Genomic DNA, 72,089 nt, shown 5'->3' on the forward strand with positions numbered 1-72,089 from the left:
TATTTGCTTGTAAACAGGCAGAATAGAAATGAGATTCCTACTCAAAATGACAGACAATCTAAAGGACAAATGAATAGAAACAAGAGGTAAAGTTGCACAATAAGGGCCTGAGTCATTAAGGAGAGCAAAGCATAAAAAAGGAGTAACTTTGCTACTGGGCAAAACCATGTTGCATTGAAGGGGGAGATAAATTTAAAATGTGAGGACAGATTTATAGTTGGGGTAGGACATGTCCTAGATCAATTATAAATTTCAGTGTAAAAATAAAGTATTTGTGTGCTAGATGAGAAAACAGACAATATTTAACTTATGTGCAAAATAATAAACTAATTTGCACCCCTTGCATTGTAACATGGTTTGTCTCGGACACTTACTACTTTTTTTCCTTACTTTCCTTAATTACTCAGGCCCTAAATGTGCATTGCAAATCAGATTGTGGTATGAACCGCTCTAACTGATCTTTTTAATAAAGTAAGTTATTATCACATTCCCACTCTAAATATGCAATGCAACAAGATTATATTAGATTGAAGATTATACCTCTAACCTCTCTGTGACCAATTTAGATCTATACGCTTCAGATTGAATGTTTCCTTCTAGCCAAGATTAGTGTTGATTACAGCACACACAAATTTTATAGATGGGACAAGAAGATGGGGATGTTGTTGACCTAGGATCAGAATGGATTGTAATCATGTCCACCTTGTTAAAGATCTGGGGGTAAATGTATCAAGCTAAGAATTTTCTGGCGGGTTTGAAAACCAATCAGATTCTAGCTATCATTTATTTAGTACATCCAACAAAATAATAGCTAGAATCTGATTGGTTGCTATAGGTAACATCTCCACTTTTCAAACCCACCGGAAAACTGTCAGCTTGATACATTTACCCCCGATCTCTTGTACTCACTCTTCGACTACTGCTGATATACTGTCTCAATTTTATTGCTCATTAAGAGGAGCTCTGTACAGCCCTCCTGCAAGACCCATCTTTACATCAGAGTCTCTGCGGGAGGCTAATCTTCCCAAACTTACGAGTGATCAGCTGTTACTGTTGAACTCAGATATAGCAGAATGTGAGATAGAGGATGTCATTAAATCCTTGGCCTCTAATAAAACTCCTGTTCCTGATGGCTATAGCGAGGAAAACTATAAGATGCTACAATTGAATCTTGTCCCTATTTTGACTTCCCTTTACCGAATATTAACTAATAAGGAGAATCTGCCTTTAACCTAAATTCAATGAGGCACACAATATTTTTATCCCGAAACCAGGAAAGACCCCGGAATTGGTGTCTAGCTGAAGGCCTATTACTTTGTTAAATCTAGACTTATAAATACTTGCTAAAGTTATCACAATTAGGCTAAAGTCCATCTTGCCAACCTTATTGAGTTTTACCCATAATAGACAGTGAGTTAAAGGGATCTGATCTGCCATTCTAGCCATTGTGGCTACAACGCCCTTGATAAAAAAAAAAAGATATCCGATATCTTATTGAGCCTAGATGCTGAAAAGGCATTCAATACTGTTTCTTGGGACCATCTCCAATTTAACTTTTAATCTCTGGCATGTGGTCCGAAATTTCTCAATTCATTGAATTCATCTACACTAATCAGACCACCTCCCTCTTCACTAATGGCTGATATAGCTCTCCATTAATTATGTCTCGGAGCACAAGACAGGGATGTCCTCTATCACCCTTCACTTATTTAATTTAGCACTGGATCCTCTTCTTTGCATTTTGCAATCTCATCCTAATCTGACCGTGATAGCTATAGGTCGCCAGGAAATTAGAATGTTTGCATTTGCGGATGACCTATTGCAGTTTTTATCTGACCCACATATCACTTTGCCATCATTATTCAGGATCATAGAGGAGTACAGACGAGTATAGGGATATACAGGTAATCAATCAAAATCTGTTGCAATGTCCCTAGGCTCTGAAACCAGACCATCCTGGAGTAGACAATATGTTCTGTCTTGGGCCAACAAATCATTAACCTCTTTTGGCATCCAATTGTCAAAAAATAATTATGATCTGTACACTCTAAATATGAGAAGGGTGGTCAGTCAACACAAAATGGTCAATTGGAAACATCTATCACTTTCCTATATGAGCCGTTAAAATTTAATAAAGTTGGTTGTATTTCCTTAGATCCGTTACAATGTTGCCAATCCTAATATCAATAAGGCCGTAAAACTTCTTAATAAAGATAGGAATTGCATTTGGCAGTGAGAATGGCCCAGAATTGGATTGTTTAAGCCTCAGCAGAGCCAGTCAGACAGGGGTATCAGTTTCTCAAATCTGCTATTACATAGTCATGCAAGTACTCTCCGTTTTGTGAGAGACTGGCCACATGCTGGTAATACTTATGTTGATTTTGCATTAAACAGTTGTTCCTGTCAGACATGCACTTGACTGCTTTTCCTCATTTACACAGAGAGGAAATTTCATATGAAATTGTGGATAACCCGTTTCTAATGGCAGTATGTAAGTCTTGGTAATTTATCCGCCATAAGTTTAATCTTAACAGTCATCATTCATTGTATTTAACTTTTTCAAACAACCCTGATTTTCAAGATGGGCATGCCTTGTATGCTTTTACTCATTGGTATTTAAGGGGCCTTACTTGGGTCAAGTCATTGGTCATTGCTTCTTCACAGACTTCTCTGTTAACACGGGTTTGGATTATTTGTCCCTTCTGGATTGGAGCAATGACCTTGATTTGTTATTGGATAAACCCCTTTCTGGGAAGAATCTTGATCCATTATAGACGTCTGAGGCGTTATTTTGACTTTGCAAGAACACATTTGGGATTATCCCATTGATCAACTTCTTTCCTCACATTTCTATAGATACTATGATAAAGACATTGTTATATTCTATTACCACTCTTTCATCTAGTATTTATCGAGAAATGTTTTTAACATCTTTCATAGGGGATACTTGTCTCCACACTACAGGTTCACCATAGGCCTCACTGATTTCAGTGGATGTCATGCATCTGATACTTCCTTTTATCATTGTTTATGGAACTGTCTATATATTAAATGATTCTGTAGGCAGGTGCATTAGTATGACTCTGACACTTTATTGACTTATGTAGCTCCTCTGACACCAGAATGGGCAGTTAGGGATTTTACCCTGGCTTCTTTTAGAATGACCAAGAGTAGCAGGAAATTATTGCTGATTATTTCAGCGACTGCTACGAAAAGTATACCGCAGGTGTGGATTCATGAGCCCCACCCACTTTATCTATATTTAGGACTAAACTGTTTTATATTTTTCAGGTGAATTGGATTGAATCATCCCTACTTAAAGAAAGACGAATCTAGGGGTTCTTTCAAATTCGGGAGAGCTTTATTGATTCTCTATCTGGCTCAATCAAATCCCAGATTTAATCTTGTTTCTTCCTGGCATGAAACCTGGCTCTTAGTGGATGATCCTCCAATTACTATTGAAGGGGAATAGTTTATGTTTTAACTTTATTCTTCTTGATTTTCCATTTAGCTCTGCACCATGATCATAGATCAGGTATTATATTATTGCTTATCAGGGTTTACTTGTAAATGCACTAGTGATTTTCTGGTGGCCCTTTTATCCCTAGGATTGCCTATGAACTGGGCTTAGATGCACCCAGGACTCAGGGGATTCATGCCCTGTTATGTTTTGTTTTTTTGGGCATTCATTTTTCTTAGTCTATTATAGTCACAGTTTTACTTTATTATATCTGTTGTCTTGGATTAAGAAATTACATCTTTCTGTATTAATTATCCTTCATGTAATTATTGAGAGCTTACTGTGTTTGTCACTGCATTGACATGTGAATCGTATTGTATGTAATGTTCCATATTTGCTAAAAAGAAGTCTTTGCTTAAAGAAATTAGTTTTGCGTGAATTTAAAGGCTTGAAGACGTTGAGATGTTGAGCATCTGGTAGCTTCAGGAAAATATTACCACTGGTGCAGATAGCAACAAAGCAGTGATACAGTATAATACAAATCCAGGAGTCATAAGTGAAAGTTGGTGATTATAAATGGAAAAAGGAGAATATACATAATGGAGGCTACATTTGTGAGATTACCTGTAGATGATTGAAGAGATATAGGAAGGGTCAGCATTACTGAAGGCTTTTTATGTTAAGACTACAATATAGCCAGTATAGTATGAAATCAACTGAGTTTTGCCATGAACAAAATAGGCATTTTAAATTAAATGAGAGAGTTTGCTGTGGTTTGCAATGGTCCTCAGTGGCCCCTATGGCCTCCTGCATGTATTAAAAATCATCACTCCATGTTAAACTCACATAAGTGCAATTCAATAAAAATATACTTTCAAAATAATTGTATAACTCTGTTCTAATCAAAAATGTGTGCAAATATTCACAATGAGCCCAAAGGTTTAAGTTTTGGAGCAGAAAATTATTGCAATCAACAGTGACTTGACTAGACTCAGTATCTGGCAGGACAGATAGGGCAATTGCCTGGGGGTCTGTTTTACATTTAATGGGCATGTGACAGCATAATAATGATGACAAGATACATCCAAAAGATATTAATAATACTAACCATTCACTAAGTAATAGTTCAAAGTGAAATCAAGGATTCACTTGGAGTTCTAGAAAAAGATTCTTAGGGGTATATTTACTTAACTATGGGTTTGAGAAAAGTGGAGATGTTGCCTATAGCAACCAGTCAGATTCTAGTTATTATTTATTTACTACATTCTACAAAATGACAGCTAGAATCTGATTGGTTGCTATAGGCAACATCTCCACTTTTTTAACATCCCAGTTTAATAAATATATACCCCTTAATGATAAATGATCCTTTAGAAAATTAGTGTTAAAAAAATCGTAAATTTTTTCAACCTTCCTATCAGCCATAAGTTTATCCATATAGATTGACGGGGTCTAAAAATGTGCAAGGCTACTTCTAAATATGTTTCCAAGATTTTACAAGGTTTGCAGGCTTGGCTAATACATGAAACCAGAGTGATTACAAGTAATGTTTTCATATTTAAGGTATATTTGACTTAAAATATAAATTGATAAATTAACTTATAATTAAATTATTCAAATAAGAAATACAACAGAAAGGTCGTTGCTTATATTTAATTTTTATTAACTAAAATGTAACTAATTGTTTGAAATTTTATTTTACAGAACAAACAAGTGAGTACCAACCTGACACAGATCTAGGCGCGACTACTGGATTCTTTGCGGTCTGCGTGGTTTCATTCTACCCACCATGGAGGTGCAGAGTCTAATAAGGTGAAGGTGTTCACTGTGTATGTGACAATAAAAGAACATGTTGTCTGGCACTCTGGAGCAAATAATATATAAATCACTAAGTGTCAGCATATACATAGATAGTAGAATTTTGTGCACAATATAGCTATATTAGGATTAGCTCACATGTCACCATCAAGGCATAAACTAGAATTTATGAAAAACAAAGAAGGTGTGCTTTTTAAATTAATGAAATGTATATAGGTGAATAAAATCATTTGAAAAAGTGCAGCCTGGACAATTAAGTCCACTGTGTAAGTGAGAACAAAAGAATATGTTGTCTGGAGCTCTAAAGCAAATAATATAAAAATCACTATGTGTGAGTAAATACATAAATAGGAGAAATTTGTGCCCAATGCAGCTATTAGAGATGTGCGCTGACCCAGTGTTTTGGTTTTGGATGTCGTTTTGGTTCTAAAATGGTTTTTGTGTTTTGGTTTTGTTACTGGTTTTGCCCAAAAATCCTGAAAGGTTTTAATTTTGGATCTGGATCTAATTACAAATTGTGAAAAATAAGTAAAATGAAGTTATTTTTAGCTGTTATTGCTCACATATTTCTATTTATAGCGTTATCATTAGATTCCAGTAATTTCCCGTCTATTTTCTAACGATCCCTTCACTGTCCAAATTTAAACCAAGTTTGGCCAAAGTCTGCAATGAGTTGTCTTAATGAATATTTATTTAAATTTTGCAATCGTTGCATATGTGTCCTCTGATTCAATTAAAAAATTAATTACCCAGCCTATATAGTTCTCTATCTCCATCACATAACATCAGCTATCATATCCCCATCTCTATCATCATCACCATTTATTTATATAGCGCCACTGATTCCACAGCACTGTACAGAGAACTCATTCACATCAGTCCCTGCTGCATTGGAGCTTGCAGTCTAAATTCCCTAATATAGACACACACACACAGACAGAGAGAGAGACACCAGGGTCAATTTTGATAGCAGCGAATTAACCTACTAATATGTTTTTGGAAAGTGGGAGGAAACCGAAGCACCCGGAGGAAACCCACACAAACGCGGGGAGAACATACAAACTCTGCACAAATAAGGCCATGGTCAGGAATTGAACTCATGACCCCAGTGCTGTGAAGCAGAAGTGCTAACCACTTAACCACTGTGCTGCCTCTATATGTATTCTTTGCCAGTGCCAAATTTTGTCCTTTTAATTTCACAGAATGTGGGCTTTCAATTACATTGTCTTGCCTAGACAGATGTTTTTGTCAACCAAATCTGCATCAATGTCAGTTATTCATACTTACTTGTGTGGGACGGCCAACTATTGGCCTATGTGGACTGCCTATTTTACATATTTCTCCCACTTCACTAGTATAACACATATATATATTATTTATACATTCCATATTTATATACAAGCGTCTGCAGGACTGCCTCCGCCACAAATCTCTGGCGTTTCAGTCCCACCACCACTGCATTTTCAGGTCACCTACGGGCTCTATGCCCCGGAGGCACACACTCCAAAAGCCACAGACCTTCTGGCATCAGATCAAGGGGACCCGCCCATTCACATTGTCCCAAACCAACCGTACTAGGTCAGATACTACAAATGAGTTTACCCAGAAGGACCAATTGAGATTGACATTTTAATCTCAAAAAGAGCATTAGTATGTAGATATACATGATAACTGGATGCAGATATACATGGTAACTGGCAAATATATCAGAGTACCCTTGTTTGATTCACAAGGGCAGCATTTTGGCACATATTACTATTCAGTCATACTTATGTTACTCGTAGACTAAACAACCACTAATAATAAAAACAAGGTATTTGAAAGCTCCACTCTTAGTTCTAGATGAATGCTCTTTTTCAAGTGCATAGTACTAGTCTTTGCATTTTTAGTATGGGTGCAGGCCACCTTTGTTTGTTTACTGTTCTAAATGTCTAATTATATTCATTCTTACCACTGTCCATCCAATGATCTCTGCCTGTTGATGTAGCATCAGTGTTTATGATGAACACTCTATTATGTTCCAAACTTATTGTGAGCCTAGCCTTTGAAGTTTTTAGCATGGGTGCATGCCACCTTTATCTATTTACTTTTATAAATGTCTAACTCTAGTCATTCATACTACTGTTCATCTATTCACCTCTGCCTGTTTCTGTAGCATCAGTGTATATGATGAATGCCTTATTATGTTCCAAATTTCTTGTGCGCATAGTCTTTGAAGTTTTATAGTATTGGTGTATGCCACCTTCATCTATCATCATCAACATATATTTGTGTAGCGGCGGCAAATTACGTAATACTTTACAATTGGGTGTCTACTTGAGATTCTTACTTCTTACTTTACTTTCCATGAGGCATGCTGTCTACCAGTTCAAATTTAGTGTATGCATAGTGTTCCAACATTTTTATCTCTTGCATCTTTTCTCTCTCTATGCTACAGGTTTTTCTGTTTAATTTATCAAATCGACTTGCTTCAGTTGGTGGCATGGAAGATGACATTTTATTGCAGTCACTGCAATGTTCTACATGCGGTCACTGAATGTCGAATATGCTCAGAAAAAGCCCTCACACACAACCACACTTTATTTCCCATTTAATATAGATGTCACTGAATGTCCCTTAACAACATCACAAGTATTGAAAAATGCAAAAAGGTTTAGAATATAGTAGCTTTTTGGATAGCTTTTTCTGCACAAAAACTCCCAGTTTTTTCCACTTAATACAGATGTCATTGCCCCACACATTACTTTCACTAAAAACCTTTAAATGACAAAATAAATAAATCTAACTATTTTTGGGGTTCTGCTGCAAATAGTCATACAGCAAATGCACACATTTTTTCTCCACTAAATACTAGTTAATTCATGATGTCTAACTCTATATAGTACTATATAAGGAAACACTGATCTGCAAAGAATTCTACTTCACTGACCTCTGGAGAACTAAATTGCATTAAAATATATTATAATCAATCACAGCTATTCTATTATTACCTCTGTCTCTTGCACCCTGTCTAGCGCTGTAATTTAGTTTAAATGTGATTTTCACAGCAGACTACTGTAACTGACATCCTCCCTACATGTTGCCTGTTGTAAAATGGCAGATGAGGATACGAGGGAGGGCTATATATAGAAGATATTGATCCAAAACTCATGAGATCTGACATTTTCCCAGAAATTACGTTTTGCCCCATTTTCAGGTCCAATTTTAGGTGCGAGAAACTGAGTTATGACTCAAAATCTCAGATCTGTCAGAATTCTCTGAATCCGAACCACTCATCTCTAATAGATATATTTTGTCGAAGTCAGCAAATTGGATAAAGTCATTTCAATTAATATCGAGCAAACTTGACTGTCTTTGTCTTAAATTATGCGTAGAGCACGCTACGGCGTGGAAGGGCGTATCCAGCTGCAACACGTGGCCATTACAGTTTTTACACTTTTGTATACATTCGCACAAACACACACATTTGTAAATAGTACACATTAATCGTAGTTGCAACACATAGTTATTGATGTCGAAATATGGTAGTGTTTATGTGTAATATTATAAGTTATATGAATATTAGTGATACATATGGTTCAGGTTAAAGGAAATGTGTCATGTCTGATATCATATTAATCCCCTTTACATCAGCAGCTGTCCGGTGCATTTGGCGAAGAGATCGCACATTGCATACTCTAGTTATTGATGTTAGGGAATAAACCTTTAATATGATGCTGACTATAAAATGCTAATAAACTAGTTGTAATTGGGGTCTTGGCGGGAAGAAAGGAGCACATCCCCTAGAGAGATGACCCCCACCTTTGGATTCTTTAGTTTAAACTAGCCTATGATCTGCAACCCCCTGGACCTTCCTGAAGCCTGGACCAATAGAAGCAAGCCATACCATCTGCATTGTTTTACTGTATATCTGTTTGCATATAAGCAGTAGCTTTCATCTAGTGTTCAGTCACATTGACCACAGACTTCAGACCTGAATGACTGTTCACTGGATCCAGAACACCTGCGATAAGTAACGGCTGTACTTATTATTATTTCGCTTGAATTATTCTGCTACTTTTTGAGAATAAATATTTGTGCGTTGGAAACACAAATCGAGATTCGACAATCGTTATTGGATAGCGACAAAACGTGCATAACAATTTATAAAAGAAGAAGCTCAACTTCTTCTTTATCACAAATTCTTGTTTGTTTTTTGGGAGTTGGACCACTCCCTTCAGGTGCTGCATGCTTTGGAAAATGGAGGCTCAGTGAAGATTTTAATTGTGACACACTGAGTACATTTGCTGCTAAACTTGCTAGGGACTCAACTACAGGAGATGCCTTAAAGTTGGCAGGTGAGCTTATCCCAAAATGGCTATATTGTGAACAAAATTCTCCTATTTATGTATATGTATATGTATATATCAAACAAGTAGCAGAATAACTCACAAATAATCTGATTTGCTTGCAAATTAGGATAGTGGTTTTACAATGCAAATCCATATAAGGCTCACTGAAGGTTGCAATTGCCAATATTATTTACTAACATTATTTTCTTTAAAGTAGTATTGTGGCATAACCTTTGAAGGTGTATTACTGTATTATATTCATATTTTATTAAGACATTTCTACCTTATACACTTTTTTGCTATATATTTGTGTGTGTTTTTTTATTAGAATTTACTCACAGGAACTATTTTAGAGTATGCCAATAATTATTGAGTTTTATTTAAAGTACCCTAGTGCAACACAACAGAATAACCACAACTCTTTGTACAATAATTGTTTAACACAGCAAGAGCAAATAATCCCCCTGATATGTACACAGGTTAGAGGAAGAAAGGACAAGTAAAAGCAGAAGGGGCAGGAGGCACAGAATGAAACAATCAATAGTGTATACAGGAAAACATACAATGCCAGGAAACAAAGTCATACAAGAACCAGTTGTCCTGCTATGCAAATTCAAAGCAAATACTTTGACATCTGTTATTGTTGGAATGATATACAGGGCCTGATTCATCAAGGCATGCATCTACTGATTTTGAGCGCATCATACAGAAAATCACTCTGCGCATGTCCATAACAGAGAGATACATCCATGAACGCAGCCCTGTCTGCTCCGTCTCCGAGCCCAAAGGACACTTACTACAGTCTATGATTTTGGGGAGTGAACACAGCTGGGAAGGGGTGCTTTGCCATCGTCAATTTACAGTAGGGTGCCCAAACTCTAGTGCACACAGCCACATCCGAATCCAACTTTGGCCATTTCAAAATTATTTGTTTTCTGTCATATCTCTTGCTCCAGCTAAAGGGCTAGTCTATGTTCTGATCAGTAGTAATGACAGTCTTGTATGCAGGGGCAGATTGGGAACTTAAAGTGGCCCTGGAAAAAATTATTGAAGTGGCCTCATGTGAGCGGGACCAAATCAACTGTAGGTGGGGCCAACACAAAAGTAGGCGGGATTTAGTACTACTGGAATTTGGTTGTAGTAACATTTAGGAAACCTTAGATGTCATGACTTAATACACAGTGGGTGATCTCTAAAGCAATGCAGGGCAAAAGCTGCCAGTCCTGTGCTATAAAAATACATGAATCCTTTTACATCTTTTACATTATCTGCGACTGGTTTATGCCTCTGTGCTCCAACTTGTTTAGTTGCCTACTAACACATGCTTTCAAAAGTCCCTTCATAGAAACATATCTGACTTTGTTTAATAAGTGTAACTATTTTGAAACATGTTTGCACCATCGTATTTGATCAGTCTGCCAGAGCAGCATTTGAGCACCTAAAGCACAGTTGCATCTTTCCCTGACGTCATGAAATGCAAACTACCAATCTCTCTCTATACATAATATATAAATATGTGTACTGTGTGTTTCAAAAATGCATTAAAAATAATCCTTTTAATAAATGGCTGTCCAGGTTCGATCAACACAAAGGTGAAAAAACATCTGCAAGAAATCACTTCTTTTGTAACTATTGTGTATGAGCCCTAAATGTGAGCTGTGATTGGGAGTGTTTGAATTAACAGTGTAGGGAGGGTTGCCAGACAATGGCATAAGTAAAGAGGAGAGCTATTCCAAGGGTTTGCTCGTGATATACTAAGTACAAAGGAGGAAGGATTAATGATATTGTCAGTGCAATTGGGGGCTGGTCATGTGTACAACAAAGTGATCTGAGAATGGTAGAAGGCAGGCAATAGAATCAAAGCAAGAACCACTAAAGTATCACCAGAGCTGGAATAATACACAAGAAATGGCAGACTGCTCTCTCCTACCTGTTCTTGTCACTTTCACCACCTGTGGCTGCTGGTGTCTTTAGCTCAGTTGCTGTTTGTCTGGATCCTGGAATGCTGGAGCCCCTATTTGGAAAAAATAATGGGTACATGAAATTTCGAAAACGCCATCCAGCCCCGGCATTAAATCAATAGCGCCCACATTTAATAATTAGGCCTCTTTCCAGCCCAAACATTAAAATAATAATACTCACATTTAATAAATAGACCTATTTTGCTCTAACCAACCCCAGCAAGAAATGAAAAACATTTACGTTTAATATTACTATTTCTAACAACCATCCCCGGCATTAAATAATTCATATTAACATTTAGTAAATAACCCTCCTCCTCAAACTCAGCCCCACATTAAATTAATAGCCTACCTCCCTCCCAAGTACTATTAAGACAGCCCCCCTCCCTTCCCCCATATCACACATTAGATTAAGAACGCTCCATTCCCTCACACATTATAGCAACATACCCCCCTCTTCACACATTATAGCAGCCTTCCTTTTCCCTCACACATTATTGCAGCCCCCCTTTCCCTCACACATTCTAGCAGCCCCCTCCTTATAGTTTTGCATGTGCAGCCCCCTGCAGTACCTAGACTAAGCTGCTACAATCTTACATTGTCCCTGATAAAGTTATCTTAAAATGATCTTAAAGTGGAGACAGGAGAAGATTTCTATAGCTTGACATCTCAATAGCATTACAACAATCAACATTCCAGCAAAAAAATATATATTAAAAAATTAGCCATGGTACCAAATAGGTAAGCCCAGCCTCATTTTTGACCATAAAACATTTCGGATGAATTGAATGAATTTGATTGCTCAGTTATTTAATATGTGGAATATGATCTTCATTTTAGCAAATGTCTGTGAACGACAGACATTAAATTGATTATTTAATAAATTGGTGCTATTTGCACAACTGAGCTGTAAACTATTGCAGCAAATTCACTAGAACCCAGTCAGTGGCCAGCGGGTCACATTCAGCACCTTTGTGCTCACCCTGTGGCCTGAGACATGAAGACAATGAGTGCTTCAGCACAAAAATTTATTTTTTACCTCCTTCTCCTAAGTGACTGGAGGTGGGAAAGGGAAGAGGTAGTAGTAGTTCTACTTGAGCGGTTTTAATTATCCCTCATCATTTGGGCAGATGCTTGATATGGGCCTGTAGTATCCAAGTGACAATATGACCCTCACATCATGTCAAGTGACATGAGACACTAAGTGCCACTGGGGCCATGCCAAAATACTTAAGATGCTTAACTGAGAGTGAGAGGCAGGAGGAGGTGGCAGAAGTATAATATGGATAATGTTACTGGTGGCTTATTACTCTGCATTGCTGGCACTTTATTGTGCATTGTTACTACCTGAGAATATTTGTCATTACTAATAGTATTGGCATTTTACTTATCTGTAAAGTTTTCTACTGATGATGTTTAATTAGGCATTACTCCTAGTGGTGGTGTATTACAGGCCATTAATTAAAGCTATTTGTGGCATAATACTAGGTACTTCTCCTGCCTTATATATTACTGAGCAATACAGCTACTGTTAGCATATTGCAAGTTCCTGATACTGTCTATATCACACTCACTCAGCGTCACTCCTTGCTCCTCACATCAGACAGGAAGCAAAGTGAACACTTCCTGTCTGAGCACTCAGATAGCAACAAGCAGCCCTACGATTTCCTCTGGCCACCAATTCTTTTGTCCTCCCAACCCTCGGCCGCTTCCGCGCACCCCCCCCCCCCGCGACTCCCCCACCCCCCCCCGCAAGAAAAAGTGATACAGGAGAGCAGCCTCGTTAAGGCACCGTCCTACCTGGAAACTTCCCGCTTAGGCCTATTGCCAATCTGCTCCTGCTTGTATGCAAGTTAGAACATGTGTTTGTAATCACGAGCAACTGTATAAATGTATTTTATGCTTAGTAGACATTAACAGCATCCTAATAAATGTATTTCATGGGGGAAAAACAAACAAAACATTTTTATCATTAATGGCTATATTATAAACAGGTGACATTAATTCAATATTTTTTTTTTTGTGCATTTTTCTTCCGAATTCATAATCCACATAGGTATTGGACATATCCCGAAGCGTTGTGTGTAGTAGAGCACAGCAGACCTACATCCGATTTCAACAGGACAAGTATCTTGAGATCCATGCCATGATGAATTCAGGAGTGCACAAAGCCTAAATTTGTGTGTTTCATATCTTACGCTCAGTAATCGTGCCTTGATAAATCAGACCCACAGAATTTATGTTAATGCTTGAATTTTAGTAAGCTGATCATGACTTTTTTTTCAGTCGTTTATACAATTGTTGTAGATAACACATTGGTTGGAAAATGCTGTATTGTATACCCGCCAACTTTTTATGCCGATCAATTTTACATCCGATCGATGGTCCAATCGCTTGGTCCATGGACTGCATACACACTAGCCTTGTTTCAGATGATAAAGTAAAGAGCAGCCGCCCCAATAATAACTTTTTACAGCTATGCTGTCGTGAGCAATGATTTTACTTTTGTGCACACTGAAGTAACATATGTGGGGTATGTAACGATATACCAAATACATTAGCATAAAGGGACAGAGCTTTCACTATAGTTAACACCCAAAACTGCATAAAAAGAAAAGACCACACTGTCTCTTCATTCATTCCTATAAAATAGAAGTTTATTACCATACATAACATTTAGAAAAAATATTTACCTTGTACAATGCATTAATTTTTCCATAATAATAAAATCCCTTCATATGTAATGGTCCTGTACGAGTTAAAATTATAGCCCAAAATCGCCATACACGAGGTTATTATACACAAATAGGCATCACCCACAATGCCACATTCTCTGCGGTCATCAACGCTGATTGGTCCACAGCAGAAACGAACGCCCATGTCTGAGTGTATAAAATGATAGAGGAGCCTGCCCGGCACCCAGGAACGTGAGAAGATGGCGGGTGAGGAGAAGGTGTTAGTGGGAGTTGCAGCAATGGAGACGGAGACAGAGTTAAAGATGGTGCTGGAAGGGCCAAAAATTTTTGAAAAAGTTAAGGTGGGGGATGGAGATGCTCAAGAAGAGCAAAGAGCAAAGCCAATGAGCACAAGAGAGGTGGAGATGGTGGTAAAAGTACTGGACGACATTAAAAAAGTAAGTAGCACGTGTAGTGTACCTGTTTGAAGGACTTTATGTATTTCATTCTAGTTTCACACGAAGCAATGCAAACGCCTGATTTGTAACATAGATTATTTTTTGTCAGAACGAAGAATTAATGGTGAGAAGGGCTGTTTAGATACCACTGATACCACTAATGTAACACCTGTTATCAAACAAGAAACAATTGATGTTGAATACCAAGATATGAAAGAAGCTATACACGAAGGTATTTCAGCGAACATGTGTAGACAACTAAATGCTTTTTCTTTGGTCAGATTGGTGTGGTCTGATCTGATTGAGTGCACAATAGAAAACCATTTTCAACATTTCCCATGTATTTAGATGGTGGCAACCTTCTAATTCCTTGAAAAGCACTTAGCTCTAACTAGTTCTAGTCAGTAGTTGTATAACTATGTCACGCTGGAGCATGCAGAGCCACTTACAGACCCAGGCAATCAGCTCCTGACCATTTGATCATCTGAATAATATGCTCTTAGTGTGAGCACAGTGTCCAATGTGAGAAGTTGCATAAGTACTTCTGTAATAAGTGCAGGGAGGTTTTTTGGAAACTTGGTGATGTCATTATGATATCACTGGGATTCCTTCAGATGTGGAGGGTCCTGCAAAAGAAGACAAGATTGGATCTCCACTGACATCAACACAATTAAATCTGTTATGTAGTTCTGATTGCAGCTTACATGTTATCCACTACTAGACCTATATAACACTACTACTTACAGTATTAGCTGTAAGAGAATTATAATCCAAATATCTCAAGTAAGCATTACTTGGAGAAGTGCATAGAATCATGGATAAGGCAAATGTTTTCTCTTATATAATTCCCATAAAATCAAATATTTTATTCAACTCTGCAACAAAAAGGAAGCCATGAAAGTCATAAAACACGGTATAAAATTGACGTATGTGGCCTAAGAAATAAAAGAAAAATGTGTTCAATATGCAACAGTCACATCAGATACATTTGAAAATATATCAAGCTATTAAGGTGGTAATGCCATGCAGCCATGAAGTAGTAGAAATTTAAGCTGGTCATACATGTTACAATTCTCTAGTTTTTAATAAAATTATACAAAAATAACAATGTTACAAAACATGAGTGCTCAATTTCTTGTATATCTGATAACATTTTTCACCTAACAGTATCATCACAAGTATTAACTGTAGGAAAATTAACATTTGAAGTTATCAGTGACCTGATGTATGATGTTATTTTTAACCAATTCTGTTGGGGTCATGATTAAAATAAATAAATCAAGATAGGGTAGTTTAAAGTGAATTAGCAAATTGGGAAGATAAGTTAGGTGTAAATATGTAGTTATTTTACAAAGTATTGAAAAAGTCCATATATTTTTCACCATCATTTTATTTAATGAACCTAAGAGAACTCTGTAATTTGCTTGAAGGAGCCAACCCTTGCATTCAGTGCACCCCAGTCAGTAAATCTTCTGTATTCCCCAGGTCTTAGGTAATATTGTCGCCCTTTATAATTGGGCATCTCATAGAAAATCCAGTAGCCATCAAACACATTGCAGGATTGGATGTCATTGTGGTTAAAACGATCACAGACTGAAGGACAATCATCCATGGCTTCCAGCATTTTGCCTCCAAAATTATTTCTTTCATAAAGCCTCAATCTGTAAGATCCTTTGTACTGCAATGGTAGAAACAGAATGTGGATAACATTTCTAGACGGAAATTATTATGCTCACAAACCAAAGCATAACCTTTACTACATAGTCTATCCTGGTCAATTTTTATATGTGTATAATAAATGCTACCAGTGTTTAGAAATGTTACATAAAACAGGAGTACCAAGAGTTATTTTGTTAAATGCACACTTATTTTAATGTATCTATGTCATCATAATAGACATTAGTTCATCAGTTCACCAGCACTGTGAAATAATGATCAGAAGGACCCTCTGTGTGACTTTGGAGGCAAATCTCTAGCTTACGCTAAAAGGGAAACTATAATAGTTATTATTATTCCTCTCACAAGACGCCACCAAAACCATCATCCACACACTCATCATCTCCCGCCTCGACTACTGCAACCTTCTCCTCACTGGCCTCCCCCTCTCTCATCTCGCCCCCCTCCGCTCTGTACTCAATGCGGCTGCTCGACTCATCTTTCTCTCACGCCGCTCCTCCTCTGCTTCCCCTCTCTGCCTTGCCCTACACTGGCTCCCCATCCCCTACAGAATCCTCTTCAAACTCCTTACCACCATTTACAAAGTTCTCTCCCAGTCTACTGTCCCCTACATCTGCGACCTCCTCACCATTCACACTCCTGCCCGATTCCTGCGCTCTGCCACTGACCGTCGCCTCTCTTCCACTCTCATTACCACTTCCCACTCCAGAATCCAAGACTTCTCCTGAGCTGCCCCCTACACTGGAATGACCTCCCTCGCTCCATCCGTCTCGCTCACAAGCTGTGCTCCTTCAAACGAGCACTTAAAACTCACCTGTTCCTTAAAGCCTACCAAACATCCACCTAACCCCTCACCTACTCTGCTCGCTCTTCCCTCTCTCCCCTGGTATCACCGCTCCCTCTTGTGTCTGTTTCGTCCACCCTCCCTTAGGATGTAAGCTTGTTTGAGCAGGGCACTTCTTCCCTCGTGTCTCCACACCTGTTCTTCTGCTCCGTCCTTACTCCATTTGTCTGTCCCGGAGTTTCTGAAGCACTGGTACTTTGTGTTTACTGTTCTGTACTGTTTAACCCTGTATGGTTTACTGTTTGTACTATGTACGGCGCTGCGGACACCTTGTGGCGCCTAACAAATAAAGGATAATAATAATAATAATTATTATTATTATTGTTATTATTATTATTATTATTATTATTATTATTATTATAATCAGTACGGTACAAATTAAACTGGCAAATTTTCCCCCACAGACACACACACTTTTCTCCTTAACCATCTAAACCTCCTCCTTCATCCAATTAATGCAGAGGTGTAGCATGGATTTATGAACCCAGAGCACCACTATGCTCCACAGACCACACCACATTCCTGTTACATGCACCGGACCTCCCTAAATGCTATCACACCTCACCACATGCCCCATACATGCCTTTGACCTTCACACATGCCCTTTATGAGAGAGAGAGAGAGAAAGAGGTTGGTCTGGTGATGAACACAGCTACTGAGAGGGAGAGAGACAGATCCTGTATATCGCACTCACTCTGGTAAAGGTTTTACTAGTATTGACACCAGACCAGGGACCGCCATTAATATATATCCTACATATTACAAATAACACTCCACCCATTAACAATAACAACCATTATAGCCCCAAGGTCTCCTTCCCCCATACACACTTAGAATTAATTACCCCATGTCACCCGGGTCCAACATAGACTAGACTATATCTTCAAACCCAGGGACCCACTCCGAACAAGGGCCACAATAAATTATTGGGAAGAACAAAACAGAACACTGTCTACAGATGGCAGGTCTCCTGGTCAGTCCTGACAGCCCGTTCCCTTGGATCACAGTTACATTACAACAAACCAGTGCACACAAATACAGCAATGTAAGCAAGCCAGCCACAAGCATTCAGGGCATGGTGTTAATTTGTGATAGTCAGTCCAAAAGAGGCCAGGTACATGTATTCTTGTAAGGTTCCCCTCAATGCACCAGAAAAAAGCAATATCTATGCATAAATATACCTTGGTGCAGTCTACTAAATTTTGCTCTTTAGTTACCAGAACTTGAGGAGGACTCCATGGAGCCCTACTTATGGCACATGTCAAATCTGTATTGCATGTATGCTTTTAACTTGCATAGATTTAACTGTATAGAGAAGTTCCATAACTTAATTCTGGAGCTACGGATGACTTGACAAATCCACTGTGAATGTAGGTAGCAGAAGAAAGGTAAGAAAAAATTGATTTAAAGCCCACAATATTATATCCTGTTTAAAATTATATTTGATTCCATCACTGTACGTAGCTGTGCAGACTGTATTGCTGAAAGCTGGGGCACATTTTTGCAGATGTCCATCGGCGTGGAATTTGTAGTGTGAGCAGCTGGGAAGTTGTTAGTCTTGCGAGACAAATATTACCTCCTCTCGCAAGACTGAGAGCTCATCTTCCACTCTGCAATGACAGCTTGCCTTTCACAAATTTATCACTGCCAGGGCCTGCCTAAATGACTGCGGACAGCTGATGTGCCCCTCTGCCATCTCAGCAAAGAAGAAAAAAAATAGTTTAAAAAAGCCATAATTAAAAAAAAGACCTATGCTCAATCTGCCACCGACAGGGCCCCTAACCAGTACACATGTGCCTTCCTATACCCCGGGGGAGTAGGAACAAAGATTTTCATGGGGGGGAGGCAAAGCACTACTATAGGGCTTGGAGCCCCTTTTTTTGGTATCTCGTTTTACGACAGTTGTAATAGTGACTGTAGATATGCAAAGACTTCTAATCTTATGTTAATTATTGTCAGTGTTTCAGGGGTTGGCCAACTCCAGTTTCATTGTTTATTTTACTAAATATTTATTTATACATTATGAAATAAATTTTATTATTAATATTAACTAGAGATGTTCACTGACCCTCGTATTCTGATCGTATTCTGGATTAGGTTTTGGTTTTGGATCTGGACTAACTTCGTGTTTTGGTTTTGGATCCCGATTTTTCCCCCTCTAAAATCCCTATTTTTTTGTGTTAAAATCACATATTTTTGCTTTATAATAGCTGTTAGAAAGATAGATAAAATAAATAGTTCATATTAAAAATTTACATTTTTCATAGTCATTAACCTAGTTTTTATTCAGATCTCTTTGACAGCCTAATCTTATTTTATTGGGAGTACTTTTAAATCTATAGTCACTGCCTCACTGGTTATGGTATGAGCTATAAATTCACATTGCTATATCTCATGTTTGTTACAAGATACACCATATGAAATGCAGGGTAAAAGTATAGTAAATAGTTGTTCATCATCAATACAGGATATTTATTAAATGTTTATGAATGGAACACTTAGGCATTCTATATTACAGAACATTTGGTAATTATACTAAGACAATCTATAATTTAAAAAAAGTTTCACTAGTTTAGAACAGATACTATGACTGGGGGCGGGGGGGGGTTCACAGCACAGTCTTTACCCACCCTGCAGAAGTTATGGGGGATGGGCAACTGCCCTCTCTGCCCCCCAGTTCCTTCACCCCCGCTGTACCCCTCTTATGGTGGCCCTGATTATTATTATTATTATTAAGTAGTAGTAGTAGTAGTAGTAGTAGTAATAGTCATATTTTATTATTATTATTATTATTATTATTATTATTATTATTATTATTATTGTTTTTTTTGTTGTTTTGTGTGTTTTTCCATACCAAACAACTTTTATTAAAATATTTTACAAATTGTTAACAGTATATAAAGTATATATGCAGGGTTTATGAAACACTAAAAAAGACACAAAGGATAGGTCAGTGAGGGGATAAGGGCGAAGGCAAAATTACAAACAACACGAAGTACAATATTATCTATATTTAAATTTCCCCACCATACTGTCAGAAGTGAGCGTACTTACTTGTGAAATTGCTAAACAGGATTTGACAGAATCATTAAATCCCATCCATTGTTGGAAATTTGGATAGTCTCCTCTTTTTATGAAATACTGATATCCTCTGTAGTTGGTATGTTCATAAATCATCCAGCATCCTTTTATGACTTGAATAGATTTACATCGACTGATGTAAAAGCTTAAATTAGGGCAGTCATTGCTGCACTCATAATAAGGCCCCTGGAAGTCCTTCTCCTCATAAAAGATTATCTGCATCTGCCATTAAAAATCATAAGACAAAACACAAACAGAGTGGGTCTCTTATTGTGGGGTCAAAACACTTGCAAAATTTGCATGGTGCAGACTCAATTTTGGTCATTTGCCATCCCAAAAGAATCCCATTTTGAGTTTTCTATTGCGTAAACATGGACACTACTTCAAAATGTATGGCTGAGCATAATGTGATTGCAACAAGCTGGTACTATCCCTGATTGGAAAATTCCTAAGCCTGGTAATGACTTGTTCCTTTTAGGACCAATGATGGTTGCCCCTGGAATTATGTGAATTATCACCTATTCAGCTTCAAAATTGGTTTTATAATAACATAGAAACAGCTGATCCTTTGCCCTTTCTGTATAAAAAAGGAAAAGAACACAACTGGAAAACCTGAGAAAACTGGAGTTCAAGTGATACTTTCATTGGTGAACTGAATAGGTTTAGGTGATGCTGACCACATGTGTACCAACCATCCCACTCAACCCGGGCACCAGATGATAGGACCAGTTTAAAATTCATCACGCAAACAGGTGGAAATATTGGATAAATTTGTCTGTTTGGGGCATGAACTGAGCAGTCAGACTAGAGGCAAATACTAAGTTTCACATTTTTAAAGAGGAAAGAAACTGAAAAAAAAGAAGTAAGGGAGAAAGGGAGGATAATCAATTTGTCTTTTAAGTTCTCAAGCTTTACTGTATAATATTGTATTATAATTATAATATTATTGTATTATAATATTGTAATATTGTATTATATTACATATCAAGAATTATACACTCCATATAGTAGATATTGTTTCTGGAGATAAAAAGTATGATGTTATCTCCAAACTTGTGTGTATATCTATCTATCTATCTATCTATCTATCTATCTGAATATATATATATATATATATATATATATATATATATGTATGTATATATATATATATATATATATATATATATATATATATATATATATACATATATAATTACATTTGTTTATTTGTTGGTGACTATCTCCCACAGCTCTTAAGGTAAAGCTGCTAAGTCTTACAAGGTTATTTCGTAAAGAAAAAGTAACAATATTGTATTTTTATATTACATATCAAGAATTATATACTCCACATGGTAGATATTGTTTCTGGAGATAAAAAGTATGATGTTATCTCCAAACTTGTGTATATATATATATCTATATCTATCTATCTATCTATCTATCTATCTATCTATCTATCTATCTATCCATCTATCCATCTATATATACATATATAATTACATTTGTTTATTTGTTGGTGACTATCTCCCACAGCTCTCAAGGTAAAGCTGCCAAATCTTACAAAGTTTTTTAGTATAGAAAAAGTAAGCTATTAGACCACATAATGACAATGCGACAAAGTGGTGAAGCAACAAATATTGAAAGCCTCATTGTATGGTTGTAAACAATTGTTTGACTGCTGTAAGGAAACCTCATGACAACACAACATAATGACAATGCAACAAAGCAACAAATCTTATTTTATATATATATATTCATTCTACATTTAGGGCTAGATTTACTACACTGCGGGTTTGGAAAAGTGGAGATGTTTCCTATAGCAACCAATCAGATCCTAGCTTTTATTTATGTAGTGCATTCCACAAAATGACAGCTAGAATCTGATTGGTTGTTATAGGCAACATCTCCACTTTTTCAAACCCACAGTTTAGTAAATATACCCCTTACTTTCCATTGCAAATATATAATAAATGTGTCTAAAAAGACTATTTTTTATAATTTATGTCTAAGTGTACTAGTCAGAGCGAAATATATTACTTTACCTTTTTCTCCCCTCAATGGTGAAGTAATAGGCACTATGTAGCGGCAAAAAGCTCTAAATGTCAGAGAACATATGCAGTGAGTGCCTTTATATACATTACACAGATTACACAGATCTAACTTACCTAGTGGCAGGAAACAATAGGTTTTTTTGTGTCTACTATGTACGTCTATAATATTCTTTACACTACACTACTATTGCCATTGAACACGTTGTTTTTAAGGCTTGTGACTGTAAATTATCAGACAAAAAGCAGAGGGATTCTAAATAGAAAGTACAATAGGAACAAAGAGAACAAACTGGTACAGAAGATATAGCTTTGGTTTTTCATGGATGATTTTACAGGTCACATGCTTTTGTCGAAGTTTAACAATGAATTACACATGTGATCGTCATAATACTGTAATTTATTTTTTACTTCTAGTAAACTCTAAACTTGAACACTGGGGCCTGTAGTGAATCAGAGAAAAAGGTAAATAAAACACAGACACTGATTTTAAAAATACTTTAAAGCATCCCCCAGTTATAAATATAACAGCGTAACCACTAAGAGCACGATGGGAGTTTTTTTCAGAGCTAGTCCAGCATCATTTATTATGGTTTTTTATTTTATGAGGACCAATGGTGCCAGTCTGGACCGAGGTGAGGTAATAAATAGGGTGGTGTAGAGGATTTTTAATTTTAATTAAATAACTTTTAAAACAGCTGTCTATGGTTTATTTACATGTTTTATTTACATTTTTCCCTGTTCACTAGACCCAGCTTGCTCTGGGTGCCAGGGCATGCCAGTACTTGTGGTTCCCCAAGTGCCAGCATGTCATGGCAACGACGGGTATTCTTGCACTTGTAGTACTACAAGCACCAGCATGCTCAACCACTTAATGGCAGTCTAGGGATGTTGGTACCTGAAAAACATCATATTATTTCCATCTATTTTTAACTTTTTTTTTTTTTTAAAGATTTTATTTTTGCAAGGGTCAACCAAAAGTAACATTCAGTACAGCACTGTGTTAAAAACATCTGAGGAATACATATGTATTAAAATATACAGCGTCTTGTTAGAAACGAGTGTTAGTAAGGACGTTGACCCAATTTTCCAAGAAAGCAACAATTTTAGAAAAAGAAGTAAGACTGAGAAGAGTAAGGAGGGAAAGGGGGGCTTGGCGGACCGCCTGAGAGTAAGAAAGAGGAAAGAGTGTAGTAGAATATGGGAGAAGATAAAGAAAGAGAAGAGATGGGAGGTATGGAAAGGGGAGCATCTATTTTTAACTTTTATTAACTCACACCACAGGATTAGGGGTGTGGGAATAGCTCTAGTGTTATTCAGTTTGGGACTGGCTAATCTTAGTTAAGGGGGCTGCATTTTTGTTTTTTGAGGGCCTGATCCCCCTACAGAATTCAGTCCCATGGTGGTTGTCACTATGGCCAGGGTTATCATTGCTTTTCGTAGCTCTAATTTTGCCAGCCTAGGCTGACAGAATTAGGGCTGTTAGCTTTTATAGGGATATTCATGCTTTTTCTTTTTTTTTTTTTTATAATAATAATTTGTTGGGCTTATAGCCTGTAGCGTATGATACTCTTAAAGCATGTTGTACACTTTTAACATAGGATATTGTGAATCACAAGTATCTTAAGATACATCTTAGGGTTGCAGAATACAGAGTACAGTACATACTTTAAAAGGACACAATTTACTATTATTGGGCCTGATTCATTAAGCATCTTAAATGAAGAGGTATCTTATTTCAGTCTCCTGGACAAGACCATGTTACAATGCAAGGAGTGCAAACTAGTTTTCTGTTTTGCACATAAGTTAAATACTGACTGTTTGTTCATGTAGCACACAAATATCAACTTTAAATGTCAGTGTATAAATAAGCTATCAAGTAATTGTGTGTTACATGAAAAAACAGTCAGTATTTAACTTATGTGCAAAACAGAAAACTAGTTTGCACCTCTTGGATTGTAACATGGTTTTGTCCAGGAGACTGAAATAAGATACCTCTTCATTTAAGATCCTTAATGAATCACGCCCATTACTACTACTACTACTACTATTATTTACTTTAAGTATAAGTTGTGTCCAACTCTACATCACTCTACATAACCCTACATAAATGTATATTTATTAAAACTTATGTAATTATTCTTGTCTCAGTCTAACCCCCATCCCACCCCCATGTCCCTCTTCCTCCCTCCCAGAAAATAGACCACACACTCCGATATATTACTAAATGATTTGATATTTAATATTTTGATACAGTTCAGACCATATAATGGAATGTGTAATTTATTTGCCTTTTAGTTACCTTTTCTGTATGTTCTTTTGTGTAAGGAACAGGGCTGTCAATCAGTCCCTCTAATCCCCTTAATCACCTATTTTGGCCTGCTTTGGCTTTCTACATTGTATGTATGCACTGTGTGATGGTACTTTATAAATAAAGGTATTAAAAAAAACGTACGTAATTATACCTGAGGGATTTTTAAGCCAGAGGGAATTCAAAAGTTGAGGTGTGCGTTCGTACCTTCCCTCTTTTTCTGCCCTCTTCTTTTCTGTGCTGCCTGTCTTTCCTCCCTGTCTTTTCTGCTTTTCATTTTTTTGCCTGTTCTTTTTTCCCCCATTTTAATTTGCCTTTCTCTGATACCTTCTCCATCACCTACCCATTCATTCCCCCTACTCTACCCCCAAAGTAATGTCCTCTCATTGTCCGTTTGCTTTATCCCTAGAGCCCCTCTAGGTCTGATGGAGAGCACTAGCGCATCTCCCAGGACGTGGGCTTGTTTGTAGGCTGTCCCTCTCTCTTTTAAATACTTACCCAGTCTGAGCTTTTTGCTCTGTCCCTAGGTTGCCAAGGCCACTTCCGATGTGGCCCGAGGTGCCTCACAGGTGGCAGGGGGGGCTCGCTTGCAACACTTAGAGTAGTCCCCCCTGCTCCCTCAACCCTGATTTTACCTACATGTAGGCATGCAGTGCGGTCAATAAAAAGGGCTATGGGGCATAGTGTAGCACCCCTGCTCCCCCAATCCCACTGAATACTTCCAGTGGGAATAATGAGGCCCAATAAAAAGCTGGGGTCATTCTGCATTTTCCACCATACTGAGGTCCTGCTCCTCCCTCAGAGCAGTTAATGTCCTGGTGGTCACTCAGGTCCTTCTTGCTTCTGCGCCCCACTCATGATCAGGACCTCAAAAGATATTTCGGGGTCTGGTAATGCCCCAACAAACTTTAGAAGTATGGGAAAGCATTTTGTCACGTAAGGTGACCCAAGGGCAAAGCACAGGATTTGGCCAGTCACGGGGGTCACGGGATTACTGGATGTAAACTGGTGCGCTTTGCCAGTATGGCCATTTTTAGTGGTGTTCGTCTGTCCGTGCTTGATAGAACCTACAAAGGTCATTACCTGGACATATTTGCCATTACAGAAAACCCTGTGAAACTAGTGTCCATGGCGCATGCAAACGGGGAAGCCAGTTAAAAAAGCCTGCTACTTGGAAACCAGACCTCATGAATACATGGATGTGTTTAAATTTATCCACCTGATCCATAACATGTACATGACATCTTAGCCCAGGATGTGGCTGGATTACGATGAGGATGCCCACTGCTTCAGGGAGACAGTGTACAAGTTCTTGCACGCGTGTATGCGATGTAGTGGTGATCATGCTTCCAAAACATGCAATACTTCTGCGCCGGTGGTTGGGCCAAAAGCCCTCAGGCAGTTGTCTCTCAGTAAGGTAGATTCCCTGATTCAATTTGAGAGCCATATTATATGGCACCACCGCTATCCACATAAGGTGGACACTGAATTTTTGCATTCCGATTTTCTTTCTTGGGGCGGAGAACGAGACCATGAATAAAAAAAGCTGAGAAGAAAGAATGACATTAAAATGCAGAAACTAGTAATGGTGACATGTCAAAAATGCAGACTTAATGAAGTACTAACACACAACATTTCTGACATGGTTTATTTAATGACAGACAGGTGAACAAACCAGCATAGAGATATATGTCACTTAAAAGCATGACAGTCACTTTGCTGGTATTAAGGGTGTGATGCAAGGATCCGGCGCTTGTTCAATGTATTTTTACTTAGACTTACATATGGTACAGACGCCTTGCATCACTCCCTTAATACCAGCAATGTAACTGTTGCGCTTTTAAGTCACAAGCATCCTAACCCTAAAGACTGCTTGTTCACCTGTCTGCCATTATATCAACCATGTCATAAATATTGTGTGTAAACATTTAATTAAGTCTGCATTTTTCACATGTCGCCATTACAAGTTTCTGCATTTTAATATCACTCTTTCAGATTGGCTTTTTTGTAGTCACAATAGTGACTACAACCAATTTCTGGATTCCACTTGCTGATTGTGGGGTCCATTTGGGCCCGGACAGTTAAGAGCTTAAAGCTTCACTGAGAAAATGCTGACAGAGACAATGCCAGCAACCACAACGCTGAACCCACCAGGCCCAAAACTGTGTTAAAATAAAAATTGAAATGGTAATATAAGTTAAAACTACCCCCGTCCATCTCAAAAACACCTAAAAACTTGTGCTGGAAGCACAAAGGGGTAAAGAGAAACCTCCAAAGCCCCCCCATCCTTCTTTTTTTTGCGGACCACATCGCCCTAAGAAATCCTGCACAGTGCTTTGTTGGTACTAGCAAGATCCAGGGGACAAAAAGTGTGGGATCCCCCGATTTTACTAGAATCACCACTGGGCTGTCTGAGTCAGAGCTGGTGGCACTATAGCAGGAAAACCCGCAGTGTGGGGTCCCCCTGCATTGATTCCAACCAGCCCCAGGCAGCATAGGGCTGGATTCTCTAGAGAGATGGGGTCCACAAAGAAAATGCGGGCCAACTCCTTAGGGGTAATTAGCCCTGTGCTGATTGCACTAGGAATCTTCCCACACCTCTGGATGGTAGGTGTGGGTTAATAAAAGTCTTAAGTCTGAGAATCTGAGAAAAGACACTATTTTGTGTTGGTGCACAACAGATCCCAGCAAGCCCAGACTGCCATTAACAGTCTTGGTATGCTGGTGCTTAGGGCACTACAAGTGCCAGCAAACCCTCGCACCCAGTGCCTGCTGTGACCTGTAGTGCACCAACTCAAAATTTAAATAAACCATGCTCCTCGTTTAGCCATAAAATTTATTTACACATAAATACCCCAATAATAGTTTTCAATATCTGTGTTCTTCATCTGTAAATAATCCAAATCTTGTAAGCTTTAATGGATTCACATTTCTTCTAAGCTTTCAAACTCAAAAAAATATTACAAAGGTCCCGTAGCTGTCCAAATCATAAAACATACCATAACCTATATTCCAAAGGTGATGAAAAAAATCTTTTGTTCTTGTAGCTTGAAACCACCAAAATAGTACTCTGGAACATACTTGGCAAAAAAAACAAACCATAGAGACGAAGCAAACTTGCTTCTTTATGAAGCTGCAACCTGCCTCATAATGAGAAGATGGGAGACTGTATTTCTTCCGTCAGAAATTTGACCACCACTGTTAAAATTGGTGTTTACATTTTCGTAGGTTCTGGCAGAGACAGTTGCCAGGGAGGTGTCAGCTTTTCAAGATTTATTGCTTTTCATTTCCCTGTGGTGCTGTTCCAAAGGTGGCTTTCGGGAAGTTTCGGTTAATACAGCACATGTCCTTTCCCCCAGAAGGGTTGATTAATGATGCTGTCCCAGAGCATTTCTGCAGTGTGTCTTATTAGTCATTTGTGTATGCTTTATGATTATAAGGTTATAATCCACTTTTCATCTCCTTCCACTGTGCTGAGAGTTATTCACATTCATGGGTTTTGAGTTGTCCTATGGCTTTTATGTGGATAATATCCTCCACATGGGATGTGCCATTTCCTGCTTATTTTATTTGAATGCTTTGGTTCCTATTTGCTTTGGTGGTTCGAAGCGGGGACAGGTCATTACTTGGACAATTTTCAAGTGGTGTGGACTGGTCAGTCCTCGGCAAGTTGGGACTTATTTTTGATATTGCTCTGTTTTGTTCAGTCCAGCCTGATAAGAGTCACTTAGCCCTGCAATCTTAAGTGACAGGTTGGTGGCTGTTGATTGAGTTTGCGCATTACGCCTTTGAATGTTTGTTGTTTCGCATAGCATTTGCTATTTTGCTCTTTGGTGCCTTCTGAGTGAGTGAATAGATGACCTCTTCCAGGTTGGCTTTGTCCATGAATATTTTAAGTATGCTTCCTTTATTTAACTGCTTCCACCATGATCTGCCAAGTGCGCAAGTCCGAGACTGGTCGGCTGGGAAAGGTGGATTACTTTGATGGGTTACTTTGTCAACCATATGGAATAGTTCAGTTTACCTGGTAAATATTGCTACTGAATTTGCCTGTAATAGTCCCCAGGATGCAGATACATGGTTGGTAAGCTATGATCGGATGTCGCTAATAAAATGACCGTTTACGTTGGTTTTCAAGCAGGCTTGATGGAGTTGAATAACAGATTGTTTGGAATACATTCATTTTGGATAAGGGCCCCCACATCTGCAGCTGTAGATAGCTCATCAATACAATTCATCCAGCAGTTGAGAAGGTGGAAGTCGAATATTTTTGCAAGGTATGTGTGGCTGTCACGGGCACTAGGAGTCTTTACCCAGGGATCACCAGGTGATAGGCTTACCAGAGCAGTATAGGTGGTAATATGGTACTCTGGTAGCAGGGTGATCACGGAACAGGAAATAGCAGATGATGAGATGCTCAGGAAAGTCTATGACTAGCAGCACTGGCAATATGGAGGTAGAAATACACGAGGAACTGTATGGACAAAGGACACGTGAAGGTAGTCAGTGGTCTGCGGTAGCAAGTTGTACCACTGCTATAGTGAGGAGGAATGTCCAACAGAAACGAGGAGGTGATGAGAGTCAGCCGTCTGCGGATAGCAAGTTGTACCGCTGTCTGAGTGAAGGAATGGAATCCAAGTGGAGGTATCCGGGGAGTCAGTGGTCTGCGTTAGCAAGTTGTACCACTGCTATGTGAGAGGATACTGGAACAGGTGAAACTGGAAACAGGGGTCAGTGGTCTGCCACTAGCAAGTTGTACCACTGAATATATATGTGAGGAGGTGCACGGGGAGAGACTGCAACACAAGATATACACGGGCACCTTGACTTTGATCCACAGTAATATGCAAAATATAAATGTATATATGACTGAACAACACTGCCAATATAGAAAGTCTCTTGAAGTAATCCAGCACGAGATAACACAGTCAATGATGGCAATAGACTCAGCGGATAGCAAACTCCAGAGGAGAACCAACACAGTCCAGCAAGGTATGCAATGCACAGCACAGTCAATGAGAAGTATGCATACCGTGGTTCAGGAGAAGGCAGTCAGACAGGAGTGCAGAGATACCTGAACGGCAGGAGGCCGGCAGGATGCAAAGTCCCTGGATGGGTGAAGCGGTGGTCTAGTAGGTGCAGCGCACAGGTAGGTAGACCAGCAGGGAACACAGGAAAGCGTGGAGAGCGGATCAGCAGTAGATGGATGAGTAGCGCTGAGAAGTAGCAGCAGCGGGTCTCTGCGGGAACACGGAGGTAGCCAATAGCAACCAGCAGGTGCAGTAACGATGGGACACGGGAGAGCAGAGTTGAACTGGAACTGTTGATCACGGAGAGTAGCGGGTAGCAATAGTGGCAGCAGACTCAAGGAAACACGGGAGAGTTGACAAGGACTGGAGACTGAAGCGCACAGAGGCAGCGGATAGGAATCAGCCAAACAGTCACGATGAAACACAGACGGGTTGCAGGTTGAAGACTGTAGTGCACGGAGGCAGCGGATAGGAATCAGCTAACAGTCACGATGATGAACCACAGACGAGTTGCAGGTTGAAGACTGTAGTGCACGGAGGCAGCGGATAGGAATCAGCTAGCAGTCACGATGATGAAACACAGACGAGTTGCAGGTTGAAGACTGTAGTGCACGGAGGCAGCGGATAGGAATCAGCTAGCAGTCACAATCATGAACAGGTGAGTGGATGTGAATGAAAGACTGTAGTGCACGGAGGCAGCGGATAGGCATCAGCTAACAGTCCCAATAATACATGGTAGAGTTGAAGTGGTTAGAAGACTGTAGTGCACGGAGGCAGCGGATAGGAATCAGCTCACAGTCACGATGATACACAGAAGGGTAGCGGTGGTATGGGAACCACAGTAGTAGAAGTGGTTTGGAAACCACAGAGGTAGAAGTGGTTTGGAAACCACAGGAATCAGCTGGGCTGAATAAACGAGGAAACACAGGAACACCTTCAGAGACTCATGGGGAATGAGACTCCAAGATCAGGCCACGTGGTGTTGACCACAGGTGCTTAATATAGGGAGGTTGCCTGATCTGCCAATTAAGTTAAAGGAACATACACTGAAGGTTTAGAAAGGGCTGCGCATGCGCAGTCCCTCAGGATGGAGGACGGCCACGGTTCCTAAATGTCCGGGAAGAAGCACTCACAGTCCGGTGAGTGACAGTACCCCCCCTTTTAAAGGTGGGCACAGAACGCCTGGAACCGGGCTTGTCCGGATTTTTGGAATAAAACTTCTTCAGAAGGGCAGGAGCATTAAGATCTTCAGCTTTGATCCATGAACGCTCTTCAGGACCAAAGCCCTTCCAATGAACGAGGAAACGGAGGACTCCTCGCGAAATTTTTGCATCCAATACCTCAGTAATCTCGAAATCCTCCTCCTGATGAACTTGAACTGGCTGCGGTGCTGAGGGAGGAGCCGAGAAACGGTTGATGATGAGAGGTTTGAGCAAGGACACATGGAAGGCATTGGAAATCCGAAGATTCTTAGGAAGAAGAAGTTTAACACATACTGGATTGATAACTTGAATGATCCTATATGGACCAATAAAACGAGGGGCGAATTTCATAGATGGAACCTTCAAACGAATATTTTTGGTAGATAACCAGACACGATCTCCAATTTTTAGTGGTGGAATAGCCCGCCTCTTCTTATCTGCGAAAGACTTATATTTGTTAGATGTCTTCTTTAAACAGGTTTTGACCTGAGACCAGATATTTTTGAAGGTCTGACAAGCAGTCTCCACAGCAGGAACTTGGGTGGGCGGGAGGGCAGGAAATTCCGGAAAAGACGGATGGTGACCGTAGACCACAAAGAATGGAGTTTTGGATGATGACTCATGGTACATGTTGTTATGGGCGAATTCAGCCCAAGGGAGCAATTCTACCCAGTTGTCTTGGTTGGCTGAAGAGAACATCCTAATAAAAGTCTCAAGATCTTGATTGACTCGTTCCGTTTGTCCGTTAGATTGCGGATGGTAAGAAGATGAGAGTGCTAATCGTATGCCCAAGGTTTTACAAAGGGCCCGCCAGAATCTGGAAACGAATTGTACTCCTCTATCAGACACAATCTCAGACGGACATCCGTGGATGCGAAAGATTTCTTTAATGAAATGTTCAGCCAGAGTAGACGAGGAAGGTAAACCGGACAGAGGGACGAAATGGGCCATCTTCGAAAATCTGTCTACCACTACCCAAATAGTATTGTGATTCTTACTTGGTGGCAAATCAGTAACGAAATCCATACTAATATGGGTCCAAGGCTTGGACGGAATGGGTAGTGGTCGCAGCAACCCTGCTGGAGTTCTGCGGGAGGATTTGAACTGAGAACATAAATCACAGGAAGCAATAAACTCTTTGACGTCTCTCCTCATTGAAGGCCACCAGTAACTTTGAGAGAGAATCTCAAAGGTCTTGTGTTCACCGGCGTGTCCAGAAAAACGAGAGGCATGGAACCACGAAAGGATTTTCCTCCTCAGAGTAGGAGGCACGAGGGTCTTCCCAAATGGTAGCATTTTGGTGGATGAAGCAGCCAGAGAAATACATTTGGGGTCTAGAATAGCATGGTTGGGAACCTCTTCTACATCAGAGGACGTCACAAAAGCTCGAGATAGAGCGTCAGCTTTCTTGTTCTTAGCGGCTGGTTTGAAGGTTATAATTAATTCAAAACGGGAAAAGAAAAGAGACCATCTTGCTTGACGAGGGTTCAAGCATTGGGCAGATTGCAAATATGACAAGTTCTTATGATCCGTGAAGATCGTCACCGGATGGCGAGCTCCTTCCAACAAGTATCTCCATTCCTCTAATGCAGCTTTGATGGCCAGCAACTCCTTGTCCCCGATAGTATAATTTCTCTCTGCGGGCAGAAGACCCCGAGAGTAGAAGGCACAAGGATGTAATTTTTGTTGCTCCGAGCGTTGGGAGAGAATGGCTCCTAAGCCCACATTAGAGGCATCTACTTCCAGGAAGAAGGGGAGTGTCACATCAGGCTGTCGAAGAATGGGAGCAGACGAGAAGGACTCTTTGAGAATTTGAAAGGCTTGGAGAGCCTCGGATGACCATTGCTTAGTATTAGCCCCTTTCCGAGTTAGGGCCACAATAGGAGATGCAATGGATGAAAAGTCTTGAATGAAGCGTCTATAGTAATTGGCAAAACCTAAAAAACGCTGGATGGCACGAAGAGTAGTTGGCTGAGGCCAATGTAGTACAGCATTTACTTTGTCTGGATCCATCTTCAGGCCAACTCCGGAAACTATATACCCCAAGAATGGAATCTGGGGTAACTTGAATGAACATTTTTCCAATTTACAGAACAATGAGTTTTTCCGTAGTCTGGAGAGGACCTCTGCCACATGTTGGTGATGAGAAGGCAGGTCCTGTGAGAAGATCAATATGTCGTCCAGGTAGACAACGACACATACATATAATAAGTCCCGAAAGATCTCATTGATGAAACCCTGGAAAACAGCGGGGGCATTACACAGCCCGAAGGGCATTACTAAATATTCGTAATGCCCATCTCTGGTGTTGAACGCGGTCTTCCATTCGTCACCGGAACGGATTCTAATTAAATTGTAGGCACCACGAAGATCCAACTTAGTAAATATCCGAGCTCCCTTGATGCGATCAAATAGCTCAGTGATCAGCGGAATGGGATACCAATTCTTGATAGTAATGGCGTTGAGTCCACGAAAATCTATACAAGGGCGTAATGATCCATCCTTCTTTTTGACGAAGAAGAACCCAGCTCCAGCGGGAGAGGTGGAAGGTCGAATGAACCCACGCTGGAGATTCTCCTGTATGTACTCAGATGTGGCTTGAGTTTCAGGTAACGAGAGAGGATAGACCCGACCCCTGGGAGGAGTCTTGCCAGGTAGAAGGTCGATCGGACAATCCCAAGAACGATGAGGAGGAAGACGTTCAGACTGAGCTTTATTAAACACATCGGCAAATGAAGCATACTGTGGAGGGAGTCCCGGGGAGGAAGATGAGATGGAAGATTGCTGTACTTTAAGAGGAATAACTTGAGAAAGACAACGATGGTGACATTCAGACCCCCAAGACGTAACTTGAGGGGTGCGCCAGTCAATCTGGGGAGAGTGACACTGAAGCCATGGAAGGCCTAAGACAATCGGACTTGTCGTAACTGGAAGAATTAAAAACGAAATTTCTTCATGGTGTAGTACACCAATCTGAAGGGTTACTGGAGACGTACTCTGGGTGATGAGACCATTGATGAGACGTGATCCATCTATAGCCGTCACAGTAATGGGTGTTTTTAAAGTGATCACTGGTAGGGACCATTGATTCACTAGTGATTTAGAAATGAAATTTCCTGCTGCTCCGGAATCAATCAATGCCTGTGACTCAAAGGATTTGGTAGCAAAGGAAATCGTAACATCAAAAGCGCAGACTTTAGATTTCATAGACAATGGAGAGGACTCCAGGGACCCTAACTTCACCTCTCCAGAACTAGTTAGGGCCTGGCATTTCCCGATCTCTTAGGGCAAGAGCTGAGCATATGCGTGGAATCAGCACAATAGATACAGAGTCTATTCTTTACTCTTCGTTTCCTCTCCTCTAAAGATAATTTGGAACGTCCTATCTCCATGGGAATCACAGAGGGTGGAGCTGGACGAAATTGAGGGTTTGAACGAAGAGGTGCTTTGACAGCCGTTGTTTTCTCAGACTCTCTTTCGCGAAATCTCATATCTACACGAAGAGAGATCAAATCTTCTAGTGACGAAGGAAGCTCTTGGGTAGTCAGTGCATCTTTAATTTTATCGGAGAGCCCCTGCCAGAAGGCGGCAACTAATGCTTCAGTGTTCCACTGAAGTTCAGAGGCTAAGATCCTAAATTGAATGACATACTGTCCTACTGTATGGGAGCCTTGTCGCAAACGAAGAATGCTGGAAGCAGCGGAGGTCACACGACCTGGTTCATCGAACACACTTCGGAACGTGGAAATGAATTTGGCACTATCTTGTAGAATTGGATCGTTTCTCTCCCACAGAGGGGAGGCCCAAGCCAGGGCTTGTCCAGAAAACAATGAGATAAGATAGGCCACTCTGGAACGATGGGTAGAAAAATTTTGAGGTTGGAGTTCAAAATGGACTGAACATTGGTTAAGGAAACCTCTACAAGTTTTGGGGTCCCCGTCATATTTTGACGGAGTAGGCAGGTGAAGCGTAGGAGCTGTAGACACCTGGGATGGCACTGGGGAAACGGAGGAAAGCACAGGAGCTTCAATATTAGCTGTAACAGTCTGTCCAGATGTTCCTTGGGAGGTTAACGATTGGTAACATTGAAGTAACAGCTGTTGGCGAGCATCCTGTTGCTCCACACGGCTGACCAGATGCTGCAGCATCTCTCTGGCGGTAGGTTCCGTATCTGGGTCTGTCATGGCCTGATCTTACTGTCACGGGCACTAGGAGTCTTTACCCAGGGATCACCAGGTGATAGGCTTACCAGAGCAGTATAGGTGGTAATATGGTACTCTGGTAGCAGGGTGATCACGGAACAGGAAATAGCAGATGATGAGATGCTCAGGAAAGTCTATGACTAGCAGCACTGGCAATATGGAGGTAGAAATACACGAGGAACTGTATGGACAAAGGACACGTGAAGGTAGTCAGTGGTCTGCGGTAGCAAGTTGTACCACTGCTATAGTGAGGAGGAATGTCCAACAGAAACGAGGAGGTGATGAGAGTCAGCGGTCTGCGGATAGCAAGTTGTACCGCTGTCTGAGTGAAGGAATGGAATCCAAGTGGAGGTATCCGGGGAGTCAGTGGTCTGCGTTAGCAAGTTGTACCACTGCTATGTGAGAGGATACTGGAACAGGTGAAACTGGAAACAGGGGTCAGTGGTCTGCCACTAGCAAGTTGTACCACTGAATATATATGTGAGGAGGTGCACGGGGAGAGACTGCAGCACAAGATATACACGGGCACCTTGACTTTGATCCACAGTAATATGCAAAATATAAATGTATATATGACTGAACAACACTGCCAATATAGAAAGTCTCTTGAAGTAATCCAGCACGAGATAACACAGTCAATGATGGCAATAGACTCAGCGGATAGCAAACTCCAGAGGAGAACCAACACAGTCCAGCAAGGTATGCAATGCACAGCACAGTCAATGAGAAGTATGCATACCGTGGTTCAGGAGAAGGCAGTCAGACAGGAGTGCAGAGATACCTGAACGGCAGGAGGCCGGCAGGATGCAAAGTCCCTGGATGGGTGAAGCGGTGGTCTAGTAGGTGCAGCGCACAGGTAGGTAGACCAGCAGGGAACACAGGAAAGCGTGGAGAGCGGATCAGCAGTAGATGGATGAGTAGCGCTGAGAAGTAGCAGCAGCGGGTCTCTGCGGGAACACGGAGGTAGCCAATAGCAACCAGCAGGTGCAGTAACGATGGGACACGGGAGAGCAGAGTTGAACTGGAACTGTTGATCACGGAGAGTAGCGGGTAGCAATAGTGGCAGCAGACTCAAGGAAACACGGGAGAGTTGACAAGGACTGGAGACTGAAGCGCACAGAGGCAGCGGATAGGAATCAGCCAAACAGTCACGATGAAACACAGACGGGTTGCAGGTTGAAGACTGTAGTGCACGGAGGCAGCGGATAGGAATCAGCTAACAGTCACGATGATGAAACACAGACGAGTTGCAGGTTGAAGACTGTAGTGCACGGAGGCAGCGGATAGGAATCAGCTAGCAGTCACGATGATGAAACACAGACGAGTTGCAGGTTGAAGACTGTAGTGCACGGAGGCAGCGGATAGGAATCAGCTAGCAGTCACAATCATGAACAGGTGAGTGGATGTGAATGAAAGACTGTAGTGCACGGAGGCAGCGGATAGGCATCAGCTAACAGTCCCAATAATACATGGTAGAGTTGAAGTGGTTAGAAGACTGTAGTGCACGGAGGCAGCGGATAGGAATCAGCTCACAGTCACGATGATACACAGAAGGGTAGCGGTGGTATGGGAACCACAGTAGTAGAAGTGGTTTGGAAACCACAGAGGTAGAAGTGGTTTGGAAACCACAGGAATCAGCTGGGCTGAATAAACGAGGAAACACAGGAACACCTTCAGAGACTCATGGGGAATGAGACTCCAAGATCAGGCCACGTGGTGTTGACCACAGGTGCTTAATATAGGGAGGTTGCCTGATCTGCCAATTAAGTTAAAGGAACATACACTGAAGGTTTAGAAAGGGCTGCGCATGCGCAGTCCCTCAGGATGGAGGACGGCCACGGTTCCTAAATGTCCGGGAAGAAGCACTCACAGTCCGGTGAGTGACAGTGGCCTTCTCTGCTGTCCTGATTTTCTTTTCTGTCTTCTGCTCTTTCTGCCTGTGGGATACACAGGACATTGATTACTTAGTGCTTTTGGAAACAAGGGCATAAAGGGATTTTATGGTTTTACTTTTGCTTTTATCTCCTGTTCTTTCTTTTCTGGCTGTTCGTCTCGTCCTCCTGTATGGTCATGGACAAAAGATTTGAGAATGACACATGTATTGGTTTTCACAAAGTTTGCTGCTTCAGTGTTTTAAATCTTTTTGTCCAATGTTACTATGGTATACTGAAGTAAAATTACAAGCATTTCATAAGTGTCAAAGGCTTTTACTGACAATTACATTAAGTTTATGCAAAGAGTCAATATCTGCGGTGTTGACTCTTCTTTATGAAGACCTCTGCAATCTGCCCTGGCATGCTGTCAATCAACTTCTGGGCCACATACTGACTGATGGCCGCCCATTCTTGCCTAATCAATGCTTGGACTTTGTCAGGATTTGCGTTGGACAGGTTTTAGAGCACGGTTGTTAAAGACCATTGTTAGGAAGGAGAAGCCGAATATTTTGGTACTCTAACTTGGGGGGAATGATTTTGTCCATATTAAGGCGATGGGCTTAATTTTGTATATGCAAACTAACTATTAGTATATTATTTATTTCAAGGAAAAACAGGGATGGAAGTAAAAGGCCCCTTGCTATGTAAGTGATGTGCAGAGGTGCCCAAGTTTTAATGTCAATGTGACCATGTTGTCACTTCTACAACTGTCACTGTAGTATATGGCTGTGTTATGTTTTGCTGCTAAATTTCTGCTCAGTTTAGGCTCATTTATGGTTAATTTAAATCACAAAAGTGGACATTGAAGCTGTCTTTATTTTATATGGCACTGTTATGTATTTAAAGCTTTGTTTTACATTAGGCAAAGTACACCTAGAAATGTGCTTCTCTGCTGAAGTGCTGCTGAATGGAACAAGATACTTTCCATTAAAAACATAAGATGAGACCTGATCCTGATCAAACATTTTTATGCAGTGGAAATGTTTGTGCTCCGCTCTACACAGTAGGGAATACCCCTGAAATTTGCTATCGCCACTCTTAAACCCATTTCAATTATCTTGCTCTGCAAAATTAAATCTCACTTTGCACTGCTCTGCAAACTAGGCACACTATACCTATTGCATACTTTGCAACAACCACCCTTGTTCTGCCTAGCTCATTCCAACTGTTGATACAAATATGTGCTCCGACACAAATGCCACCATCTTTCTCTATAATCCTATGGACTTTGATGGAAACCTAGGAGCCCTTGCACAATTTAAGATGTATTTTGCCTTCAAATTTCTTTTGCACTGCATCTAATTTTGCTTGTGGTTTACACATCTGGATAATGGTACTCATGTGGTAAACTAGGGGGTTAATAAAACGTGCTTACTGCTTTGTCTGGTTTACCCAGTGTTACGGCTACGGTCACTATCATAAGCTTCTAGAACAGTATGTAGAGGTCTTCACCTATAGCAGCCACCTTTCCTACAGAGCTGGTAATGCTCACAGGTACTTAGATGCCCCCAGGTTTTATACTTAGCATAGTACAAACTTATTATTATACCGTAGCATAAGGTAGCGGAAGATGTTAGGCAAAGAGTGGTCAAAAGCAGGCCGAGGTCTAGGGTCCGAAGCAGGTAACAAGGTCAGGTACAGGTAAGTGGTCAGGGCTGGCAGCAAACAAAGGGAGTCCAGGTAACCAAGCAGAGGTCAGGGCAATAAGCACACAAAGTCCAAGAAACAGGCAGAGGGTCATACACAGTGAATCAATCCAGAGTTTAACAAGGTAACAAGAGCTGGAGCAGGCAAACAGGCAGAACCTGATTGCTATAACTGCAAAGGAGGCCAAGCCCTCCCTGCCTTATATACAGAGACTGGCCAATAAAAAGCAGGGAGCCCAAAAGGTGATAATCAGAAGCTGTTAAATTAATTCTAACTAATTGTGCATACGCTCTGCTGCGCCTAATGGCATGGCAAAAGAACAAGACAGCGTCCCGACCGTTGCCTTAGTAATGGCTGGGGCGAATACAGGAAGTAACGTCCCGATTGTCATGGAGACAGCCGGAAATCGTCTGGGGGCACAGTAAGTCACGACGGCTCAAGGCACCGCCGTGGCTCATAAAACCCAGTATTTATTTATTACTGTGTTTGTTCCCACTTGTAAAGCGCTGTAAAGATTATGCTGGAGCTATATAATTAAATAAATGATGATGATGATGATGAATTGTGTTCCATGTAGAACTCAGATGACAAAAAACCATATTGTTTCACCATATCTAACAGAGAGGGAATTGCAGCATAACGGGTCCATGTATTGCATTATACATGTCAAGTTGCCAATTCATACCAACAAAAATTGTTGTTTGCCATGCATACATAATGCATACATAATATTCAGGGGAATAAGGCAAAAAAAGGAATGGGAAAGGTTTGGAGTGTGGCCTAGCATTGTCTAAAATAATAGCCACACTCCTTGCATGCTGGTCACGACAACTCTGGCGATGTGTGTGGAAACCTCCCTCTAGAAATTCTATATTTGTAATGTTGCTTGCAATGGGTGGTTTCTGTCAAATATGACTAACAATGAGGGCTTCCTGTGCAATGTTGCTAGCTATAACTGTATGGCTAGCAATGGGTTCACTATACAATGTGGCTACCAATGGGGGGTTCTTTGCAGTGTGGCTAGAAATGGAGGGAGGAGTCTCCCTGCATTTCAATGGGGATAATTATGCAATGTATCTAGCAATTGGTATATCTGTGCATTGGTGATTTCTATGCAACAGATTGCAGTTTATACTAATATATAATCATGGTTTTTTTTTACTCAGCATGTAAAACTGTACTCTTGTATGGGGCAGAATGGTGGCTCAGTGATTAACACTTCTGCCTCACAGCACTGTGGTCATGAGTTCAAGGGCTTTATTTGTGTGGAGTTACAATTTCTTCACCCATGTTTTTCTGGGTGCCCCAGTTTCTGCCGATGCTCCAAATACATACTAGTAGGCAGGGGAGGGCTGCCAAATTCTAGCTCGAGGGGCAAGACTTGACTCAGAAGCCTACTATCAATATTTTAAATGAAAAAAAAAATGACAGTGACCCTGTAACCTAGCCCAAGAGAGCCTACTTGCGCATGCCCCACTACCTCCCAACCCAGCCTGCCCCTGTGAGTAGGCTGCGCTAATAAAATTAGCTAGACTCTATGGGCCGGAGTCATTAAGGAGAGCAAAGCAAAAAAAAGGAGTAATTTGCACCTTGGTAAAACCATGTTGTATTGGAGGGGGGAAGTAAATTTAAAATACGGGGACACATTTGACACATTTATAGTTGGGGTAGGGCATGTTCAAGATAACTTTAAAGTTCAGTGTAAAAATAAAGCTATCAAGTGTGTGTGTGTGTGTGTGTGTGTGTGTGTACTTGCATTCATATGCTTGTGGGTACATTGACCTGTTTACACACCAGCACTGTAGAGACCTGAGTCGTAGTGCACAAAAAATTTGAGGTCTCCACAAAGCTTCTCAAGGATAATCAATGCCGGGAACCTTGCTGATATGCTCAGCATAAAAATCTAGTATGTCCCAACGAATCTCATTTGTCGGAACAAAAGTGTGCGTGTGACCAATGGGGAGGGGAGAAAGTGTGTGTGCCTCCCACCGCTATAGGCCAGTATTCCGTCCGAATGCATAGCAGGAGCAGAAAACGAAAGTGACTGCATCCTGCGGCGCTTTGTACACCAAGCGGGTAAAGGCACAGTCGAATCCGTCTGCTGCTGAAGGTAAAGCGGGGAGAGTGAAGCATGAAAGAGCCCACCAGTAGCTCTGACTACAACCCAGAGAACAGTGGAGACGAGTATGCCCCTGACACTTTGGAGGAGAGTGGTTCAGACACCAGCGGTGATGCCCCATTGCCCACCGGTGCAGCAGAGTGCAGGTACCCAGAAATGAGTTCTATATACGACCATTCTCGATCTTCTGCAAACCGTGTTTTAAACACAGAGTGTCGGAGAGACAACGCGGTGTCTGTCCAAACGCTATCCAGAAACAGTGATGGCTCCAGGCAGTATAAAAAAAAGCAGTACTGCCTGTACTGTGAGAAGCCCCTCTTAAAAATTGCCCGGCACATGGAGCATGTTCACCGCAATGAGACTGAAGTAGCCTGTGTCCTGAAATTCCCCAAGCACTCGAAAGAAAGGTGTATGCAATTGGCACATCTTCGCAATAATGGCATCTTTGCACACAATGCAGAGGCAATGAGAGCAGGCCATGGCGTTCTGGTCCCGTGCAAACTTCCAGACAAAGAGATGGATACTGAAGGCTTCATGCACTGTGTAGCCTGCCAGGGTTTGTTTGCAAGGAAATGCCTGCGGCGACACATGAAGCGATATAAGCTAAACCAAAGTGGCAACAAGCTCACACCTGGCAAGAACAGAGTCCAGTGCACCTTTGCTCAGCCTGTTCCACCTGACATCAGTGATGGCTTTTGGAAGTTCTTGAGTGACATGACCCAGGATGTAGTCTTACTCGCAGTCAAAAATGATCGTTGCATCATGCAGATGGGACAGCATCTGTTCAACCGGGTCAGATCAGATGTTTGCAGGCACAAGTACATCCATTAGAAGCTTAGAGAAATGGACAGGCTACTGATACAGCCCAAAAGAGCTACCACTTTGGAGAGAATGGAAGACTTTACCGCACCATCAAACTTTCTGCACGTAGTAGACTCTGGTAGCTGGTAGCTGGCTATGACGAGGAGACAGGAGGCTGGCACTCAAGATCGGGCATGGTCTGCAAAAGATAGAGAGCATTGTGGAATGCCGAGCAATGATGGAGGGCTGCACTGCTGTGGTTGAAAACACACAAAATTTCAGAAAGGTATATGAGGCGAGATGGAACGAGTTGATCTCATTGGCTGCCTTGAAAACTCTTAAAGAGTCTATGTGGAACATGCCTCAGCTCTTACCTTTCACAGAAGATGTGAAAAAGAGGCACTTGTACCTCAATGAGAAGCAGAAAGCCTACCGAAGTGGGCTATCCACCGAGCCTACGGTTAACCATTGGGCACTATTTGCAAAAGTCACCCTGGCACAGGTGATCTTTTTCAATCGAAGAAGGGAAGGGGAAGTTTCAAACATGTTGCTGCGTGCCTTCTACTCAAGAGATAACTTGGATCTCAACGAAGATGTGTCCCTAGCACTTTCCGAGGTTGAGAGGAAGCTCTGCTGGCACTTCACTCACATAGAAATCTGAGGAAAATGAGGGAGAAAACTCCCCATCCTGCTGACACCAATCATGCAAGCTGCAATGGAACTTCTCACAGAAAAGCGTGACAAATGTGGAGTGGATAGCCAAAATATCTACATGTTCGCCAGACCAGCTGCTTTGTCACACTTCAGAGGCTCCGATTGCATACGACTGTTTGTCCGAGAGTGTGGGGCCAAACATCCCCACATGCTGTCTTCTACAAAACTTCAAAAGCACATTGCCACTCTCTTGAAGGTCCTCAACCTAAACGACACAGAACTGGATCAGTTGGCAGGTGTCCTAGGGCACGACATCAGGGTGCACCGGCAGTATTACCGCCTCCCAGAAGGTACCCTCCAACTCACCAAGATCAGCAAACTGTTAATGGCTCACGAGATTGGCAGATTGGCTGAATTCAAAGGCAAAAATTTGGACGAAATGCACGTTGATTCGGACAGTAAGTGGAAAATCTGGTGTCTGATGTATGCTTTTCACTTTTACCTTGGTCATTTACATATCTGTTTCTATTCAGAAACGGTCCAGCTACAGAGCGACAGAGGGACAAGTGGCCAAGCTGTTAACACTTCCAACTCAGAAGAGAGGTGGTGTATGGACCTGGAAATTTGGGACCAGTTCCCAGCCATGGCTTCCACAGGTAGGTGTAGCACACAGTTTTGCTAGGCAGAAGAACTTTGCCTTCTCTGCACACACAGTTTGTTAATCAAATGTATCAACAAATCACACACTGGCATTCAAAAGGGTTAACTTGGCTGAGCTATATTCTTCTTAACAGCCTAATGGATTTGTAAGAGTATCAAGGACGCAACATATTAAATTATAGATTTAATATAGAAAAGTACAGGGCATTGAGATATAAAGAAAAATAATGTGAATTGATTTCCTGAAAGTCTGACAATTTGCTGTACCTGGTCTCATCCTTTCAAAGACACTTCCACACCTCATTCTACCCCCAGGGGGTTGTGGCATGTGACACTTTTTTTAATCACCATTTGCATGTTGTCTGATTTACTACTCAATTCTACTATGTGACCTAACTTTTCTGTGGAGCGTCACACAGACCCAATTTTCCATCTTCTGATACCAAACACAATGGAATTATGACAATGTAACATACCTTTTCCAAAGATATGTGATTATAAATTGTTCCCGGATACCGCCAGTACCTGTCATTCACAGCCGTGGTGTGACTTTTGCCCTTTGGTATGGAGTGGAACCCAGATTTCCCAAAATATGAACTATGAAGACATTTTCCTTTGAAGCCCGTATTTCTATATACCTGTATAGGTTTCCAAAAGTGGCCTTTGTCTCCAAGATTATCACCTAGGCATCTGGCTCTCTCATTTACATTTAGTGGTTCTTTGTGTATACACTACCCATTGAAAGGAAGTCAATTAGGAAGTGGAATACATGATCAAAACAATGGATATCTGTCATCTGCATATCTTAAGCAGGTCTCCTCACAAAAGGGGTTGCTCAACCTAATTACCTCCTACTGGGCTAATTGTTTCCTTTTTAAAAACATTTGGTCAAACATTTATCTGAGTTGAAAATCAGTTTCATTTATGTATCAATGCAATGTTTTATTTTGGCACTAGCATTTAATATTATATTTCATCATATCAGATTCATGCTCTCATCCTGACAATCTACATTCTATATTTTCTACTGTTCATGTTTTGTAACTAACTAATGTTCATTTGGAGATTAAAATGTACATCTTGATTTGTCCTTTTGGCTAAGTTCAAATGTAGTATCTGACCCAGTATGGTTGGTTCAGGATGCCCTCAAAGGGTGGGTCTCTTTGTTCTGATGCCGTAAGGGGTTGGTGTTTAGAGCCCGAAGCGCCTGTGCAATGATTTCAGCTTGTTTGATATTTATTTGTTTGAATGTTAATGTATATAAATGTGTAGTGCATAAATATAATATATAGTATATATGTGTGAAAGTGTTTGTGTGTATGTATATATATATATATATATAACCACAACAATTGATATACTCTGGCGCTATCTACCACATCGGTCAGTATTATATATAGAAGTTCACAACACTATATAGTATCAGATATAATAATCGATAGTCCACAATCACTTCACTCATGTGTGAGTGGCAGCCACGTATAAGTCTGTATCCAGATGGTCAATCCAGAGGAAAATAGTCACTAGAACAAAGCACAGGCAGGGCGCCTCATAGTGTAATACCAGGACAACAAAGGACAAAATGTGTATATATATGCGTACCGTCAGGTAAAGATGTATGATCTAGACTTGAGTGGATCCTCTTTGAGAACTGTAACACTGGATCTCAACTCGGGAACAATCCAAGAACGTGGAAAAAGGCAAACATAGCATAATATTGTAATGCAAAAGATAATGCACCACGTGAAACACCACAGGGTATTCAAAGGGTGTAGAGTTCAAAATTCACCAGGGTATATATATAGAAAGACGTAGCCCAGAAAAACACACACCACTTTATGTGTAAGCAATAATTCATATGCGTACCAGAAATATGAGCATAATAGCTAGAAGATGTTTTCTTTATAGGCAGCTGTATCTCGTGCATGGACACCCTTCCAACGGCGGTATAATAAATGGAAGAGGATACAATGTAAAGAGCAATACAAATTTAATAAACAAAGTAACACTGAACTCACATATAGTTCACCAGGTACAGCTGATCAACTGTGAGGCTCGACGCGTTTCATCTTGATGATCACAAGACTTCCTCAGGAGCACAGAAATGTATAACACCGGACTAACCGGCTTTTTATCGAGTCCGCGCGCCATTTTGGCACATGCGCACAGTCCGCCACAATGTGCGCAGGCGCGGGGATCGAGAATTTGAAAAACTTTATTGTAAACAGCAACAAATTCTGTGTGCAATCGCAGCAATATCAATGAGCCAACATACGAGATGCGATCCGTACACAGCGCCAGAGCATATGCCACATATAACCAAAAAACATCACATCACCATATAAGCGGCACAGAGAGTTAATCCCTCACGTACCGCTAACCTTACAAATAATACTATATCTCATAGTGTAGCAAAAGGATATATAAAATTACTATAATATACAGTTATATAAACAATAGTGTCATCCTAAAAGTGAATTTTGAACTCTACACCCTTTGAATACCCTGTGGTGTTTCACGTGGTGCATTATCTTTTGCATTACAATATTATGCTATGTTTGCCTTTTTACACGTTCTTGGATTGTTCCCGAGTTGAGATCCAGTGTTACAGCTCTCAAAGAGGATCCACTCAAGTCTAGATCATACATCTTTACCTGACGGTACGCATATATAGACACATTTTGTCCTTTGTTGTCCTGGTATTACACTATGAGGCGCCCTGCCTGTGCTTTGTTCTAGTAATATATATATATATATATATAAAGCAGACAATTCTGATATGCCAATAGCCGACACAAATATGTTTTTTTTTTATAACTCAAAATTTTATTCTAACAACGGGGGTGACAGCCAGGATACAAGGGTATAGCAGATACATAATACAAAAAAAAGGCAATCACTGTCACAGTACATGTTAGTAATTGCTGTTCATAGCGACATGTGGCACAAAACTGTAAAACTGTAATGACACAGACAATATCCTTATTATTATAAAGGGCAGTGGGTGGAAAGGGGTGGGCGGGAGGGAGGGGGGGGGTCGTCTGTGCTAGCAAGATAATACAGGTCGGTGTCTCAGACCTCAGAAGCAGTAAATTTATCTGAAGGATTATTATGAACAGGAGTATCTGGTACGAATGAGTCAACCTACAGGAGGGGAAGTATTAGGGACATCAGTGGTGTAACCAAGGGGCCCAGATTTGGTTAAAATTATCGTCTGACACAAGTTTGTTTAAATGACAGTGATGCAGATTTGGTTGCCAAAAGCATCGGTCTTGTCAAGACAATGCAATTGAAAGTCCAGTTCCTGAGAAATTAAGAGGGTAGAATTTGTCACTGGCAAAGAATACATGTATAGATGGAGATATGAAGGCTGTAGATTTATGCTTTATGTTATTACAAAATCCATCATTAAGAGAGTGTCCTGCAGACTTTGGCCAAAATTGGTTAAAATTTGAATAGTTGTGAAGGGATCAAAAGAAAATAGACTGGAAATGACTGGAAATGCATGTTTACGCTATAGATAGAAATAGAGGAGCAAAAACAGCTCAAAATCACACAATTTTACCAATTTTTACCAATTTTTAATTAAATCCAGATCCAAAACCAAAACTTTTCACAATTTTTGGGCAAAACCTGAAACAAAACCAAAATACAAAGACGTTTCCGAATCAAAACCATAAACAAAAACAAAACACAGGATCCATGCACATCTCTAGTTGTTGAATATGGTTTGTTTCAACTAAACTATCAGTCTACTGCCATCTAGTGGTCCAGCATATACTGCATTCTGATTAAACACAGTATTCTATATTTCAATAATCATTTATCAAGGTGAAAATATTGTACATGTGGCTATAATATATTTCATTTACATTATAAAATGTATTGTTACTACTTATTAGGTGCATAAATATTATCATGCACTTTTATACTGCTTCTAAATATAGGTCCAGCTTTGACTGCTGGTTGTCCAGAGATGCAGAATATGGTATCTACAGATTCAAAATGGTTTAATAGTAATGATATGTGTGTTCCACCCAGAATTCTAGTATTTACATTTAAATTTTTATTTAATGTCTAGCAAAATTTGTCTGACAAAATTGCCATGTGTATGACCGGCTTATGACTTTGCAGCCACACATAGTTGTAGCAAAGATAATGCATTATTTCTTAATGTACTAAATGTATGATTTTGGTAGCATATATAAGTGTAACACCCCCTTCTAGTCATTTACATAGGTGCACTTTCTTTTGGTTGGTAATCCAGGTTACTTAATTTTACTGGAATATAATTTGAATATGTAAGTCTCAATGCTGGAATAAGATTTAAATGGATAGAAATGGGTTTAGTAAGCTTAGGTAAAATGTCAGTGGTAGCTGAGTGATAAACTAAAACTAAATAGTGACATTTCTAGTCTTTATTCATTGATGAGTTAAACAAAAGTACTCTTATTAGACACTATAAAGGTAAGTTTCCGACTCTGTGTCCTAATAACAAGAACGGAGTGTACAAACAATACGTAAGTGCTCAAATGTCACTCAGGGCATCAAGACTAATATGACACTGAAATGCTCACTCTTACAGTTTGTCATAAGGCGCTGTTATATACCTCCGCTGTTCTGCCAGGCTGTCTCTCTCTATCTCTCTCTGTAGAGGACCAGAGCAGAAGTGACTGATGGCTACAATCTTGTCTTGTGACTACTGCTCAGATCTTTCCCTCCCAATGTCTTCTCTCAGGGTAACCTTTCCTCCCTCAACTCTTTCGCGCCTTCTCCCTGAGTTTCCCAGTCTGCATACTTGCCGGGGACCAGAGGAACTCTTGGCATCCCACAAAATTTCACTCCAAGGGTAAGGGGGGGTGGTAGGTGTACATAAATTATAAATTCCCAGATTATTATTAATGTAAAAATCAGTCCCATACATAGAAATGAAATGCCCATGCTTTAGTGGTTATGCAGTTTTAGCTGTGGTGACACTCCGCACAGTGAATTGTGATAAATCTAGAAGTGGTGCAGTCAGAAAACGGAACACCAATGTACCAGGATGTGACAAGACTCAGGGGATGGCTTCCTATGTCAGTGAGGATATATGTTTAGTAGATATTAGCAACACTTTTAAAACTGTTCTATGAATTATTCACCTTATTCTACACTTGGTCACAAAAGTTTGCACATTTACTTGGCAGACTTTAAGACTTTACCAGTTCTAGTCCAATCATAACAAGCAAAACAAACTGGCCTTCTTCGTTGTGATGAGAGGAGGGTACTTAACTCTGGTCAATGAGGAGCACCCTGGTAAAAAATCCCTCCTCGTCAGTATCACTGCTGCAGTTGTACTTCGCCATGTAGTTTTTTTTTTATGTGATTTTATATCATGTTCTGAAATAACCAGCATCATGGAGCCCTATCACCTAATGCGGTCTGGCATACATTAACACTGTGCCTGAGTAATCCAGACCAACCATTTATAATTTAAGGTGTAAGAATCTATCCACAATTGATTATAGATATGGGAAGTTTTATACTTATTCTGTAAATAAAAATCAACTGAAGGGTTAGTAGTAGAATGAGTCTGTACTGAACAACATTTACCTATATACCCTATTATATGGCCAAAACACAACCATGCTAGGTTTTCAAAGAGAAGGAGACAGATCAGCGGGAAGACCTTTGATTTCTAAAATGAAACTTTTCCTCTAAAGCTGGGATCAGGGAACTTTTTTACCTTTTACCCCCAAATATATTTAAATACGTTGACGTTACCCCCCTTGATTTGAAAGGAAGGAAATCATGTAATATTAATTATTGGAATTCAAAATTGTATTGAATCTATTCAAAATTTCTTTGAAAACTTCAACTTCAAAACTTCAGGTTTTGGAGAAATTATGTTGCTTTATTTTTGATATAAGAGCATCAATATTGGGGCATTTTGATGTCAGAGCAATTTGGATACAGTCTTCAGCGTCCAATCGATTTCTCTGGTTTGTTTTTATGTTTGTTAGAGTGGAAAATCCTTGCTCGCAAAGGTAGGTTGTTGCAAAAGGCAGCAACTTTTTGACTGCCTCCTCATGTGCGATTTTGAATGCCTTTGCAGCTGTTGACATCTAAAAATATGACAGATCTGCTTTGTTTTCAAATGCAATACGTGCTTCATTATTGCATCGAAGCTCAAGAAATGCCTCTCCCAACCCTTGAGGCTCTTCTGGTACAACAGCAATTTCACATTTAAAGGGGTCTACAATTTAACTGACAGCATGTGAATCGACAGCATTACCCCAAGGAATTTAATTTTTACCCCATTTGGGGTAATTTAACCCTGTTCCCTGACTGCTGCTCTAAAGCAACTCCCACAGGTTATCACTTCCCATTCCACTACTGTACCCAGAGAACCTTCTTCCTCCTTGACCCTCCTTCAGAATTGTGGAAACTGGGGAGAGTTTAAAGTGGAACAATTTCCATGTCCATGTGTGTTCTTTGTTTACTTTAGGAAAACACAAACCAGAGGCTACAGCTGTGATTTTGTTTCGGAGAAGAAGTACTGCTGTACCCCACATTGTGTATTATAAGTCTGCATCCTATTGTGTATCCACTCAACACATGCTGAAATTAGATCAGACCACTGCCAAGCCTGACAGAACTAAACTTCGGGTGCATAAAATACCATGTTTGCTGGAAAAGAGGTTCATATCTTGTGTTACTTCTAAATATGCTACTTCTAAATGTGCTATTTCTAAATGTGCTATTTCTAAATGTAATATAATGTTACCCTTCATGCCGCATACTGCTAGATTGTTGTTAATTTGTAGCCATTGAGTGGTATAGACCCGCTACCTGTTTTCGAGAGATATTTAACTGGTGAATTCACAAACTACAAATTCCCCAAAATGTGAATTTACCAAAACAGTGGGTAATAACAAATAGAAACTTGACAATTGTATACCGTAAGGCAAGATAGACTGTTCCATTAAAAAACACGACAAGTGAAATTTTGCCACAACTTTGCTCGTCTCTAGCAATGGCTCTAAGAACAATGACTGCTCGTGTTAGAGGACTGAGTAATCAGCACCTGGTTTGTAGATGCTAGATAGAGGAATTCTACAAAATATTACTAAGCTCTTGTGCCTCCTTTATTGCTGCTGTCTGCATTTAGCACATCACTTCTTTACTGTAAGGCAGTCAAGAAAAGAAGGAGAAAAAAAATTATATGGGCATTGTAAGAGAGACCAATAGATGGTGTTTTCTCTTTTTTCTACTATAAAGCCAAACAATCTGCAGATTTAGTAAATGTAGTCAATTATTTATGTGCATTAGTTCAGTACCAGGTACAATTGTCTTCTTCTCTTTGGTAATCCAACTCTAAGCTACCTTGAAGACCAGATATGTGCTTACTCTACCTTTACTGTGTCCTGGACTTGATAAGAATAATTATTGTAAAGGAGAAAATTTGAATTTCCCAATATGTGCTCAACTTTGCTTCAGGATTTATTAGGGATAAAAAAAATGTAGATTATACAGAAAAATTGTTGAATATTAAAAATGGACTAACAATTTGCACAACTATTAACTAAAAAGCCCAATTTTATATATACTAGAGCTCTTAAAAACAAATTGACCCTATCATTCCCTGGAGATAACAAGCTGATAACCATCAAAATGGCTGGGCAGTTTGTGGAAAAACAAGGATGTACACTTATGATTGTAATAAGCATCACACATGGCAAATATTTATTAAAGACCATAATGCCAATCTTATTTATTTATATTGTTTTGTCATTGAAAATATCACCTTTGGGGATTGTGAAGAGAGATGTTGATTACCTGTTATCCCAATTAAGGAAGATTTCTACCCTTAATACTCTTTTGCTTAATAGCTTTAATGAATATTTTGATTTTAATATATTTAGACTGTCAATACAGATTGGTTATCTTGATATTTGATCATAATATTGTAGATTTTAGATTCAGGTTTTATCATGTAAGTAGTATGCATGTATGTTTTTATATTTCTAGAATCACTTTTTTTTTATTTGCAAGTTGTATTTCAACTTTCTGGGTGTACCTATTTAAATTTTCTTTATACTATCCGACAAGTATAGAGTTTTTTCCAACTGTCTGCAGAATAAGACTCACTCCAAATCGCATATCAGGGAGGATACTATTGAAAGGGTTAACCCTATCTATTGTGACAAAGGGAATGGTTTTCCGCAGGCCTCTAAGAGAGGAATCAGCTATTCAACTGACAGTCCTGCAGGTAAAGGCTGCAGATTGTGTTGCACACATGTATAGAAGTGCACCTAGGTTAGGTTACAGGTGTAAGATGTATGTGACAAAGTAAAAGTATAAAGTGTGATTTAACTAACATGCTTTGAAAGTGTCTTTTTCAGAGCTAACAGCAGAGCTGACAGGATGTGTCTGTAGTGAAAAGGAATTACAGAGCACCTGAGGAGACTTCCTTCTATGGCAAGTTTGGAGTGTGGCCTGTCCATCAAGCTAAGTCTGTGGGAGGATTCTTAACTATAAAATCCTGTTTTGTGCTGTCATACTTTGCGATCTATGCCAAACAGTGGCTGTTGTCCAGACAGGAGGTTTATATATAGCCACTGGTTGTCTGGTGTTACCCTGACAGAAAGTGTATGCTGTAGTATTGTGATGGGACAATAAAGCACTGTTTAAGCAAGATGTTGTTCCTGTGTGCATCATCAAAAGGGTGCCCGTGTTACACTATGCTCTTTACTGTACTTGTTTGAAGTGCATTCAATTTATTTATACTGTAACAAATTTGTTTTCAATACTTACTCCATTCAAGATATTAAGCATGATGATCTCTGTTGTCTTAATTGTGTTGTTATTATTAGCTAGCAGATATTGCTGATATATATGATGGCTGATCTGACTCTATACAAACACTATTTCATCCTGATGGAGAACTCCCCCTCCTTCATTAGTTTCTGTTAAGGCACATCTATAGCAAACCACTGGCCATTGCTTGGTCTCTCAGGACATAGCACAGTTATATGTACTCTTTTACATATCTCATGGATATTTTGTACGGCTAAAGCAAAAAGGCCGCATATGTTATAAAAGTAAAACATATTATATAAATATTATTCATTGCTATAGATACAATACCATCTCGAATATGGAGGTAACACTACAGTTGCAACTATTGTTTCTGAAAAGGTTTTGACTCTGGCCAGAGACAGTAATAAAAGCAAAATCATCTTCACTGTTAATCCACATTAAATCATTTATTTGAAACAGGAAATAGTTTAAATCAAATTAATGTTATTTTCTTTATTAAAGTATGTTCTACTTAATAGAAATCCATAATTCTTTTCAAAGATCCAACTTTGGAATTTGTGGATCCCCAATTGCTGTATCTCCTGTATTCATCAGGTCTTAGGAAGTATTGGTTTCCCCTGAAGCCAGGTTGTTCAAAGAAAATCCAGTAGCCCTCAAGCACATTGCAAGACAAAACATCATGTACACCAAAGCTTTCATTAATGTTAGAGCAGTCATTAACATACTCCTTCATTTGCCCACGGAAGTCTTCTCTTTCATAGAGCCTTAATCTGTATGAACCTTGGTGCTGTAAAATAGATATTTTAACAGAAAATTAGATGTCTCACAGCTCTTAATAAAATAGAATGTAAAAAACAGGCTATTGTGTACATCAAGGGCCTGATTCATTAAGGCATGCAAAACAAAAGTATTGTGTTTTTTTAAAAACGCACATAAATCGGGCATATCCTTATTCAACAAGAGCGGAAGTGCCTGTTGTTGAATACGGGTCCAGGTGCACTCTGTTCTAACAGACAATACACTGCAGGATACGTCGAATACATGTGTGGATTAACAAGTCCCACACAGAAGATAAAACTATTAATGTCCTTTGTTAATAATATAGTTATTAGTGAAAAAAACTTAAATATATATATATATATATATATATATATATATATATATATATATATATCTACTATATAAATGCCTAGTGGCGTGTGTAAAAAAAAAAAAAAAAACAAGCTGCAGCGCCACCTGCTAGGCAGAGTTATACACTGACCTATATATTTCTTGAAGGAGAAGTGACAGTTGGGAGTAGTTGGTGGTTGCCGGGGGTGACAGTGGGGAGTTTTTAACACCTTAAGTAGCTTGATGAAGGATGTGGCGATGAAGATGAAGGATGAGGTGATGGAGAAAAATTATGAGGTGGTGACATGTGGACAAAACCACGTTAAAAGAGGGCGCTTGCGTCGGGAAGTAACGCTCTTCTCCTGAGGAGGCCTGGGCTAGGCCCAAATGCATGACAAGAACCTTTTTAACACCTTAAGTAGCTTGATTTGACTAGAATGCATGGGTATCATGCACGGGTTAACTTGTATATATATATATTCCCAATAAAATAAATTAATTAGGGTATTCTGAATGTCTACTGTACATAAAATGCATTTTTACAGTTGCTCCTGAATGCAAACACATGTTCTACCATGCATATGCGACCATCATCACAAGTAATCGCCAGTTACACCTGACCTTTAGCTGTTGCAGGTGATATGACAATAAAACACATTCCTTTGAGATGCCTAAAGCTTGAATCAGACGCTACTGTGTGCGCTCGAGCTTGGCATGCCATTACTATAAATTACAACGTGCATAACCCCAGTGCCCTTCCCGTTTCGCCCCTGAAATTGTAGGCTGTAGTAAGTGTCCTTTACGCTCGAAGATGAATTGGATGTTGCTGCATTCACTGGCGCATGGTTCGCTTTTGGGCATTGCCAGAGCGATTTGACAAAAAAAAGTCACATATCGCCATTTACGTTCCAGAATGAATCAGGCCCCAAATGTTCAATACTATTTAGTGTTAGTGGAGTTTTTCTTCCTACCATAAAATTACATCCTGCTTCAGTAGTCAGATAGTCTCATCTAGATCCTCAAATATGGACGTTAAAAGCCTCCTCTGTTCTGAGACAGGGAGGAAAGCAATCAACACATGGGGTAAATGTATTAAACTGCACTTTTTGCAACTCGCCGATATTCGGTAACTTTGACAGCTATATTTAAAACGGCCTTGTGTTTAAAGGTAACTGGCAATGTGCATAAGGGCAAGATTTGCCTTTAAACACAATGCCGTTTTAAATTTAGCTGTCAAAGACGCTGAAGATCGGCGAGTTGCAAAAAGCGCAGCTTAATATTTACCCCATTGTATACTGCTTTGAAATAGTCACAGAAATCCTCAGTGACTTATAATATCCTTCTAATTTACAATATAAGGCATATTATTCCATATAAAACTCCCATATGAGTATCCAAAGTTTTTAGTGCAAGAAACTAAGCTTCAAATAACATCTATGTTAGAAAACACTGAAAGTTATTTCTTTCACAAACTTGAAACAAACTCAAAACTACTATTCCTATACCACACAACAGGAAAACTTACTTGTGGAATTGAATGACAAGATCTAATGGAGTCATTCAAACCCATCCAACTCTGGTAGTCAGAATAGTCTCCCTTTTTCAGGTAGTACTGATGTCCCATGTAATTAGAACGTTCATAAATCACCCAGCAGCCATTTTGCACCCGGATTGAGTTGCAGCGGGCAAGGAAGGAATGTAGATCTGCACTGTCCCCAGAACACTCATAGGACTTTCCTTGAAAGTTCCTGTCTTCGTAAAAAATTATCTATAATAAAAAAAAAGGTAAAAACATGTCAAGGTCTGTAAAACTTTTGAATACAAACTCCATATTTATTAAGCATTAAATACTTAAAATAAAGTACTAAAATAAATGTATTTCTGGATTAGAGCAGTTTTTAGAATCTATGCACTTTGTGGTCAATTATTTCTATTTTGCTAAATACCCTAAGGTTGAATACTGACAAATTCAATTAAAATTATTATAAGTTCCAAATACATACATAAATTTGACTGTGCATGTTGTCTGCAGATATACAGAAATGAATACATAGAAGCAAAAATATATGATAATATGCTGAGTAGAATAGTGTTGAATTTGTTGGCCTAGCAAATAATTTAGCCGATGTATTACAGGCGTATATTTATAAAGATAAACACGGAACAACAGGGATAAAAAAAGATGGACAGAATGATGTTGATCCATGAAAGACACTGTTCCTCTAAAAACCAGAAAGAGGGACAGTAAAGATAGTGGTTAAGTTATTTTTATAGGTGGTTATTTCTGATAAAACAAAACACTATTTAGGAACATGTACTCACACATTTTTTAAACCTGTAAATGTTTCAATACAAAAAAACCTTGAAATGAAACCTGATACTGGACTACATAGAGTATAGATACTGTACAGATTAAAGGGACTTTTTACCTTTCCCATGGTTAAAAGACAGCAATTTGAAATGTTCAGGATTTTCATGGAGTGACTTTGATCTCTTATATAAGGCGGATCATAGGGTTAATCTGCATACTCCATAGAAATGAATTTGCCTACCCAATCAAAATAAAGGTGCATTTTATGGGATCCTTTATGTGAAACACAGTATGATTGTACTTTTATTGGTTGCTTTTCATGTAGGGTTTATAGATTTTGTTAAATCAGCACAACCTTTATTATGTCACATCACAACCTGAATAGAAAAAGAACTATCTGGCAAAGTTACAAAAAATCTATTATGTCTACTAACATTATTAAATAATATTTAGTCAAGCAAGTGCAAGATATAAAAATCTATCAGGTTATAAAGAGGGTGAATATGAGAGGGGCATATACATTACATATGCAATCAAGGATGTTAGCTACACCTTGTAAGATTTAGTTATTTAGAGTATATTTTTGTTTCAGGTAACATTTTTTTATGAGGGCAAGATTTAATTTTTGTTATTGTGAGACGAAAAATGCCCACATTCATTCTGCATAGTTAGTGAATGTGTTTGTATGTGTTTACGTGTGATTTTGTTATGTGTATATGTCTACACACATATTTTATGTACATTTGTGTGCATTCAACGGTATGGTGTGTGTGGGTGTATTTGTGTAGGTATAGTGAGACAAAGTCACAGGATTAGTATTTGATAGCAGGTATATTTCACCTAAGTTCCTAACCTACTTGTTTTAAAACAATGTGTATTGTGTGTAAGCTGCTGAAGGGCTATAGGCCTGTTGCAAAGCTGGAAAAGGGTCCTGGGTTTATGGATGGAGAGTGAGAGAGGACTCCATACATTAGACCCATTAACCGGATCTTAAAGGTTACCAGTGATTCTGCTGGTAATCAGGAGTTGCACCTGAGTGGTTCTGATGAAAGGCTGGGAACAGGGGCTGCTGAGTATCTGTGAGAGACAGTCTGATATCTATCTGTAAGTAAACTTCTTTTTGCTTTGTGTTAGTTTGTTAGGTGTGACAACTGTTTAGTTAGAGTTGGATGGCAAGGTGTTTATTTTGGAATTTTTTTTTTTTTTATTTTCTTACTGAATAAAACTGTCTGAGGACAGTTGCACAAAATCTTTGGACTTGTGTGAAATCTCTCAGCTGCTATAAACAATATCTAACCCAGGAGATGGTACCAGGCCCTCTACCCAGTCACAATAGTCTAAACCTATAGAGATGATGGAAATACATATGTATAAATGTCTATAGGGGCAGATTGACCATTGACCTTACCGGAAGATTTAAATTGCATTAGTCTCTGTCTCCAAATTTTCATGTGCACCCTTCTTTATTACTGTTTATCTATTATAAACACACACCCTTTGTGTGTGTGTGCCTCTGCCTCCCCTTCCTGTTTGTGTATGTGCCTCTATCCTCCTTTGTGTCTTTGTCTCTGTCACCCTGTTTGTGTGTGTATCTCTTACCCTCTCTTTGTGTATGTGCCTTTTTCCTACACTTTGTGTGTGGATCTCTGAGACCCCCTTTGTGTATGTGCCCCTGCCGTCCCTTGTCTGTTTGACTCTTTCCATCTTTGTATGTTGATTGAACCTCCTTTTGTGTATGTGCCTCTGTCTCTACTTTATGTTCACCTCTGAACCCCCATTTGTATGTGCCTCTGTTCCCCCTTTGTCAGTGTGCACCTCCGTCCTTTCTTGCTGATTAACTCAATATTAAACATTTGCTGCATTATGGATCTTATTCATCGTTTTCAAAACCTCATTAGAGCATGCACTAATATGTTTTTGACACACTGCTGCTCAGGGAATCCTCATTGGAGAGTGCATGCCCTAAAGGATTGATTTATTAAAGGTTGGAATACATTTAATAAATCAATACGGCTTTTTCTTGCATTGCAATACCTATTCTCTTACCACCATCTCAAATATTGGTCCCTCTTAACACCTTTGTGGCTAAGGCCAATGGTCTGCTAATCAACTAATTTTCTTAGGCTCCACCTACAGTTATTTTGGTCCTGCCTACATGAGGCTCAAATCCCATGTCAATATATAATAAATAGCGATAATCTCAGCAAGTGAGGGACCAAGGTTAGTCCATTAGTTATAAAACAAAAATAAATAAGTAAAAATACAAATTAAGTACACAGTAAAGAAATATGAGGTTGAAAGTACTCGTGTAGTGTTTGTACTGATATAAAGTTTGATGCATTTTGTGTCCTGAATGTATGTATAAAAATTTGGTCACAAAAATCGCACATATCTCAAGATATGTCCAAATAAAAACAGCAGTATTTCCACATCAAATGTATGACAGGCACACAAATTTGTATATTTATATAGTGTAGTTATTTCTTTATGCTAAAGTCAACCTATTGTTACACAATATAATACAATGATGTGTCATATACAGAAGAGGGAATAGAGTCTTAACAGTTTTATTAGGAAATGTGAAAGTCACATTCTCCATATAAAAATAATCAAATGCAAACACCCTATGTCCATCATTTACTGCTTTATTAATCTAAGACAGGGCTAACCTGTGGTTCAACAGATGTTTTAAAACTAAGTCCCAGCAAAATGTTGGCTGGATTGGATATCTACTGACAAAGTATACTGGGGCTTGTAGTTTCACAACACCTGTAGAGCCACAGGTTGGCCAGTCCTGATCTAAGAGGAATTTCTTGCCTGCAGTAGTCCAGTTGGAAATGACATGCTAATGAATGACGTATTAGCAACTGGAGGAGTCAATGCGCAAACAGTCAATCAGAAGTGGCTAGATAGGGCTGCTGGTCTAATAATCATCAGCAAGTATCTTTACTCCAGTCCTAAGAAGCATATCTGGAGCTGTATATAGGTGTAGCTAAAGCACGATCGTTACCTAGGTATGTATTTCTGTATCTCGAGATGCATCCAAGTTTCATTAGGTCACTTCTCCAAGGGGCAAGCTACATTTGTACATGCCCTCACTGCACTCATCTTATGCTTGCCTTTCCCTGTTTCACCTCTCTAGGCATAAGAGGCTACAAGTCTAAGATATGCTAAAATCTAAATAAGGATGCATTTTGGATGGGTATGAAAGTGCATATTTGTATGGCCCACATATTATTTGGCACCTTTCCCGCTGTCACCCCTCCTAGCAATGACGACTTCTCGGCTGACCAGAAAGGTCGGAACCTGTGTAAAAATCTGACTTTGGTCACTGACAGCTGGAAAATTCTTTGTACAAGCATAAACAAGGCAGAATCTAGCACTGATCAAGTGCCAGAATATTAGGTAACTTCTAGGTTTGTTCCTGTTTGTATCTGCACCCTTGAACCCTTATTTGGACTCCCTGCAGTGCCCCCCCCCTAGCCGTCGGCTTGTTGCCGACGGCTTCACACTATGTGCAGGTCCGTTTGGTAGAGACAGGCAGGGAGAGTGTGCTGCCCGGCTGTTCTGATTGAGATCAGAGCAGCCGAGCAGCACATTCTCCCTGCCTGTCTCTGCCGAACGGACCTGCACAAAGTGTGCTGCCATAGGCAGTCCTAGTTTTCAAAAAGGGGGCGGGGACTAAATCCCCAACCCCCAAATCACCCTAGGTAAAAAAAAAAATCTACATCCGCCCATGACTCCCTGTTGCCAATTAGCTTGTTCCTGACTATTCTTCAATTTAGCAATTCTAGTTTCTTTGGATTCTTGGTCAGACTTCAGCTACCTGACTATTCTTCTGGTTCTTTGTTCTGGTCCCATTTGGATTCCTGGCTTGACCTCAACTACCTAGACGATTTTTCTGATTTCTAGCTTTGCTTTGATCTTTCAGTACTAAACCAGCTAGTCCACTATGCTCAGTTTGTGACACCAGTTACCTTGCAAGTGGCTGGCTCTGAGGGCCACAACCTGCTATTCCCACACAGCTAACACCAAACCTCCTTGCAGGAGTCCCTGGTGAATACTGAGGGCATGTTGGAATCTAAGCTTCTTTGCTTAATAGAATCAACTGCTAGCAGGTACAGGTCCACATTTCAGTGTGAATTGTGACAGAATACTCTGGCCATAAATATGGACAGTGCTGGAGGACCATCTGCTTGGGAGCTTCTTCAACACTTAGCAATTCAGATAGATCAAGAGTAAAATCAGGCCCAGCTTCTGCAATGCCGGCAAGGATTGGCTACTTGTCTGGATACCATTCAGTGCACTTTGATTCCTACAGTATAAGCTCCTCCTGCCTCTGTGCCAAATGTAGCTGTACATACTGCCTCCAAATGGCATGTTCCCATTCTGGACAGGTATGACGGTGATCTAAAGAGATGCCGAGGATTTCTCAATCAATGCGCAATTCAGTTTGAATTTTCCCCTGGAAATTTTCGCCTGAAATAGCAAAGGTAGCCTATATGATTTCCTTGCTAACCAAGCTAGCTGTTGTTTGTGCAACTCCCCTATGGGAACTCAATGATGCTATTTTACAGAATTCCTCTACTTTTATCGAGACATTCAGGAGAATATTCGATGAGCCAAGCAGAGTATTCTCAGCCGCCTCCAATTTGCTGAAACTCCATCAAGGTTCCATGACTGTGAGCCAATACTAACTTGTATTTGGGAGGTCAAGTTAGGAGGCAGGGTAAAGTCTCCCTTGAGTAAATATTGTTCAAACCTCTTCATGCCGTTCAAGAACTACTCTTAGAAGGGCCCCGGTCTTCTCATTGACTTCATAAAATTTGGTTCGGACAGTAATTTTATATCTATCCCGCAGGCAGCAGAACTTCTGATATCTACCCAACCCTTAGAGAATTCCCTACCTGTAACCTCGGTGGATGGCAATCGAGTCCTTAATGGAACCATATTGAAATGTACACTTCATTTAAGAATTCAAATACGAGTGCTGCACTAAGAATGGATCAGCCTTCCAGTTCTGCCTCAAGCTGTTAACCATGTTAACACATCTTGGGTTTACCCTAGCTCCAGAAGCATTCTCCACAGTTTGAATGGAGGACAGCACAATAACCTCTTGGGGTTCATCTTGTTCTTAGAACTGCATTCTGCCAGTTATTTCTGGTTCCTCCAGATCAGTCATACTCAGTCCTCTGGTTCTTCTCTGCCACCTGCCAATGCCTCATTTCCCAGATGTCTTAAGTAAGGCTGCTGCTGAGAAAATGTCTTCTCATCGGACTTTGGATTGCACAATAGATTTAATTCCTGGGAAGACTTTTACTCATAGCCAGGTCTGCCCTCTATCTCTACCAGAAACACAGGCTACGTCCGAATATATCTCTGATAATCTAAAATGTTGCTTTATTCGCAAGTCCTTTTCTTCAGCAGGAGCCGTTTTTTCTTTGTTCTCTAAAACAGTTCTCTACAAACTTGTATTGATTGCCGTTGGCTAAATGTTACTACTGTAAAAATGTATTAGCCCTTGCTGCTAACCTCCGAACTCTTTGACCGAATTTATGGAGCCAAGATCTTTTTATCAAATTAGATCTATGTGGTGAATATAACCTCATCAGAATCTGTCAAGGGGATGAGTGGAAGACTGATTTCAACACGTGTGATGGTCATTATGAATATCTGCTTATGCCATTTGATCTCAGTAATGCCCCAGCAGTCTTCAAGGTCATTTGTAAAAAAATAATTTTCAGCACCTATTATACCAGTCACTGGTCATATACTTGGTTGACATTTAGATTTTTTTCTAAGGATTCGGATTCCACATAACCACGTCAGGTAGGTTATCAGTCACTTCCAGTCCAATCATCTTTATTGTAAGTTCAAAAAATGCCTGTTTGAGAAAGAAAAAGTTCCGTTTCTCAGATGCCTTGTATCTGGTCTGAGTCTTCAGAAGCATCTGAACAAGGTGGTGTCAGTCCTCAATTGGCCTCTACCTTCTGGCCTCAAGTTTTTTGTGAGATTTGCTATTTATTACAATCAATTTATAAAGGACTTCTTTACAGTAATAGCACCCAAATCTGCTCTCACCCAGGGAGCTTCCCACAAGACCTGGCCACTAGAGGTAATTGTACACATAGTGCCAATGTCGCTATGTGTAAACAGTGGAGGCTGTGAATGATATCACAGGTGAAGATGTGGTGCACTGTGCTAAGACATCTGTCCTATTGTACTTTAAGAAGCAAAGCATGTGAGGGACAGGATCCACACTGGGCATTTTGTTGATATGTTTGCTATCGCTGGCAAGGCCAGGGATGCTCTGGTGGTGCTAAGGCAAGAGGGGGCATAGGCGATGAGACCTATAGGTCCTTTGTTAATTGTATGGAAGGCATGTTAGTCTTTGCTGTCTGCTGTATGGAGTAGAGGTCTAGGGAGTATATGAATGTGATAAAGTACATTTATGTGATACAAGAGATGTATGTGCAGGAGGTATGATGAAACCTTCCATAAGAAATAGGATGAGATGCGTGTGATGGCCTTCAGTTGCAAGGATGTTGAGATGTGGCTGGAGGTGATGTAACCAAGAGTGGTGTGCCTGATAGTAGGGCTTCCAGGGGCCGGTCTTGACAAGGGAGGTCTGGCATGCCTTTTTAGTACCAGAGGGCAGTGTTTTGTCTTTAATATTGGGTATTGCGACAGAGGCTCAGCACGTTGCTTCTGACATTCTTGTCTCAGGTGTGGAAGTGGGCCCCCCCCCCAGGAGGGATTATACCAACCAGGCAGGGCAGGCACAAGAGACTGGTGGCACCCCTGTTAAAACTTTAAAACTTTTCTCCCTATAGTTGTTAATGAGTTGTCCAAATGGTTGGGCAGGTATCTGCATGTGGAGGCTGCATAATTCTTGTTTGATGTTTTTTCAGTGGTTTTCAGTTGCCTATTCAAATGGATGCTTGAGGTTGCTCATCCATCAAAATAATGTTAGCCCACAAGATGCCAGAAGTGGTTAAAGCAAAGGTGTTGCATGAAGTGCAGTTAGGGAGGATGTGTGGCCCATTTCATCTCCCTCCTATTCCGGGACTAGTTCTGGCCCCAGTGGGATTGGTGGTCAAAAGAGAACTGGACACGTTCTGTTTGATTCAACATTTATCTCTTTACTCTTACCAGTCTGTGAGTGATGCGATTGATAGGACTGTTTGCAGGATGGTATACCATTCACATGAGGATGTCCTAGAGCTAGTTAAGGGTATTTGCAAAGGTGCGCAGCCTTTTGTCTTCTCCCCCTTATTCATGATTCCTTTTTATTTTACGTTTTTTCACCTGGATGATGGATTTTATGTGGATAAGTGTTTCCCTATGGGATGTGCTGTCTCTTGTGCATTTTTTTTATTTATTTCAGCTCTTTCCTTCACTGGTGCATAGTGGCTGGTATGGGGCACCACTGTATGACACATTATCTGAATGATTTCTTGTTGGTAAGTCCTGAAGGTTTAGGGTGCTGTGGTTTGGTTTGTTATGAAGGCCTTGTTCTGAGTATACGCATAGCGAGTGAAAAAACTGAGGGTCTGATTAATAGGTTGTTTTCTCTGGGGATTGAAGCAGAGAGTCCTCCTAAAAGTTTTTGTTGGAGCAAGCAAGATCACCCTTAACCAGGTTCAGTCCTTCTTAGGCTTGCTACATTGTTCCTGTAGAATCATACCAATGAGCAGGATATTTTGTCAGAAACTGGAGAGGGCTACAGCTGGGGTGGTGAATTGCCATCACTTTATCAGGCGTTCAGGTAATTGAAAACAGATTTACTGATATGGCAGACTTTCTTAAGTCACTTTAATGGGGTTCTTTTGTGAGTTCCTTTTTTCCATACCTAATGGCGACCTGCAGTTGTTAACTGATGTGGCTGGTTTTGCTGGCTTCGGGTACTTACTTAAATTTCGCATGGTGTACTGACTGGTTGGCATGAGAAAGGACTTACAAATAATTTGTTCATTTTAGAACACTTCCCAATCATCGTGGCTGTGGAATTGTAGGGGAGCAGTTGCAGGATAGGAGCATAGTGTTTTGGTGTGATAATCTGGGGTGGTTCAGACAATTGAAAATCAGTTGCCCTCTTCCTCCCAGCTATTAGATTGATTAGGGTTTTGGTCCTTAAATTTTGTGTCTAAAAATTGATTTTCATACTGCACATGTTCGTGGGGTGCATAACAATATTGCTGATTCTTTGTCGTGCTTTTTGATTGGCTTAGGAATAGGTCATTTGTGCCGCCAGCACATACAGCTGGTTTGTTCTCTCATGTTTCGCAGATTATCGGGAATTCAATGGTTAGGCAGTAGGTGGATGCTTTGGTCTTTGCAACTAAGGCACTGTCCAAGTATGAACTTCAACTTGAGATTCCTTTAAGTATTAGTTCACCATTGACAGCATTGATTCTCACAATTTAATAGGGTGATTGACAATTCAACTGCATACCAGGCACCAGTCTACTCATTAAACACTATATAAGATCATCGCAGAGGGACACAATTGTGCCATTTAATTTCTAAAGGAAACTAAAGAAAAATTAAATGCTAACTACTGCAAAAGGCTAGGTGAAACCTTTACATGTGCATCTCTGTAGCAACAAAACTAAATTATTTTATTTCAAAAGCATTACATATGTCAGCATGTGCAGATATTTCAAATAACTTTCTGTCCCTTTGAAAGCATTTGCAAACATTTTCATTGCAAGATATTTTAGAAATGAATATAAGTACAAGCATGCATTAACTGTGATTTTGTAATTAGATTTTGTTTTAAAAACAAACATTGCATACTTTATTATACTTATTTCGTATTTTTTAAGATTATTTTGTTAACGCAGAACCGTAAAAGCTTTCTTAGCTGTAAGTATGTTTGGTTTCTAATGTGTAATTTAAAAGGGGAACCAAAATTCTACAATAAGGTATATTTTCCTCCTTCCTTTTTTCTCACATATAGCCTATAATTTCAGAAGCACTGAGGCAGGCGTCGTCCCCTTCGAAACCAGCAACTGGTACACTGTTGCTGGCCCAGGGAGCAAGTCTACAGGACATGTATCAGCCTCTTTGGGATGGCTGATGCTGAGGTGATCCTTTGCTATCCACTTCCAACTCATATCATCATGGACACTCTGCGCATTGTGCAGAATGACCTTGAACTTCTGTGCAAAATCCCTATAGCAATACCACTGGATCGTTGCAGACCACACTGGGTGTGTCAGCAAGATTGTCCCAGTTGATCTTTAGTTCTATGCTCAAGGTGGTGATGCAGGCTTTAATGTTACTCATCCATTAATTTGTACTGTCACTCGATGAGGAGTCTCTTGTGCCCATAAAATTTGCCACCATAGCCGGCTTTCTGCATGTAATAGGGGCAGTAGATGATATGCAAATAGTCCTGGTTTCAGGTGGAAAAGCATCTAATTTTCAAATAGGAAGCATTTCCACTCAGTCAATATCCAGGCTATATGTGATGCATCTCTCCATTTTCGATGTCTTGTTGCTAAATGGCCAGGGAGCACCCATGACTTTTGCCTTCAGGCAATCAGGCATGTGGCGCAGATTAGCCTAGAGGTAAGGAGACACAAGGCCACATGGAAACACGTGTATATTAGGTACTGTTGTCATTCAAATAATTGTTTATTGTTCCCTACAAATATTTGCATTATGGTGTAAGATTAAAAAAAAAAAAAGTATGGGATACTGTAGGTTTAGAATAGTGCATACCAAATCTCTCCCTTATTGGTTTATACAAAACACATAAGTAATTAATGGTTTTGGTATTTTGTCACCTTCAAATAAGACAACGCTTACCCTTTCTGCCCTTGGCTCCACATTCCCATTTTAAATACACACTCAGAGCAAGAGGTTCCAAAAAGTTCCGTGCATACCTCAACCAGATTGGTTATAGAATGGACTTTTGGGCTTTTAAAAGCAAGATTCTATGTATACACAGTTGGAGATGATGTTAAGATTTATTTAGTTACATTAGAGTCATTTGAAAAGTTGCATGTATTATGATATTAAAAGTTTACCTGGTGGGGATTATTGTGTGGCCCGGGGAGGACTCTTGCCATTTGCTACCTGGCCCACACCGTGCACCAGTTAGTTGTCAATGCAGGCCAATGTTGTATGCTCTAGAGGACTGAGATCTAAGGGCTCCATGGATTCACCACCTGTCCCCCTAGTATGTTTGCAGTGGTCTCACAGGTTATCCTTAAACCTGCGCTTAAAGTCCTGCCACCTGTGTGAAGTGTCCAAAGTTATGAATGTTGCAATTTATACTGCCAAAAATAAATTCAAAATACTGGTGCAGACTAACATATAGATGTAAATGTTTAGGTCACACAATAATTACAGACCCCTACACACCCAAAAAAAACATTTTTAAAACATGAAATATTAATATTGCAAAAGTTTAGATTGTGAAATCATGTAAAGGTTTTAGATCTGTTCTTCACATCTCTTGCAAAACATTTGTGCATTTTGGCAATATTGAAAGAAGGTGACCATTTTGCTATTGTTATCTGAGCAAAATGTAATTGAAAGAAATTTGCATTCACTTGCCATTTTTTTCCTTGGTCAGAGATCTCTGTATAAGAGCCAAAGCATTGACTTGCACTGTTATACCCTCCCAAATGCTGTGCTTCACTGGAGAGGATAGCTGGCAGCTTTTATGGTGGAGCATCTCTATCACAAGCTCCATCAGAACCTCTACCTCTTTGTAGGCAAAGTTGTACTGTCTACCTTTGTGGATGCTCGACTGGGTCCAGCCGTCACTTCCTCCAAATGGGACATTGTACTATAATATTCTCCTTTGAAATTTAATATGAAGGCTTAATCACAAAATGGCAAGGCACAATGATTGCCTCTCCAGCATTATTTACTGCCTGCAGTATTTTCCCACCATTTGTGTGTGAACACACAGGTCTAGCTCACGATTGTGATTGGTGGGGATATTACAGATACTCCATTAGGGACAAGTAAAAGAAAATCTGTCATTTTAGATTAAAAGGATATGTGACTTACAAATGACCAGCAAGCCAATCAGTGACAGGAATGTTAAAAAGTCACATTTACTTGCAAACATAAAGGCAAACCGTTTTACAAGAAAGGAGCTTCGGGTTCTTTCTTGAACCATGGACCGTTGCTTGGGTTCCGCAGCACATTAGTAGTGAGCAAAAAAAAAGCAGCCTACATGGCTGCAAAGCTGTATCTGTGGTGTAGGCTATTCAGCAGGTGCTCCATTGTACAACTGCTGGAGTGACCTACAAAGGCGGCAACTGCAGCTCTTTGCGGAACTAAGGAGGCAGATTGCAAGGCATAAGTTCACAATTACGAATAAATACATATGATTAGTTTTAACTGGCCTATGTAGTTATATCACAGTCTAGAAAATAAACTATTTTAGATAGTAATGTGGTTTGCAACAACCTTCATTGTACAAAGTACAAGGCCTACTATGTATGCTTATGATAATGAAATTTTATTAAACCTCCTAGGTCAAGTCAATATGCAAGTGATATAAAGTTGTTTGTGTTTGGCCAATAGTGGAGCTCCATTTGTGGTATATAATAATTAACCTTGAGACCTAAGATCAGATTTGTGCATCTTTCTATCTAGGATAGAGTTAATATGTAATAAAAGACTAATGTTTCATATTTCTTCAAACAAGACGATGACAGAGTACAGAGAAGACAGAGCAAGAAGAAGCAGGATGCAGAGATGAGGAGCACTAAGGTAATTAAATTGTTGTAAGGATATTGAGAATGGGGGGGATGTAAAAAAATTGGGGAACTACAAAGAACATGGATGGAAGAGGTCTGGAGAGAACAGAGGGGAGAGGGGGCTGTAGAGAAGAGGGACGGAACATGGGCTGGCGGTTGGGCAATAGGGTGGGGTTTCTTTGCGTTCATAAATATATACATATGCGCAGACCCAATCTTTGTCACCTACTCCTCTCATTCATTGGAGCTCCATTCATTAGCTGAAAGCATTTAAGGCACTGCTACATCTTAATGGTGGCTGTTCTTTGAGTTTATACCCAGCTCATACATGGTTCTCTGTTACTGCTCCTTCAGACCATCTCTCTTCTGTTTTCGTCAAGCTTCCAGTTATTCACAGTGGTTAATACTTCAGCCACAGACTATTGCTCTTTTGTATTCAGCAAGCCTCCTAGCTGTTTATTTACATTGGTTAAATCTGCAGACGCAGACCATTTCTCCTCTGTATTCAGCAAACTTCCAAGCTTCCTGTTGTCCACAAAGGGTAATACGGCACTGCAGACTATCGCTCCTCTGCTCCCAGCAAGCTCCCAAGCCATCCTCAGGCTTCTCCTACTTGCTTGGACCAATGTATCACCCTCACATCCAGTCTGACCATTCCTTCTATTAGCGTCCATGTTCTCCCACCAGATTCGTCTTGCACCTAATCGGTGGGCTACGACCTGCGCGGTAGAAGCTGTGAAGTCCATACCTCCTTGCGCTGGTTTCTGTCAAAAACCATCTACCTCGTTACACCCCGTGCCTCTGGGTTAGTTAAAGCTTAGCTAGGTAAACCAAGTGGGTCAGACAATCCTAGTGTCGGTGTCATGCAGTTAGTATAGAAAAAGGTAAAATATGTTTCTAAAGTAAAGCAATGCGTTTCACCCGATGTGAGCCTTCCTCAGCGATCAATGAGTTATGTAATGAAGTTTGTCTTTCTTTTTAGACCACGCTCGGTTACTGCGCAGCTGTGATTGGCCGACCTCCATATGGAGTTAACAGCCAGTTCTGAGGTTCATTTTGCAAAAAGCAAAAACTCCTTAGTTGTTACTCTATTTCCATAAACATCTCCCCTTTATATTTGGAATGTCATGTAATGATACAAATAAAAATGTATGAACATGCGGGTTCTTCAACACCCGCGTGTTCGGCGATTAAATTTCAAGCGGCGCTGCATTATAAAGGGAAACTTCCCTTTACAATGCAGCGCCGCTTGAAATGTAATTGCTGAACACGCGGGTGTTGAAGAACCCGCATGTTCATACATTTACCCCGTAGTATCAGACTTAAGATGTTTGTAAAAAACACAAAGAAGGAGATAAACAAAAGAGTTTACAAACCTCTAGAACCTCTAAATATAACATCTCTGCATAACTCTATTCTCCAAGAAAAGAGCTTTGTGGAAATAGTCAAAAGAGGATTTAAAAGGGGAAAACAAACAGTCCATGCTGACCGTGAAAATTTATAGCAAGGTTTCTTAGACAAACTAAACCACCTGCAAGGCCAAAGGACAAACAGTGAGACTCCTCCATCCCCAATTGATTCAGAAGGAGATACTAATATTGATCTTTTTTTAGGTTTAGCCAGGAAGACCCCACTCCCACCGGATAAAAAAGAACACGGAATTAAGGTCAACCCATGCTCCGTGCGTGGGTTCAAAATAGGAGTGAGGAGCCAAAGACGAAAAGGGTACGCTCTCCTTTAAGGGGTGACAAGAAAGACAAACAGCAAAATATGAATGACAAACTTCTAGGTCCATCAAAAACACAAACATGTTGGATGACAAACAGTGCCATATTTGCAATGTAAAGATTGTGAGGTAGGAGTTATTACTTCAGAGAAGCTAAGAGGTCCATATTTTTAATACAACAAAGGTAGATCCTTTTGAAATGTTGATACAGTTCATTTACAGGGAGCTGTGCAGGTGGTATATCTAGTTAAACATCACACTAAATATAACTGGGAAAGATATTAGAATGCTCCCTGACAATCTGCCAGGATATTTAGCTATAAAACTAATGCCATGAATATTACTATTTTATACATCTAGGAAGTATTTTTAGGCTAAACGAAAAAATACAATATTAGTACCTAATAACCAAGCTATTATTACGTCCCTAATTGCCAGAAGGCAAAGGAGTCATGTGTACTCCCTGGCCACACAGCTACCAGGTCACGAAACTGGAGACATGGGTCACATATAGCCTGGACATATATTCAGTGCAAATGCTTGTGATTCAAATACATTGCTGCATTCCCACCTGATGGGACCAGGGCTACATGAGTCTGATCTACTGCCCCATGACGTGTGGAAAGTTAGCAATGGTAACAAACTGCCGCTTTATGGGCACAAACAACTCCTAATTGAGTGGCAGATGTATGAATTGCCTGAGCCATGACCGGAACGCCCGCAGAATGACCTTCAGCACACAACTGAAGGACCTCTGGGACATCCCTGCCGCACTTCCACATTGGTCTGCAAAGACCCAGTAACGTAAAAGTGCAATACCGCCAACAGTTTGGTCAATGAAGGTATTGCTGTCGGGATGTGACGCAGTGGCTCAAGGTCACTCTGCACAATGTGCAGGGTGTTCAGGATGACATCAGGTGGGAGCCAATAATGATGGACCACCTCAGCATCAGACATCCTAAAGAGGCTGACACGTGGCCTGTAGACATGCTTCCTGGGCCGGCGACAATGGACTAGTTGCTGGTTTTGGAGGCATTGACGCCTGTTGCCAGATGTGCCTCTGCCACTTCTAAGAAATGCTATATTTGAGAGAAGGATGTAGAGGTTAGAAAAATATATTACCTCATGACTTTGAAACTTTCATGCCTGTTTGCACAATAAAGATTTACAGTATACTTACACCTACAAGTGGGATTGCAAGACTCCTAATGGGACTGTAAAAGAAAAAAAATATTTTTAAAAAATAAAACAGGAAAACGCAGGTAGTCATTGCGCCACATCACTAGGCCAAAACATTAGACAAATTCAGAAAAAAATGCCTCTTCTTACTCTACACCTCCTCCCATTGTGACCTCCTCAGCTTATTTGGGCTCCAGTACCACCTGTATGCTGGTGACACCCAAATCTATTTTTCTTAACCAGACCTTTCCTCTTCTCTCATGCCTCCTGCTGCCTCACAGCAATAACACTTTCTTAATCTTTATGTTTCAAAGATTGAAATAATTGTCTTCCAACCATACAGGGCTCCATCACCTCCCCTCTCTTTCTGTTGATAACACTATCCTCTTCTCTGTCCTTTAATCAGCTGCCTTGGGGTCATCCTTGACTCCTCATTCACCTTTAAAGCTCACATTCAGTCCCTAGCCAAATCCTGCTGTTTCCACCTCTGGAATATATCTACGTTCCATCCCTTTCACACCATAGAAGCTACCAATACTCTTATTGGCAAGTATAAACTCCTCATCCTCACCTACAAAGTAGTTAGCCAATACTCCCTGCCTACATCTCCAAAATCATCTTTACCCCCACCCTCTGCTCTGCCAATGACCGCTGCATCACCCATCTCCAAGAATTTGCCTGGGTTGATATTCACGTCACATGTGGAGTGAGCTCACATGCCCTGTCAGATTAGCCTCTGCTCTCCAATGCTTTAAGCATGCTTTTAAACTAATTTCTTAAAGCCTTCACTTTCCTCCTTTGCCTCTGCTTTCACCTCCACTTCCTCACATGGTGCCACTATAATTTGTTTCTTACCATTTCCTTTAGGATGGGGATCTGTATTGCACACTAATAAAATTTTTGGTTATCTGAATTACATGTTGATCATTAGACAGTTAGGCTTTAATTTGTCTACTTGCCATCAATGAAAAAGCTCTGCGTTTTATATAGCCCTGTATATGACAGGTTCAGTATTGTAAATTGGTAAAGAGAATGAGGCTCAGCATTATTAGATAATAGATTCTGTATTGCATATCTGTGACCATAATGGGGCTTTGTGTTTTATATTGGACAATGAATAAAAGTCTTTGCATTGTATATTGGTCAATATAATTGGTCTCTGTATAGTATAATGGTAATCAGGTAGGACGTTTTTGTATATTATTCATAAGATCAGTCTCCATATTGTACACAGGTCACTGGATTATTTCTTATGAAGGCCTAAATGTCAAAAATACTTGCATCATTTGCCAACTGTAAGCACTGTCATTGCTACTGTACTCAATTATGTTATAGTTTTTGGATATTGTGATTATAGTACAGATGAGCTTACAGATATATGAATTTCGATGTAACTTACAGCTTAGGATTCTACAAATCTTTGTAAATAGAGTTTGAGAAACAACTAAAATGTCATGGCACAATGTTTATTTCTTACTGGTTAATGTTTCATGACCAGGGTCATTTTATCTATGAATGCATGGAAATACTCACCAATCCACCATATATATCTGCAAAATGAACTATCATCTCAGTTCATTATGGACAGAATTTAAAGAAACTATTTTTAAGGTATTTACTTTGCGCTAATTTTACACATTTGCACAATATATTATAAAAAGGTTCCCTGTGGGGATGATGCCTCACCAAACCATCTATCCAGAGACATTTGACTGAGAGTATTTGCTGAGACCTTTAATATTGTGTGAGCTACAAAATGGTATTGTGTTTAATCTGTTTAGGATTTTGGCCTCAAAAAAAGTGGCATGGTATTCTGGTCTTTGTGTAAAATGATTCTAGAAAACAACATAGTGTAAAATCTCTATTCTATAAGTACATGATTTTTGTGGTGAGTCAATAATTTGCTATAATTATGCTAGATGGTGCTGTTGTTGCAGTTTTGTATGGAGAATTAACTTTCATGGCAAAAAGAAATGTTTTCTTACATTCATGTTGCAAATGTAAATATCCAAAGATAATAATTTTTTCCACATAGCTAACTTTGTTTTCCTATCTATTAGATAACATCTTCTTGTATATTATGTATACCATACCTGTAATATCAATCAATATGTAAACATTTTATGTTTAAAAGCTTTTATTTAATGAAATATCCATATTTTTATACTTCAGTAATAGTCCATTGCACGTCTAAGGGATCCCACTATGCTGTTAACAGCACCCCAGTCACTGAATTGCCTATATTCTACGGGTTTCAGGTAATACTGGCGTCCCCTGAAGTTGGGCTCTTCATAAAAGATTCAGTGTCCTTCAAAAATATTGCAGGAGTGGATGTCA

General features: G+C 39.9%; 2 protein-coding genes and 1 pseudogene across 2 annotated transcripts; all 3 read right to left on the minus strand.

Annotated features, from left to right (window-relative positions):
* Nucleotides 1-16,105: 16,105 nt before the first annotated feature.
* On the minus strand, nt 16,106-20,527 carry LOC142098540 (gamma-crystallin M2-like). The gene is made up of 2 exons (XM_075181376.1): nt 20,279-20,527; nt 16,106-16,381 (listed from the first exon to the last, which is right to left on the minus strand). The coding sequence occupies exons 1-2, from the start codon at nt 20,525-20,527 to the stop codon at nt 16,106-16,108; spliced, it is 525 nt and encodes a 174-aa protein (XP_075037477.1).
* Nucleotides 20,528-52,208: 31,681 nt separating this feature from the next.
* LOC142097014 (gamma-crystallin B-like) lies at nt 52,209-55,245 on the minus strand. The gene is made up of 3 exons (XM_075178627.1): nt 55,237-55,245; nt 54,333-54,575; nt 52,209-52,484 (listed from the first exon to the last, which is right to left on the minus strand). The coding sequence occupies exons 1-3, from the start codon at nt 55,243-55,245 to the stop codon at nt 52,209-52,211; spliced, it is 528 nt and encodes a 175-aa protein (XP_075034728.1).
* A 16,675-nt stretch (nt 55,246-71,920) lies between these two features.
* LOC142098541 (gamma-crystallin 2-like) overlaps nt 71,921-72,089 on the minus strand; it is a 4,036-nt pseudogene continuing 3,867 nt past the window's right edge.

This window comes from Mixophyes fleayi, chromosome 7 (genome assembly GCF_038048845.1).
Source record: "Mixophyes fleayi isolate aMixFle1 chromosome 7, aMixFle1.hap1, whole genome shotgun sequence".
NCBI lineage: Eukaryota > Metazoa > Chordata > Amphibia > Anura > Limnodynastidae > Mixophyes > Mixophyes fleayi.

Excerpts from the sequence above, each read along its gene's own strand:
- LOC142097014 (XM_075178627.1), bottom strand. Across the intron at positions 52,485-54,332 it reads CTTGTCATTCAATTCCACAA|CACCAAGGTTCATACAGATT; the intron begins GTAAGTTTTCCT and ends TCTATTTTACAG.
- LOC142098540 (XM_075181376.1), bottom strand. The coding sequence starts at position 20,527 with ATGCAGATAATCTTTTATGAGGAGAAGGACTTCCAGGGGCCTTATTAT. Across the intron at positions 16,382-20,278 it reads CCTGTTTAGCAATTTCACAA|TACAAAGGATCTTACAGATT; the intron begins GTAAGTACGCTC and ends CTACCATTGCAG.